General features: G+C 41.0%; 1 protein-coding gene across 1 annotated transcript; it reads left to right on the top strand.

Annotated features, from left to right (window-relative positions):
• Nucleotides 1–49,873: 49,873 nt before the first annotated feature.
• OPRK1 (opioid receptor kappa 1) lies at nt 49,874–70,328 on the top strand. Its single transcript, XM_080646284.1, has 4 exons — nt 49,874–50,045; nt 50,411–50,715; nt 63,938–64,290; nt 66,379–70,328. Exons 2-4 carry the CDS (start codon nt 50,459–50,461, stop codon nt 66,909–66,911), a joined length of 1,143 nt encoding a protein of 380 aa, XP_080502410.1. The 5' UTR covers nt 49,874–50,045; nt 50,411–50,458; the 3' UTR covers nt 66,912–70,328.
• The last annotated feature ends 1,761 nt before the right edge of the window (nt 70,329–72,089 follow it).

Here is a 72,089-nt window from a genome sequence, read left to right as displayed (position 1 = left end):
GCCCACAGTGATGAAAAGACAAGGTGCGTCATTGAACGGGGGGCCATGTTGCTGAGCCTTCTGCCATCTCTGGACCTCAGAGGAAGATGGACACAATCCAACAGCTGTGAGCTCTGATGGCTCCTGATGGACTGGCAGGGTGAATTGGAAACCACTTTTCTATTCATAAAAGCCTTTCAAGCAAGGGGTTAAGCGGCTGCTAACCAAGAAAAAGAATCATGCAGATTGTAAACCCTAGCTTTTTAAAATAAAGAAGCCACGGCTAAAAAATGAAATATAGATCTAATAAAAATCTGCTCAAATGATATGAAAACCAGTCTTCTGCAGGAAGTAAGTGCCTATTTATATTTGTGAGCCCGTTATCAAACGTTCTTTAGGAAATCAAAACACTCATTCAGCAGGCTGAATTTCACCACCAGGGCCAGTTTACTCTCAGGTACTTGTGTGCACGGCTGACTCACAATCATATAAAGCTTATTTATTTCCAGGGTCTCCTAAGGCCCTGAGTGACCATCTGAGGCCTAATGACCTCCGATGTTCACACAGGATTTCAAGTAGAATCTGGAACCCTAAATACCACCTGATTTAGAGCAGAGGTAGACCATACTTAGCAAAAAGCGAGTGAACTTGGAAACTCTCAGCAGTTCTGGTGAGGTAACGTTGTAGTCTGACTTGGGTCCTGACTTGGATCCAAGGGGTTTCAACAGGGAGCAATATTGCATACGTATGTTCAATGAACGATCTTAATATGGAAACTGGCCTTTGATCTTTAAGTATGATTCATTTTATTTATGTTCTATGTAAATTCGTAGAATTTAGAGTAGAAAAAAAATTATTGAACTTTATAAACTCTAATGCCCTCATTCTATAGATGAGACCATTGTTTGAAACAAGTAAATAACTTGTCCAAAATCATATGGCTGGTTTGGCTAGGGCTCAGATTTAAAGAAGAATCAAGCTAAAAGTTCCAGATATTCCCCAATGTTCAGAGCTGCTAAAGTATCATAATTTAACCATCACTATAAATTTCCTGTACATAATATTTAAAAGATGATATTCAGGTCCTGAGTTATAGAGACTGCACCTTTGTCCTACAGGAAACTATGATACTTGTCAGACCACAGTAAAGTGAGCAGATGATGGAACACCACTAAAATCAAATAAGTATTGGATGTAATACAGGAAAATATAATTAGTTTGGATTATGAAAACATAGAAGTAAGTCTATATCTAAATAAATAAGCAAAGAATCAATAAGCAGGAAAAATAGGTCCTGCGTTTTACTGGTAAAACTATTGCCAAAAACACGGTATACGCATGGAGTACTTCCATCTTTTCTTTCTGGCTTGTCATTTAAATTTTGGGACCTCCCTTCCACATCCTTCAGGGCCTTGGTATCCTTAAGTTCTCCAAGGCTGCCTCCATTCCTAATACACTGAGTTTCTTTTACTTATTTTGTGCTCTGTCCATGCACTGGTCTTTCATTCCGTCAATAAAACAAAGCAAAAACAAAACACTTTAATTGTGCTGACTTGTGTGCCATAACATCCTTTCTGTGTATTTGACTACTCTTTTTTGAAAAATTTCATTATCGTTCCCAGTGCCTAAATGGTGGAGTTTTGGCATAATCATGAGGTGAATGGAATTCTTGTTTTTGCCTGTCATGAGTTATGTGTCTTGGTCCAGTCACGTCATGCCTCTCTCTTTGCTGATTTGCAAAGTCATCCTTACAGCCAGATTTCTCAATTATTTTAAACAAATAATTATTGGATATGTGTAACTCATAATTGGAGGAATGAATTTTTAAGTTGGAATTTCAGACTCCATTATGGAGTCTGGGGTTTTTGGATTTGGGACCAAGAATGGAGATAATCTGGAAATTTGAGGTGCAAGGGAAAGGTGTGATTTTGTGGCTGTAAAAATCTATGAGATACAATTTTAATTTGGGTATATTGGTGATGGATGTTTACTTTACAGCCATACACCTGATGATTTAAAATTAAGTTTAGGACCTCAATTATTTTCTTTTAAATTTAGAATTAATATAATAAAGAGCCAGGGTCTTAACGACCCTTATGACAGAAGGCTTGACCAGACTGGAAGTCAGTGCTGGGTTGCTATGGCGACCCAGCACTGACTGCCTAGAGGGCTGCTGATCAGGCCCGGAGAGAGGCCTGCAGAGAGAGAGGCAGGGTCTGATCCGTAGCCTCTGTGGCAGCCATTGATCAGAACTTGCCTCTCTTTCTCTCCTGGCCTGGCCAACAGCCAGCCTCCATTTCTCTCCAGGCCTCCACTAGGGCTGCTGATCAGCCCTGCCTTTCTGATCAGGCCCCATTGATAGGCCAAGAGACACTGACTGGCATAGAAACTGACCAATCAGAACCAAATCTGGGTCAACTGTGAGGAGCCAATGGCTGCCTAGGAGGCGGAGCTCTTGACGCTGACTGGCATAGAAAGTGACCAATCAGAACCAAATTGGCAGGCAGAGGAGGGCAGTTGGGGGAGAGATCAGGCTGGCAGGGAGGGCAGTTAGGGGTGATCAGGCAGGCAGAGGCAGGGGTGATCAGGCCAGCAGGGGAGAGCAGGTAGGGGCGAGATTAGGCCGGCAGGGGAGGGCAGTTAGGGGTGATCATGCTGATAGGGGAGAGCAGTTAGGGGCAAGATCAGGCCATCAAGGGAGGGCAGTTGGGGGTGAGATCAGGCCAGCAGGGGAGAGCAGTTGGGGACGATCAGGCAGGCAGGAAGAGAGGTTAGGGGCAATCAGGCAGGCAGGCAGAGGCAGTTAGGGGTGATCAGGCAGGCAGGCAGAGAGGTTAGGGGCAATTAGGCAGGCATGTAGAGGGGTTAGGGGCAATCAGGCAGGCAGGCAGATGAGTGGTTAGGAGCTAGTGGTCCCAGATTGTGAGAGGGATCCCCGATTGGAGTGGGTGCAAGCTGGGCTGAGGGAACCTCCCCTCCATGCACAAATTTCTTGCACCAGGCCTCTAGTCTGATAATGTAAATGGAAAATAATATAATTGAATTCTGTCTTCCAAAGGTTATATTTAAACCCTGGCAAACCATATATATCTAACCAATGGATAATCAGTAATAAATCAGCTATTTGTCTTTTATGGTGACTGTTTTAGACTTTATAACCATTTGGTTTTGAATTAGCCTAATAGTACATCATTCTAAGAAGGAGTCACATAATTTAAAAATTTCCTGTAGCGTAGGGTTTGATGTCTGAGTTTCAATTATTATGCTTTTATGCTTGTTTGTCTAGTTTTGATGTGGGAGTGGTGAGTGGGAGTTTTTTCAGACCTGCTTTTAGCGTATTAGTTTTCTATTATTATTGAATTGTTATTAAAATAATTTATCATAATATTGAAGTGAGTGAAAAGAGACTTTAGAAGTCATTTTTTAAAATAAGTATATTTCTTAGTCTGTTCCAAGTGAGTATTTTTTCTTGCTCCCTGAGCCGTCTTCCGTTTCTGCTTCTCCCAGCCTGTCACCTCCAGGTGACCTGTTGAGATGTGGCTCTGAGCTTGCAAAGCTGAGGCTCAGGGGATTGTCCCAGAGATCTCCCACTCTATATGGAGGCATTCAGATTGTGGCTTTTAGAGGGGCGACAGGAAGGGAATGAGGTGCATTCTCCTGTATACCAGCTAAACTTCAACGAATCCCAGTGTTTGTTTTGAAGACTTTTGTGAATTATTAGCTTTGAGTCAGATGACCCTGGGCTAGGCTCCTGCCCCTGGAAGTGGCCTTTTTACTCCATGTCTGGTTCACACCTTTTATCACTCTCACAGTTAATAGTGATACTGTTTACTTTTATTTTCTTGCAGGTGTCATAATCTTTGCTATTGAAACAGAAGAAAGAAGGCAGGCAAGATATTCAAAGACCTAGGAGAACAGGGTCCTTCCTCCCACCCACAAAAGAAATTTGAGTAAGTGATAGATGTCTTTAACAATCATCCTTTAGCTTGCTATGTCTCCTGATGTAAATAAATGATTTAAATTCAAGAAGAGAGAATGCAAAATGAAGAAATAAATTTGAATCAATAAACATTTTATTTATTGATGGGTTAACTATTCAAATAAAAACTGATTTTGCCTGGCCAGTGTGGCTCAGTGGTTGGGCATCGACTATGAACCAGGAGGTCACAGTTTGATTCTCAGTCAGGGCACATGCATGGATTGTGGGCTTGATCCCCGGGGCGGGGCGGGGTGGGGCATGCAGGAGGCAGCCGGTCAATGATTCCCTCTCACCATTGATGTTTCTATCTCTTTCTCCCCCTCTTCCTTCCTCTCTGAAATCAATAAAAATGTATATTTTTTAAAAAGCTGATTTTGATGCTAGCTATGGTTTCATTGCATGATTCATATATAGAAGTCACAATGTCTTGTCAGGCATGGATGATTTCTAATAAAATAGGAAGAGTTTGTTATTTAACTTCACTTTGCTCCTTAAATTGTATTTTAAAAAAATACCAATTCCCAAGGGAAAAATCATTTGCCAGTTTCACTCTGATGCTTTAAGTTTGTAAGTAGTTGTAAGCCATAGCTGTCAGATATTTTTCTCCTGTGAATATCAATAATATGTTTAATTAGATTTACATAGTTTCCCCTTGTTATTTTGTACAATTGGATGACTACAAACTTAGTAGAAAAAAAAAAGGAAACATTCTTTTTTTTTAAATATATTTTATTGATATTTCACAGAGAGGAAGGGAGAGGGATAGAGAGCTAGAAACATCGATGAGAGAGAAACATCGATCAGCTGCCTCCTGCACACCTCCCACTGGGGATGTGCCCGCAACCAAGGTACATGCCCTTGACCGGAATCGAACCCGGGACCTTTCAGTCCGCAGGCCGACGCTCTATCCACTGAGCCAAACCAGTTTTGGTGGAAACATTCTTTAGTGTTCACATGAATCCCCAAAGAAGACGGGCATTACTCCACTCAAGACAAGCAAGCATCCACTCAGCATCACATATGTGCTTTAGAAGAGTGATGAGTAAGGCAATCCTCCTACTCATGTGCTTTCAGATTGATGAGACAAATGCACATACTTTAAAATAAGGAAAGTGCAGAGTGCTAAGGAGATGTGGCAGAAAGCTTTCTGCAGGTTCCCAGTTTGATGACATTTTCTTTTTTTATTACGGTAAAATATACATAGCACAACATTTACCATTTTAACCATTTTTAGGTGTACAGTGCAATGGCACCAAGTCATTTACAAAGGGTGCCAATAACTTCAATTAAACTCCACCCAGGTGAACAGCATTGTCTGAAAAGATGATGCAGGCTGAGTTCACATAACACCAACAGACCTAGATGAAGGAATGAAGAATGGTTACTGTTGGGTACTGCCTTCATGGCTGGGCAGTTAAGTCTATGATGTGTTAATAAAATAATTTATATAATTTTATTTCATTTTCTTAATGGAGTTCTCATTTTGTGACCCATAGATGTAGTTGCAGCCATTGAAATGACTAAAATGCAGTTGAATTGAATTAACCAACAGCCACTGATCACCTCTCTGCATGGCAAGTGCAGCCTCGGATTCCCCACGTGGGCCTTGATTTCTAAAACTTCTCAACATCATTCAATCGAGCTCACCCCCAAAGAGCAGCTGTTGTGGACAGGAAAATGAGGCTGCCAATTGGGAAAGCCAAGCATGCTGAGGGTCTCAGTGCCATTCCTCTCCCAAAATGTTTTATGTATTAGTATTATTCATATGATAGAGGAATTTTAATTAAAAAAACACACTTTCCCCATATAACTTCACTTACATGTGGAATCTAAAAACAAAATAAATGGGGGGGGGGAACACATTTTCCAACAACTCCACTATCTTAACATAATCATTGTTAATATTTTAATGTGCTTTCTTTCACAATACCTTCGTATAGACCTGCTTTTAATGTGGCTATAATCTTATATACACAATTCTGAATCTTGCTTTAATTAGATCACAAACATTTTCCATATTATTACAAAATTTTTAAATGTTTTCAGTATAAAAAATAATATATTTTGATAAAATAGAATTGGATGATGAAGAAGTAGGGGAAAAGTAGGGGAATTACTTCTTTTGCTTTCATCATTCAAGCACAAACAGATTATTCTACTTTGTTCACTCAGTGTGACATGATAATAATTCTATGCTGTTATCCAAACTTTTAAAACTAACTTTTGTTGGCAATTATAAAACAAATACAAATGCTATGCATATAATTAAGAACACAGAAAAACACAAAGACAAAAAAAATACCTTTTTATCCTACCAGTATAAGACAAATGGTGATAAGCAGATGCATTTGCAGTGTTTTCTACTAAAATTATGTGCATAAGTATATACATAATTTTTTAATGGGATCATATTATACATATCATTTTGTAGACTTTAAAAATTTTTTTCATTTTAATTTTTTACTTTGTGCTTATGTTAATTTTATGTCAACTTGGGTGGGCTATGGTACCCAGTTTTTGGGTCAAACACTAACTGTTGCTGTGAAGGTATATGGTAGAAGTGATTAACATTAACAATTAGCTGACTAAGTGGATTACCCTTGTTAATAGGGAAATATTGAACTATCACCCTAGAATCAAGAGCATGGCAAATATGTTTGCTCTCACCATTTTGTTCAACTGAGAGTCCTAGCAAATAAAACATGGTATAACGAAAGGCATAAACATGTGGAAAAGTAAAACTGTTGTTATTTGAAGAGAACATGATTCAGTATGTGGAAAACAGCATGAAATCTATGACAATGACAAGAACTAATAAGTGAATTTAGAAACTCCACAGGGTAAAAGATTACAAAGACAATATAAAAAAAATTGTATTGGTGCTAACAAAGAAAAATTGCATATTGAAAGTAAAACTCATTTGTAAAAGAATAAAAATCAAATATTTATAAATAAATTTAATTAAAATTCTGCTAGATCTCTATTCTTATAATTGTAAAATATTGTCAAGAGAAATTAAAGATTTAAACAAATAGAGAGATATACTACTGTATTTATTATTAGAAGAATCAATATTATTCATGTTTATCCTTCCAAATAGATTCAACCCAGTCCAAATAAATCACAGCTGGTATTTATGAAGAAATTGCCAAGCTCATGCTTAAATTTTTTTGTGGAAATGTTAAGGGTCTAAACAAGGCAAAATGGTTCTAAAAAAGAGAAAAATTAGAGGACTTTACTACATGATTTAAAAATTTATTTTGAAGCTACAGTAGTCAGGACTGCGTGATATTGGCATGGGAATAGACATGAATCAGTGGTATAGAGTTGAAAGCCTAAGAGTAGATACAGCGTATGTAGTCACTTGATTTTCAATCAACATGCCAAGTCAATCCAAATGGTGATAGAAAAACTTGATATCCTTATAGAAAAGCTGTGAACCTTGACTACCATCCACATAGAAATATTAATTTGAGATGTACCATAGATATAAATATAAAATCTGCATAAACCTAAAATCTGAATATAAAGCCAGATAAGGTCTGGAATAGAACAGAAGTGAATACCTTTAGATAGGTGGATTTTGCAATAAGGATACCTAAAGTATTAACCAGAAACAAAAATCAATAAAGTAGACCAACAAAATTATACATTTTCTCTAATAAAAATACACAATTAAGAAATAAACATTTGAAAAGATATATGAGAAGGAACACAATCTGTTTGTTAAAGTGCTTTGTATTATTGAGATGGCTTTCCTCCAGATTTCAAGTCATTCTGTAGCCATTACCCTGATTTTAATAATTCTGGGTGCGTAGCTTGCTGTCTGCTATATCCACTCCATTAGCTGAGCACTGAAAATCAAATGTCACTTAGAAATTTAGCAGATACCTTTCTTTACCATCCAAGCCTGTATTATAAGGGTGCTGGGGGAAAAGCTGTTCACACAATTGGATGGAATGGGATCAGGTAGGTCATTGTGCTTCAATTTTGGCTTTCAACCAGCTTTGTACTGCTCTCTGCATGGTTCTGTGCTCACGTGGATGCTTTACAAAGTGCTTTGAGGTGCTTTTGACTTAGATTTGTGGGTTTTTTTCTTTGTATAACAGTTTGGAAATGAACAAACATAATGGTGTCTGTGGCCTTTCAAAACTGAGACATTTTGGACTGTGCCATTAAAGAGAAAGTGAGACCCTGTAGTCAATCATCTCATTACCTAATCAGATTAAAAATATGTATTTAAAACTCCCTATGATGTGTAGAACTTCTTCAAGTATTGGGGATACAGAGTGTGTATTGGGAATGTGAAAATCAATCATGAAAACCTTGCCCTCTTCAAACAGGTGAAAGACCACTTCCTATAGGGAAGGATTGGTCATCACTTTTTTTTTTTAAATATATTTTATTGGTTTTTTACGGAGAGGAAGGGAGAGGGATAGAGAGTTAGAAACATTGATCAGCTGCCTCCTGCACACCCCCTCCTGGGGATGTAACTGCAACCAAGGTACATGCCCTTGACCGAAATCGAAACTGGGACCCTTCAGTCGACAGGTCGGTGCTCTATCCATTGAGCGAAACTGGTTAGGGCTGCTCATCACTTTTTAAAAATTGAGATATAAGGGATATTCATTTTTTATATACAACACTAGAGGCCCGGTGCATGGATTTGTGCACAGGTGGGGTCCGTGTCCTGGCCTGCAGGGATCGGGCTGAAACTGGCTCTCCGACGTCTCCCAAGGGGTCCTGGATTGCAAGAGAGTGCAGGCCAGGCTGAAGGACCCCACCAGTGCATGATTGGGGCCAGGAAGGGACCGTAGGAGGCAGCCAGTCAATGATTCATCTCACCCAATCCTGATCAGCCAGACCCCAGCAGCAAGCTAACCTACCAGTTGGAGCGTCTACCCCCTGGTAGTCAGTGCGCGTCATAGTGACTGGTTGAATGGTCAGACACTTTGCATATTAGGCTTTTATTATATAGGACTAGAGACCTGGTGCATGGGATTCGTGCACTGGTGGGGGGTGTGGCCTATGGGGATCGACCCGCTGTGGGAGCACCACTCATCCTGGTCTGCCGAGTGGCTGTGCACCCGCCCTCTGAGCGGCTGCTCCCTGGTCTGGCATATTCTGTGGAGCCGGAACACTCGCCTCTCCGGGGGACCAGGTCGGGCCGGGCCCAGGGCCAATAGCACTGAGAGGCAGTAGAGTAGGCCTCAGTCCCATGGCGGTCATGAACTCGCCTCTCAGCTTCCAGGGTCAGCTCTGCAAGCCCAGCAGCGGTGCTGAGCAGCCTAGGGGCATCCATAGGAGTTGGCACTGAGTGAGGAGGAGGAGCCTGGGGCAAGGAGGTGATGATCACAGCCCGGGTTCCTGCTCATCAGCCCAGGGTTCACAGTGGGAACAGCTGCTCATCCTGGTCAGCTGAGGAGTGCTCCCACTGTGGTAGCACACTGACCACCAGGGGCTGCTCCTGTGTTAAGTGTCTGCCCCCTGGTGGTCTGTGCCATCATAGCGACTGGTTGACCGGTTGTTCCGCAGGTCAGTTGCTGGGCTTTTATTACATAGGATAATGACTTGATATATGTATATATTGTAAAATTATTACCACAATAAATTTAGTCAACATTCATCAACTTACATAGTTATACATTTTTTCTTATGATGAGAACTTCTAAGATCTCTCTTAGCAACTTTTAATATACAAGACAGTATTGTTAAGTACCATGTTGTACCTTATATCTGCATGATATATTTATCTTATAACTAAAAGTTTGTACCTTTTGACCACCTTCACTCCCATCCCCTGCCTCTGGCAACCACCAATCTATTCTCTATAGTTATATATTTGTTTGTTTGTTTTTAGGTTCAATGTATGAGTAAGATCATATGGTATCTGTCTCTCTCTGTATGAATTATTTCACTTAGCAAAATGCTCTCAAGGTTCACTGATGTCTCAAATAGCAGGATTTCTTCTTTTATGGTTGAATTTTATTTCATCATATATGTACATGACATTTCCTGTATCCATTCATTTGTTGATGAATATTTAGGTTATTTCCATATTTTGTCTATTGTAAATAATGCTGCAATGAACATAGAAGTGCATATATGTAAGTATTTCTCTCTTTTCCGTGTCCAGCGAGGCTAGAGAGCAGTCTGGTTCCTGAGTAGGGTCGGCTGGGGATTGAGAAAATGAAAGAAAGAGACAGACACAGAGATAGAAGGAAAAAGCTGGGGCTGGGTGGGAAGGCTGTCCTCTGATGAAGACAGGGACCCCAAGCCAATGTAGCGTGTTTATTTTATACAGCAAAAAACAGGAAGTTTTACTAAAAGTCAAGACAAAGGAGATTATGTGCATTCTTGGGTGGGCCCGAGTTGTATTCATTCCTGGTGCTTGGCTGGATTTAAATAACAAAACCCACCCCCTGGCACCTGGACTGAAGGTCAAGCTGACAACACTCCTGCCTTTTGGCAAAGCGTGTTTCCAGGATGTGGCTTTGCCAATGCCACTGGATTCAGCTGACAATAATTAAAGAAATGCCCCTGTGCCTTCCCAGGTGCTCTCTACACATATATAATTTCAAGACAGTGATTTTGTTTCCCTCAGATAAATTTTCAGAACTGGAATTTCTGGGTCATATGGTAGTTCTAATTTTAATTTTCTTAGGATACTTTATAATCTTTCTCTTAGTGGCTTCACCAATTTACAGTCCTACCAACAATACACAAGGATTCTTTTATTTTTTTTCTTTGCCAACATGTGCTAGTTCTTGTCTTTTTGATAACAGACATTCCAATGAGTGTGATGTAGTATCTCATTGTCTGCAATCTTTAAAACATGAGGTGCTGCACCTGTGGTGGAGTTCATGGCTGAGGGGCAAAGGCGTCTGGGTCTTACCGAGGCCCCTTTTTACCATCAGGGTAGGGAGAGTCACTCTTTAAGAGGCACTTTAGGAATAAGGACCGCTCTTGATCATTCTTTAAAGACTTGAGCTCTCAAAAATCTTACATTTCAGTTTTAAAAGCACAAACTTTAATTTCAATGTGTCTCATATCTACTTTGCTGTTAAAACTTTATACTTTTTAGGAGACAGAATGCCAGTGGTCAGTATATACACACGGATATTAATTCAGCTTCAAGATCTCTGTTCCATCAACAACAATATTAGTCCTGTAAAAGCAAAAAGGATGTGTTTTATTAGAGCTTTAGGAAGAAAAAGGAGTGATGGCCAGGTCAGCAGCATTGGTTTCTATTTTAATTATGACTATCAACAGCACTAGCCAAGCACTGAAAATCAAATGTCACTTAGATATTTGGCAGATACCTTTCTTTAGCATCCAGGTCCATGCACTAATTGCTGCATCTGTCAGACCAAACATAATAATTATTTAAAATATATTAATCTTCAAGATCCAGTTCCAAAATTTTCTAGAAACTCTGTAGGACGTCACCAGTGGCCCCCCTCTCTCCCCAACCCCAGCCAGTAAAGTAATGAATCCTCGGTGCTAAAATGCTGTCTGTCTTCAGGTACCATTATAGATCATGCTTGCTTTTTCTTTTCAAGTGTAAAATTGCATCCTGTGTTGGTCATGAAATTGAAATGACCTCTTTTTGAAGGCCACACATGATAATTGAAAGGGATGATTGCAGGTGTTAACAGGGCTCTTTTCTAAAGGGGAGGTGATTAAACTTTCAAAAACGTGTACAACTCAATTAAGTGGAAGATGTAAAGTAAGCTAGACCAAGGTTTCATAGGGTGGCCCAGTGCTGCCTGTCTAAATAGCATTACTGATGGGATAAATGCCATTCTTAGCTGAAGTCAAGGACTTGGACCCTAGGGTCCATTAGTTTTAAGTTTTTCGGTGGTCACAAGTTGCAACCTGACTCAGGTCAACTGTTGGGAAAATACATGTCTCTTAATTATCAAAGGGATTAGTGGAATGAATATACAGTATTAGCATACATTCTTTGTCCCTGGAAGCATAACTCAGAGCACTACCCTCCTGGTGGGAGCAGTGCTGTGTGTGTACATAGAGGCCAATGCTCACATATACATAGTCCTACATACAAACACACACAAATGACTACATAAAAGAGGAACAATTAGCAGACTATTAAAGGTCCCAATTACTTTCCCATTTCTAATGTTATTCATTTTTTAATAAATGTGAAAGCATAGTGATACACATCACTGACATGGAGTTGGGCTGACAATGAACTTTCTGATGTACTAGTAAAATACCTGGAACATTAAAGCATATTTGTAGCTATTCAAGCACATTCATATATATATACATACATACACACACACACACACACACACACACTAATAAAAGAGTAAGATGCAAATTGACTGTACATTCATGACACCCACCAGCCAATCAGGAGTGAGTATGCAAAATAACACAACAAAGATGGCGGGTTAATTTGCATACACAGGCACTGAGTGGCCGGGGGCGGGGCTGGACACTTGCGTTGTCGCCATGGCAATGATCCAGGCATTCTGCATCACCCCAGCTGCTCCGGGCCTCTGGGCAGCGTGGGAAGGCAGAAAGGCAGCTCCAGGCCGAATCGAAGGTGGTGCCAGCAGCCAGGGGAAGGAAGGCCCATTCTTGCACGAATCTTTGTGCATCAGGCCTCTAGTATATATATATATATATATATATATATATATATATATATATAGCCATTAATGACTGTAAAAAAGCAAGCTGCCTCTTTAAAAACTGTTTGAAATGGGAATTTCACCAACAATTATTTTTCCCCAATCTATGGGCATTAATTCACTTTATGATTATTAAAGGATTATCCCTTCCATACAAGGGATAATGGAAGAATGAAGAATTAGGCTAAATCTATGCCTATGAAAGGTGTCTTGAAGGATAACCTTGCTGTCCATCTGTCACTGTCAGTGTGACCTTGATTAGTCTGAAGCATAGCCATGCTGGGAATGTCTAGGTCTGCATCTATGGCAAGGATGGTCTCAGTTATAATTCAATCCTTTGGCAAAATTTCCATTAGTTGCAATAGGTACACTTCAGAGATATAAGGGTATAAAAGTCTCATAATTTTTGCCATCAAAGAATACATTCTATAAACAAATATCAATTGTTTTGCTAGTGAAAAATGATAAGCATCTTAAGAGAGGTATGGATAAGTGGCTGTGGACATTCAGAAAAGGGCATGATTATTAATAATTGACCACCAAAGGGCAGACGCTCAACCCAGGAGCTGCCCCCTAGTGGTCAGTGCACTCCCACAGCCAACCTCCCGTGGCCCCTTCCCCCAGCCGGCCAGCCCTGATCTGCCCGGGGTGGTCGGCCAACCTCCCATGGTCCCTCCCCCTGCACTGGACAAGATGGCCCAGATCAGCCCGGATCGCCAGCCAGGCCAAGGGACCCCATCTGTGCACAAATTTGTGCACTGGTCTCTAATCATGGTATAAATGAGAATTGTGAGGGTAGGGCTAACATTCAAGTGATGTGGCTAACAGCTAGTTAGAGACAGAGCTAAAACTATAAGCAGCTTCAAGACAAGTTCTATTCCTAATCCACTTATAGTACTTACATGCTGAAACCAAGAGATGGCAGTGAAAAAAACCCCCAGAAACTTAGCCTTCAATTCTTCTTTTCCAACCAAGTGTTTAAAACAACTCGGCTCCAGACAAAACATTTTAGAAAACAGAACGTGAGGTATTGAATAGAATTCTGGTTTGAGCATCAAAATATGTAAAGGTTTGCCACATCGGTTCATTTCATGACACAAGGTCAGGCATTGAATTTGTTTGTATCTCATTTGTTAACCTGGAAAATGAGCATAATTATGTTTTCTCCCTTCCTCAATGACAGAGATAGCATAAGGCTAAATGAGTCACAGTATTATTATCTCTGTATAACTCTGATAGAGAAGAGGAAGAACACAATTTGCATCTAGTCTAGAAGCTGATTAAGCCATCTCTTACCTTTGCTGTTTGCAGTTAATAGCAGAGAGGCCTGATTTGATCTGTGCTATCGTGTAATCTTGTCATTGTGAGGTTCTTCAGAAGGAACAGTGTCAGGGCCTCTGTTGTAAATGTGCCCTCTAATTCTTTTGAGGAGGGAGGAGAGAAAAGGAAAATTATGGCATAAACATGCTCTAAATTTAAGTCGATTTTATTTCCGGCTTTATATTTGGACAATCTTATAACATGTAAAATGCTTTTTTAAAATTTTACATGTGAAACTAAGAGAGTCAACATCTACCAACCTGGTAATAAAAATATAATTTTTATCGAAGTTCAATCATGTCTTAGCAAATGCTACCACCCCCCATTGGGAAGCTTCCTACAGTGACTATCCCTTGGTCCTTTTTATGTCTTAGATACAAGTTCATTCACTGAGAGATGTGATCTGGTCCAATAGAACTTGAAAAAAGTACATGTGATTGTATCTTCTCCGTGGGTTGTCTCTTGAAATATCAGTCAATTAGGCAATTCAACCTGCCTAGTCTAGCAACATTGCAATTGAATAGGAAACTGGAACAGAAACGATACAGATTTATAGATATTCTGTGAATAACAATTACAGTGACATCCATTTGGCACACAGTTGTTCATTGTTACAAAATCCACAACTGATATATGTTTGCAGGATTGGTTTAATCCCTTGCACCTCAGATAGAGGTTTTGGCACCAAAATCCTTTCCTGCTTTACCAAGAAGTAAACAAAATCTTAATAGAGAAAATAGTTTAATTCTGATGACGCAATCATTTTTTTCCAGGCACTGTTGTTGATGAAAAACAACCCATAAAAAAGGCACATAAGAACATATAAAACTATATAATCATACATAGCAAATAATTAGTTTTAATACCATTTAAACATGTCTGGTTTTGTAATCTTTTTTCCTTTTGTAAACCTTTTTATCTGGTTACAGTACTGTAATTTTTTTGAATTTATGTAATTATATCACAACTTGATAGGTCTTCTAGCAATATTTAATACTATCTCAATTTAAAATAATGCATAACTCTTTTTGAAAGGAGTTTAAGCACAATTAGTATTATCTTTTATTTCTGTAAACACTTATCTCAAATCCCCAAATACAATAACTACGGTTACTTTCCACCATCAATGAGTCCTTTCAGATTTGAGTCTCATTTCCTGAACACCTATAATGGTTCAGTCACTGTAATAAATGCTTTGTATGTACTTAACTCTCATATAAATTCTGTGATGTTGGTAATGTTATCTCATTTTGATGGGTGAAGAAACAAAGGTACAAGAATTCTGCAGTTTTTCTATTATCATATGCATAGCAAGCTGCATAGTTTAAACAAATGAAAGTGAAGTTAAATAGAGTAAAAAATTTAACTTAACAATAAATATTGCACAACCCAAATTAAAAATGGAAAAAATATTTTCCTGGCCGATTGCTCAGTGGTTGAGCATCAACCTATGAACCAGGATTGATTCCTGGTCAGAGCACATGCCTAGCTTCTGGACTAGGTCAGTGGTCGGCAAACTCATTAGTCAACAGAGCCAAATATCAACAGTACAATGATTGAAATTTCTTTTGAGAGCCAAATTTTTAAACTTAAACTTCTTCTAACGCCACTTCTTCAAAATAGACTCGCCCAGGCCGTGGTATTTTGTGGAAGAGCCACACTCAAGGGGCCAAAGATCCACATGTGGCTCGTGAGCCGCAGTTTGCCGACCACTGGACTAGGTCATACAAGAGGCAGCCAATCAATGATTCTCTCTCATCATTGATGTTTCTCTCTCTCTCTCCCTCTCCCTTCCTCTCTGAAATCAATAAAAATATTTTTTTAATGGGAAAAAATTTGAATAGACATTGTTCCAAAGAAGATATACAAATAGCTAAAAAACACATTAACATCATCATTAATCATGAGGGAAATGCACATAAAAAACACTATGAAATACCACTTCACAGCCAGTGGGATGGCAAGAAGCAATCAGCCACTAAGATGGCTATAATTAGCAAGTGTTGGTGAGGATGTAGAGAAATTGGAACCATTACAGATTGTTGGTGGGAATGTAAAATGGTACAGCCGCTGTGGGAAAAAGTTTGACAGTTCTTCAAAAGTTAAATACTCTATAGAGTTATCATATGACCCAGCAACTTCACTCTTGGGTGTCTACTGAAGAGATACAGCTAATGTTGAAAGCAGCTAATGCTTCAGTTGGAGGTGGGGTTTCATCTTTGTTGCCCTTGACCCATCATAGTTTAGGAAAGTTTGAGTCACTGAAAAGCTACTTTGTAAATTTGTGAACATGTGTACTGCAATGTGCCCTACAGTGACAGTGAACTTATGAGTCTTCTAAATTATGGTTACAATATTTTTCAAAATGGTAGGGAATTTTTAATCAACATATTCAACTCATGGAGCAAGAACTGAAGTTTTGAAATTCTAAGCTATTTTCAATTATTGAAAAAAAACTTGCAAACAAGAAGATTGAAATTTTTTGTACAAAAGCAAGAGAAGAATGATCAAGTGGGATTTACTCTGGGGATGCAAGGTTGATACAATATTAGCAAATCAATTAATATGATACACCACATGAACAAAATGAAGGATAAAAACCTCATGATCATATCAAAAGATCAGAAAAAGCATTTGATAAAATCCAACAGTCGTTTGTGCTAAAAACTCTCAGCTAAATGGGAATAGAGGGAGCATATCTCAACCTAATGAAGGCCATATATGACAAATCCACAGCCAGCACCATACTCAATGGGCAAAAACCATAAGCATTTTTCTTGGGATTGGAAATAAGACAGGGATCTCCATTTTTATCACTCTTATTGAACACTAGAGGCCTGGTGCATGAAATTCGTGCATGAGGGTGTGTGTCCCTCAGCCCAGCCTGCACCCTCTCCAATCTGGGACCCCTTGAGGGATGTCCGACTGCCCGTTTAGGCCTGATCCTACTGGGATCAGGCCTAAACGGGCAGTCGGACATCCCTCTCACAATCCAGGACTGCTGGCTCCCAACTGCTAGTCTGCCTGCCTTCCTGATTGCCCCTAACTGCTTCTGCCTGCCAGCCTGATCACCCCCTAACCACTCCCCTGCCAGCCTGATTGATGCCTAACTGCTCCCCTGCCAGCCTGTTTGCTCCTAACTATCCTCCCCTGTAGGCCTGGTCACCCCTAACTGCCCTCTCCTTCAGGCCTGGTCACCCCTAACGTCCCTCCTCTGCCGGCCTGGTCACCCCTAACTGCCCTCCCCTGCAGGCTTGATCGCCCCCAACTTCTCTCCCTTGCAGGCCTGGTCCCTCCCCACTGCCCTCCTCTGCTGGCCATCTTGTGGTGGCCATCTTGTGTCCACATGGGGGCAGTCATCTTTGATCACATGGGGGCAGCCATCTTGTGTGTTGGAGTGATGGTCAATTTGCATATTATTCTTTTATTAGATAGGATTAGATAGGATAGAGGCCTGGTGCATGGGTGTGGGCCAGCTGGTTTACCCTGAAGGGTGTCCCAGATCAGGGTGGGGGTTTCCTTGGGGCATGGGGCGGCCTGGGTGAGGGGCCTGTGGTGGTTTGCAGGCTTGCCACGCCCCCTGGCAACCCAAGCAGAGGCCCTGGTATCTGGGATTTATTTATCTTCTATAATTGAAACTTTGTAGCCTTAAGTGGAAGCCAAGGCAGGCTGGTGTGTGCGGAAAGCTTGGCTTCCTCCATTGCCAGGGAAACCCAAGCCTCCTGCTCTCTCTGTGGCTGCAGCCATCTTGGTTGAGTTAATTTGCATACTCGCTCCTGATTGGCTGGTGGGTGTGGCTTGTTGGTGTAGCGGAGGTACAGTCAATTTGCATATTACTCTTTTATTAGATAGGATAGTACTGGAAATTATAGCCACAACAATCAGACAAGAAGAAGAAATAAAAGGCATCCAATTTGGACAATAAGAAGTAAAACTGTCACCATTATTTGCAGATGACATGATACTGTATACAGATAACACTAAAGATTCCACCAAAAAACTACTAGAACTGATAAATGAATTCAGTAAAGTAGCAGGTAGTAAAGAAATATCCAGAAATAATATATATGTATATCTGTAAAATGAACTATCAGAAAGGAAAACTAAGAAAACAATTCTATTCTTAATTGATTCAAAAGGAATAAATTACCAAAGAATAAATTTAATCAATGATGTAAAAGACCTATACTCAGAAAATTATAAAACACTGAAGAAAGAAACTGAGAAAAATGCAAAAAAGTGGAAGCATATTTGGAACCATAAAGGACTCCAAATAGCAACATCAATCTTGGAATAGAAGAACAAAGTTGGAGTACTCATGCTACCTGATATCAAACTATACTAGAAGACCATAGTGATCAAAACAGCATGGTACTGGCATAAAAACAGAATAGAAAGCCCAGAAATAAACCCTCGCCTTTATGGTCAATTAATATTTGACAAAGGAGGCAAGAACATGCAATGGGGTAAAGACAGTTGCTTCAATAAATGGTGTTGGGAAATTTGGACAGATACATGCAAAAAATGAGATTAGACCACCCTCTTGCACCACACACAAGAATAAATTCGAAATGAATTAGAATCTTAAATGTAAGGACCAAAACCATAAAAAAACATATAGGCAGTAAAATCTTGGACATTTATTGAAGCAATATTTTTTCTGATATGTCTCCTCAGGCAAGGGAAACAAAAGAAAAAATAAGCAAATGGGACTACATCAAACTAAAAAGTTTTTGCACAGCAAAGAAAACCATCAACAAAATGAAAAGACAACCCACTGAATGGGAGAATATATTCACCAATGATACGTCTGAGAAGGAGTTAATATTCAAAATTTATAAAACTCAACCCCCCAAAAATAAGCAATCAAATTAAAAAGTGGGCAAAAGACCTGAATAAACACTTCTCCAAAGAGGACATGCAGATGGCCAATAGACATTTGAAAAGTTCATCATCACTAATCATCACGGATATGCAAATTAAAACTACAATGAGGTATCACCTTACACCTGTCAGAATGGCTACTATCAATAAATCAATAAACAACAAGAGCTGGAAAGGATGTGGAAAAGAGGGAACCCTAGTGCACTGTTGGTGGGAATGCAGACTGGTGCACTCACTGTGAAAAACAGTCTGGAATTTCCTCAAAAAATTAAAAATAGAACTGCTGTTTGACCCATTGATCTCACTTCTGGGAATATATCCTAAGAGTCCTGAAACACCATTCAGAAAGAATATATGCACCTCTATATTCATAGCAGCATTGTTTATAATAACCAAGATCTGGAAACAGTTCAAGAACCCATTAGTAGATGTTCAGATAAAAAAGAAGTGGTGCATTTACACAATGGAATACTACTCAGTTGTAAAAAAGAAGGAAATCTTACCTTTTGTGCCAGCATGGTTGGACCTGGAGAGTATTTTGCTAAGTGAAATAAGCCAGAGAAAGCAAAATACAATATGATTTCACTTATGAGTGGTATCTAGTGAGCAATATAAACAAACACACAAAATAGAAACAGCCTTATAGATACAGAAAACAGATTGACAGCTGTTGGAGAGGAGCAGGATTGGTGGGATGGTTCATAAATTTGAAGGGATTAATCAAACAAACAAAAAACCCTCAGAGACAAAGACAACAGTATGATGATTACCAGAGGGAAAGGGGTTAGGAGGAAGGAAGAGGTGGTAAAGGGGAGATAAATGGTGTTAAATGTTGACAGAAAGAGACTTGACTTTGGGAGGTGAACATACAGTAGAATATACAAATGATGTATTATAGAATTGTACACTTGAAATCTTTGCATTTTTATTAACCAATGTCAGTCAAATACACTCAATAAAAATTTTTTAAAAAAGAAAAATATTTTATCATCCAACCATACAAACTAAACACCTTAACTTCTTTCTCTTGTTTATCCCCAGGGTTTAATAACTGAGCTATTTTCTTCTTTAAAACAACTAAATCAAGCATGTCAAACTCAAAGGCTAACATGGGCCAAATAAACGAGGCATGCAGCCCGCGGGCCATGAGTTTGACATGCTTGATCTAAATTATTTACTTTCTCTCCAACTAGCTTCCTATCCCATGTTAGCTCTTGACTTTGGACAAGTTGTCTTACTGCTCAAAACTCTAGTTCCATATCTAGAATGGGAATAAAAATAGGTTATAACATTATTGTGGGTTATACTACAATATAGTATATCATGGCTTATAACATTATTGTGAGGATGAACTGAGATAATATTTGAAGAGTGCAGAGTACCCTGCCAGGCACAGGCACAGAGCATGCTGTCTATTACTGCTCACCTTAGTTTAGTACTTATCATCTCTCAGTAGAAATTATACCATATTGAAAGTCTTCTAACTGACCTTCTGTGATATTGTCTTTTAATTGATTATCTTCTTTATGACCAAAATTACAGTATTATCCCCCAAACATAAATATGCCCATGTTTCCCCCTATTTCTTATAGTAGCCCCAAGTCTTTAGGATGTTTACTTAAGAGGTACCTGTGCCATTCATGAACTTGTCACTAAGAATACAGAGATAATTATGCCCAATTGTTGCCTTTAAACAGCATTTGGCATAGTAAGGAATACAGACCCATAAGCAATGTACAATGAAAGTGGTACAGAGGCTCCTTGAGTTATGATGTGGTATGTCTGATAAACCCATTGTAAATTGAAATATCCCAAGCTGAAAATGCATTTACTCCACCCAATCTACCAAACCTCATAGCTTAAGCCAGCCTACCTTGGTGTGCTCAGAACACTTCCAATAGCCTAAAATTGGGCAATTATCTTGAGTTTCATCTCAACAGTAATTACTTTCCTCTTCTTATTTTTTACCAGAAGCAGGAGACACAGATGGCTGTTTTGCAGACATGATGGGATGCAAAAACACAAAACACAATATCCAAAAAATGCTGGCAACACATTACCCTGTAATGTCTCAGTTGCTTACACTCGTGATGCCATGCCTGACTGGGAGCTTGGGCTGGATGCTCCTTGCCAACATCATGAGAGAGCATATCACACCGCATATCGCAGCCAGGGAAAAGATCAAATCCATGTGTATACCTTTTGCTCCATTTTAAAGTAAAAATTGTAAGTTTAATCATCATAAGTCAGGGGTTCCCTGCGCATGTAAGGTACAGAAGTTGTGTGCAAGGTTGAGTGATTAACTGCATTAAGAGTGATGGTGACAGCGGAGAAGAGGAAGGTGAAAACACACACGGGGAAGGTGACACCTTAGCAGGGTTTTGATGGGAAAATATAGCTTGGACTCAATCTGGTAGGCAAAGAGGCTTCTAAAGGGTTCTTTGGCTTTGTGGAGGGAGGATTTGAGGGGCCAGACGAGTTCGGTTGACAGGGAAAATGTAGAGGAGAAAATGAGAAATAGGCAGTCCTCCAGCCCCAAAGGGAGCAGACGGGGAGGCCTTCGTTTCTGATGAAGATGTCAACTAAGATCCAATCCCACATGTCATAGCTGGTGACTCAGCTTTACCTTCTGACCTTTCCCTAATAAGTCCCCCTTTTGTTGCCCCCTCCCTTTTGTTTAAATGGGCTCCATATAACCTAAAAACAAAATCCAAATCAAACAAATAAGTTATTCAGAAAGAACACACAGAAAGAATTCCTTGGTACACACTGAACATCTAGCCAGAGCTAACATTTATTGAGCCGTGTAGCTCAGAGTGCTACAGACCTGCTATTAATAAAGGCCGTTACGACCCTTGCTTTTAAGATGAACAAACCGAGGCATAGAGGTTACACGGTAAGTTAGTGATGATGGTTAGGATTCAAACCCCAGTCTGTCTGGCTGCAGGCTGCAGAGCCTGTGTTCACAACCATTTTCCTCCCTGCCTCTTATAACCGCAGCCCCCCCCCCCCCGCCCCCCCATCACCTTCCCCACACAAATAAAGTCCTGCGTCCTGGGCTTCACTCATTCCCAGAACCTGCCACAGTGCGTGGTCTCCCTGTAATTCTTTCTCCTGAAGGTTCACTGCCAAAACTCTCCTCACCCTTTCGATGCAGCCTAAATATCAACAATGCCCTCGGGCCTCTCTGCCACTGCCTCTCCCCCAAGCCCCTCCCTACACAGCAGAATAAATTACTCCCCTTAGGAGCCTTATATGTGCCTGCATTTTGATGCACTGTCTCCATTAGTTAACATGCTTATTTCTCCACTACGTTTTGATCCTTAGCCAGGAGGAAGCACAGCGTCTGTTGCATTGTAGGTGAATGCTTGGAATTAACAGTCTTGGGAATAAATAATGGGGGAATCAATAATGCTGGTGAATATTGGAGACATCAGCATCAAATAATGCTTTTCCAGAGCAGAATGGAGTGTTTTCCACGTACTCAGTGGAGCCTCAAATCTCAGGAAGAAAGGAACTTCAGAAATCCAAGCAGTGATGATTTGAAGATATTTCTTTTAGTCCACGTTCTCTATTTTCCAAAACACTTTTATTTTACTGCGATGGATGGACTAAGACGATCTACTTATGACTTCCCATAAGTCCGAGATGCCTCTCTGCTCCTTGACCTGCTTTAAGAGACACGTAGAAAACAGGATTTGCCCGCCACTCCCTTCAGTTACTGGTCGGACTGTGTTTGCACCCCAAAGCCCTCCACTGCCTCCTTTGTGCACTGCAGCTCTCCTCCCCACATTTCTCCTGCCTGGGTAACCTGCGCACCCAGCCCTCGTCACCCCGCATTGTCTCTGTGGTCCCATAAACTGTGCAATACCCTATTGCTAAAGGGCGCGTTCTGGGGCACTGGTCTTTCCCCAGACTGTGTCCTCATTTAAAATTTGGCTTCTATTAGGCAAAGGAGTTGGCTGTGAGGCACAGAGGCATATATTAAATGTTCTGGCTAGCATGCTCTGAATAAATCAGTATTCTTGTATATCTGGGCTGTGTACATGTAGTGAGAGCTCTGAACATGCTTTTGTTTTGTATCCTTAAATTGTTTTTCTTCTTTCCAGCTAACGAGCGATAGAATATTCTCCCAGACCTCGTTACCAAGACAGCAATGGGGATGCCTTCTGTTCTGTTGCCTTATAAAGTAAGCGATATCATTAGAATAAGACAAATTTGATTTTCAATTTGTTTGAAGATGTCATTTTCCCGTGCTGCCATCATTCTTGCCAAATGCCTTTCAGGATCTGATCCTTGTTTATTCTCTTGGGTTGCAATCAAGAATTGAGATCTACTCACCAGGGAATATGGACAGTGAGGCAAGACTAGCCAGACACCCACAAGAATTAAGTGAGATTTCAGGAGCCTGTAGTGCTTGTACACAGCAGCAATCGATAAGTGTATTAAAAATAAAACAAGCTTGAGAAACTGAAGAGCACAATTGAGGGGATTTAGAGGAATCTACAAAGAGATAAGAGTTTTAGCTGATTAATGAGAGGATATACTGACTTCCAGATAGCATCCAAGAGTACATCCCTTTAGCTACATTCCTCTAAGGGGCAAAGCGATGTTCAGTTCAGTGCCCTGGGAGCGTTAACTAGCAGAACACTGGGTGTGCAGCATGAGGAAGTGGCTGGGAACAAAGGGGAGAAGAAAGGAGGGATAGAGACATGTGGTTTGAACATTAAATCCTGATAGATGTTTTAGATGGAAACATGCACAAAAAACCTTGTGCCTTTAAAATATTTCATATTAAATATGAACTGTAGATGTTTATATGTAAACTGTGGGAATTAGCTGGCACATAAATGGTAGGGGAATATTCTGTGTGTGCCAAGTTAGAAATGGCAATACTATTGGAAAAATGCTTTCTCCATCTTAGAAAGTAGCAGGGGAAAGGGTGTATCAGTTTTGTTGAATTGGGAAATACAGTAGAAATCACAAACATGATGGAGGAAGATACCATCTCTTTCATAAGAGCCATGCTGAGAAAAAATATTTATTAAGGTTTTTTAAATAATCAGATTTCACTGTCTTGAAGAAAGATGAAGATTTTAGTTGCCTTTAATGCTACCAGCTGTGATCTGGTTGTTTTCAAGTATCAAAGCTTTGCATTTATTGCATTATAGGAGTTCTTAAGGCATTTAAAACACACACACACACACACCCACACACACACTTCACAGAGACTTAGAGAAAGTACTTATTTTCATACATGCTAAAATGGGCAAAGGTTTATTTAAAAAGTTTTGTCCATTCCTGAAGGAACACAAAAATGTATGAGAGAACTTGTAAGTAGGTGGAAAGCAGATCTACCAAGAGGAGGTCAATGGAATCTAGAGATAATTTTCATAGAGTAATAAATAGAGCAATTTAAACTATCTCTTGCCTACATTTTTTTTTGGGGGGGGATGGCATAAAGAAAGATTTTTTTGTTCGAGGAATATAGGTAATTTGCCTTTTCTCTACTTCATTTGTTTCAATAGATTAAGCCCAGGAACTCAAATGAGTCACTGGATATAAACATGGGTTTACTAGTAAAAGCAGTTTTTACAGCTATACAGCAGTCATTCTTCTGTCTCCAAGAACAACTTAGCTGCCATCCAATATGGGATTGTACCCAAATACTAAGCAAATCAGACTCTAATAAAAATGGTTCTTGAATAATCAATTGGTCCCAAAAGATCCTGACCCAGCTTCAGGGTGCCCATTGGTGTTCTCTGAGGTGACCAGCAGAGGGGTAATGAGGATTACCCCGATACTGAGCAGCATGAACCTTTCCCTGAACACCCCTCATGCTCAGTTTGTCTTGGACATGCTGTCTAGAGCTCCCCTTTTTTTGCCCCACCTGTAAATTTCTTTCAAGGACCAGCTCAAACAGGTCACTTAGCCTCTGATGCCCTGGTAAATTCTACTACCCTCTTTTGTGTATCCATAGCCTGCTGTTCACACTATATTTAAAGCTCTTTCAAATTCACACCTTTGATTCTCTCACTGCTCTGAGCACTGATTTAAAAATAGAGACGATAAGTTATTCATATTTTATATCCTCAGCTTTTAGCCCCATGCCTGGCAAGTAGGAACTGCTCAGGACTTAACTAATCAATGAGGGCTTTTTATACTTTTGACATCCAGTTTGACAACCAGGATGCCAGGCCAACTTTGACTGGGATAGTTTGAGTCAATTAGCACAGATGACCATGAAGATTTGTCTTGAGAATATTGAGAATTTTACTGCTCTATTTGTTATCTAAATCACCTATATCTATTAATTTTCCTCAAAAAGTGTTATATTTTATCATGGTTTGAAAAACATGACAGAACCTGCAGATTATATCATTTTGATACACTATATTGTATCTTTTTTCAAAAATATTATATCATACTCTTCTTGTTCTTTGCTCATACACTTTAGTATAAAGGTAAACTGGATGCACAATATCTGTAGTTAGAGTCTAGAAATGAAGGAAAATACCCAAGTTCTTGTAGTATTTGCATTTCAAATATTTCTTATGGCTCTCTAACACACAGTATGACCTTCATATTGTGAATTACCTACATGGGCAGGGAAAAGAAGTGGCACCCCCATAATTCTGATGTTGGTACGCTTGAAGTTGTCCCAGAGTCTTCTTACACTATCTTCAACTTTTTGGATTTTTTTTTTTTGCTTTTTGCTTTTTCGGTTGAGTGTTTTTTGCTTCTTTGTATTTCAATTCTTTGACTTGATTCTTGTGTTCCTCTAGTCTGTTTTTGGGTCTCTGTATAATATTTTTTATTTCAGTCAGTGTATGTTTAATTTCTAGTTGGTCCTTTTTCATATCTTCAGGGTCTCGTTATATTTATCGGCCTTTTCTAGGATATTCTTGAAAAGCCTTATAACCGTGGTTTTGAATTCTATATCCAGTCGTTTGTTTTCCTCCATTTCTTTTGTTTGTGATCTGTTTCTTTGACGCCGCATTTTCACTGCTTCCCTGAGTTGGTAGGGTAAATTTGTGTGCTAGGTTTCCTATATGGCCCAGTGGGTCGGCCTCCCCAGTTAACCTGAGGTGGACACTCTTGGTGCACCCCTTTGTGGACTGTGTGTACAGCCTTGTTGTAATGAAGTCTTGATTGTTGTTGGTATCACTGGGAGGAATTGACCTCCAGGCCAGTTGGCTGTAAGGATCAGCTGTGTCTATGCTGGGAGAAGTTCGGTGCTGGAGACAGCCTTATAGGATTAGACTTGCCAAATTGCAATAGCCTCTGTGCTCAGCTTGGATGGGGTGGAGTCTCAGGGCAGAGCAGACAGTCTTGGCTTCCCGTCAGCCTTGCCCTTGTGCACACGCGCAGACCTCTGCCTTCCCAGCTTCCGAGTCTCCGCCCCAGAGTCCAGACTCCCCCCACAAGAGCGTGGGTCCCCAGGGGCTCGCCTGGAACTGGGGTTCAGTGCAGTCAGAACTGGGGCTCAGTGCAGTCAGGAGCCTCTGACTCCCTTCCACTAGGGAAAGCCTGTGGCAACCTCCGCTGCCTTTGTGCGCACTGGCAGGCACGCTCCTTCAGACCTCTGCCTTCCCCGGCTCCCGAGTCTCCGCCCAAGAGTCCAGACTCCCCCCGTAAGAGCGTGGGTCCCCAGGGGCTCACCCGGAACTGGGGTTCAGTGCAGTCAGAACTGGGGTTCAGTATGGTCAGGGGCTTCCTTCCCCCTTCCACCAGAGAAAGTCAGCCAGGCTCTCAGCCGCCCTTCCTCTCTGTGCGCACAAAGACCCTTTGCCATACCTCCAATTCTCTGTGAGCTTTTCTCTTTCTTTCTAGTTGTAGAATTTTCACTCAGCCAGCTTTCCTATGGTTCTGGATGGTGTCCGTTCTGTCTTTCAGTTGTAGTTTTGAAATTGTTGTGTGAGGCAGCAGTTTAGGTGCTTACCTATGCTGCCATCTTGGTTTCTCCTCAGGCACATTTTAACGCAGAACTGGATAAACTATAATTACTGTGGTTATTTGGGGTAAAATATCAGCTTGTCAAGTTTACTTTCATTTCAAAGTAATTCATATTCTAATCCTATACTTTTTCTCCTAAGTTTGTTCTCTGTAGAGATGCATTAATATGAAATGCCTCCAAAAATATTCTAAAGAAGATTCTACATAATTTTGAAATTCCACTTAAAAAATTATCTCTTTAAAATGCTTGAATTTATGGTAGTATAAATTAAAAAATTCCTATGTTATAATAGATTTTACTTATCCAAGAACTTTGATAAAGTCAACTTTATTATTTTTAGGTGTGTGTGGGTTTTTTTTAAGTAACGGATGGTTGATAATTTTCACTTCCTCCTAAAGATTATGCCATATTTCCAGAGACATTTTTTTTCCATAGGGGAAGAAATGCTGAGCCCTGAGAAGTTCGTTGTGGCGTTGTATATGCCTACAGGCTGCCGGGCCAAGTGACCAAGCCACAGGGTGTGTGTGAGCATTTTCCTGGGGCCACATGTGTAGAGGTTTTATCCACAAGCAGAGTTTAACAACCGCAATGACGGTCATGTTCCTTAAAAATTCTGTTATCTGACGGTCCTATAAAAACTGCCCTCTCAATGAAACATTCTTCATTTTCTGGACATTTTGAACATCCTTGGCTAACTTTCTATGTTAGCTTGGCTTTATCACTTTCTACCAATAGTGGACTCACCCGAGGTTGGACTCTTACTGGAAGAATTCCATGGCACTATCTTTGCCTTCAAGGAGGACCAGAGCCTGAGTCATGGTGAACACTCAAAAGATGTGTTGAAGGAAAAGATATATTCAATTTAAAGACATACAACAAGGACATTTAAAATTTTCCAATTATTCTGGCCCCATAAGTATAAAATTGAGGATAAGAAATAGGTGCCATGAGAAATGTCTTTCCTGTGAGCCTAACAATTGATGAGAGATAAGGGATCTTTCATTGTGTGAAAGAGAACTTCCCAATGCCTCTCCTGGATACGGGGAATTTTTCTGATAACCATGTCTAAATAACCAGGAAGAGTGGCATGTGGTTTCATCAGGATCTACTAATAGAGTCTACTATGGTTAGGATGAATTTTAAAATTATTTTACCCTTGTCATTTCTTATTTTGTTTATGTGTGTTTGTCCCTTTATTTCTTAATTAGTGTTTGTCTATTTATTAAAAAGAAAACTTGATTTTTATTTTGATTTACTAATTAAGTGTATTAATTTTTCTTTTTGATTTCATTAACTTCTGTTTTTATTATATCCTTTGTGATTTCTTTTCTGTTTACTTTGTTGTTGTTTCCTTAAATTGGTAATTTGGTTCATTGGGGATTTTAAAAAATTTTTAATGTGTTTATTGTAAATTTTCTTCTGATCACTGCTTTTTATGTATCATAAATTCTGCTTTATTTTTTTCATTATTACTTTTTTAAGTACTCTTTTATTTCAGTCTTTATTCCTCTTTTCACCTAAGAATTATTTAATGTGCAATTCTTAAAGTTCTAGGAAGAAGGTCTTTTTAGGTTTTTGATTTTGTTAATAATGTCTAGTTGTATTGCATTGTGACCAAAGAGCATGTTTGTAATACATGTATTTCTCCAAATTTACCAATAATTGCCTTGTAACCAAATATATGATCAAAATTTTGTGAATATTCCAAATGCATGTGAAATGATACCTTTCCTACTGTCAGATGTAAAGAGTGATATCTATGTATATAAAAGCCAAGTGACCAGAAAAACCAGTCACTATGACCTGCACTTCGGTGGCCAACCAGCCCAATGGGGACTGGGCTGGCCAGCCAACCTCCTGAGGCCCCTTCCCCCAGCCATCCTGGCCCCCAATCAGCCCACCCATCCTGATAGGGGGTGGGGTAGGCCAGCCAACCTCCCACGTCCCCTCCTCCTGGATCCCACCTGTGCATGAATTCATGCACCGGGCCTTTAGTATATTTATAAGGACTGCTGTGTTGATTATACTGTGTATATTTTTTAGTCTTACTTATTTTTACCTATTTGACCAGGAATGTTAAAGTCTCCAATCGTTAGTATATTTTATCTTTTCTTTTTATCTTTACTCTGGGTCTCTTGCAGTTTTTACTTTTTAAAGGAAATTGGTGTGTTATTTGGTAATAGATATTTATAACTCTTTTATCTTCATTGCAAATTGTGGCTTTTGCATGGAAATTTGTCATTTGTCTCATTCAATATGCTTTCATTTGCATTCTATTTTTGTCTGATATTGGTATCACAATTCTGCTTTCTAAATGTTTCCCTTTGCCTACTATACTTGCTTGCTATTATTATATTTTTAGGCTTTCAAAATCCTTTCATTTTCCATAATTTTCTTCATATGGTATTTACTGAGATCTTGATATGTGAGCCAAATAAAAAATCTTTTTTTTTCAGACAGGTGAGCTAAGTTTTATTAATATTAACAGATATGACTGATATGTTTGTTCTTAGTTTTGTCATTTATTTTATATTATAATTTTAATGAGTATTATTGAACTTGCTATATTTCTTTATCTGTATTGTGTTTTCTCTGCTCTTTATTTTAAAAAATTATTTTGGTATGTACTAGTAGAAGCATTTTTATTTTTGTTCTATTCAGTCTCTCTTTGTTCTTATTCCTTTTGAATATACTTAGGCCCTATTTTCTTATTTAACCTTTAGTTATCTGGCTTGTCAATTTATAATTATATATGTTAACTCCCAATTATTGCCTATGAAACTATCAATAAGTTTATTTTACTTTCTTTTTTCTTCTCCTGAATTTAGTTACAGTATTGCTACTTTGTGAGAACATATAACACATAAAACATAGCCCACACTAAACAACATATAACATATTCTTTTATCCTTATCCCTATTTTTTTTAATCTTTCATCTATAATCAAATGCATGAACTGCTCAGAACCAGTCTTTTGTTGAGGTTTCTCCAGTACACCCTTGGTTTGATGAAACTCATCCTAAATTACGTTGTTCAAAATGGCTCTTGGGTACAGAATCCCCTAATCCAGTGGTCGGCAAACTGTGGCTCTCGAGCCACATGCGGCTCTTTGGCCCCTTGAGTGTGGCTCTTCCACAAAATACCACGGCCTGGGCGAGTCTATTTTGAAGAAGTGGTGTCAGAAGAAGTTTAAGTTTAAAAAATTTGGCTCTCAAAAGAAATTCCAATCATTGTACTATTGATATTTGGCTCTGTTGACTAATGAGTTTGCCCACCACTGCCCTAATCTTATGCATGTTTAAAATTCTTTTCCTGTAGACTTGGGAGTTAAAAGATAGTCTGGATATTTATTTTGAAAAGTCTTATGCCAGTTTAACTCTCCCTGCCCTTCTAAGTTATTTTCTCTTTTTGCCTGGAGGCCCTGAGGTTTTTCTTCTCTTTGAGTTTTGAACATATTACTAAGGTAGATCTCAGAGCTGATTGTTGCAAGTCAGTTTTTCTTCCTACAGAGTCAGCCCTTTCAATTTGTAGCTTAATGCTTTTTTACTTCTAGAAAGTATTTTTAGATTAAATTTTATGTTATAATTTAAAGTATAAGTTCTGCTCCATTGATTCATCTTTTGTGGGGATTCTAATTATACATAAATTATGTCTTCAATTTAACCACTTTCTTTTGGACACATGTTACTTCTTATTTTTTTCTTCTTTTCATTTTATTTTGTATGTGATCCTTCTTATCTTTAGTGCCCTTCATTAAGTTTTCACTCATAATTATTTCTTTTTCACCATCTCATTTGGCCCTCATTATTGATATGATCTTACCTTTCCTTCTATTTATGTTCTGAGTTCAAATAACTTACTTTTCTTTTTGTATTTTGTCCATTTCTACTTTTGCTTTCTCAATTTTAGATTAGAGGTGTTTTTCATATGTCCGAATTCTTATGTGGGGATAATTTGACTGTTCAAGTTTTTCTCTGATACTTCATTGTTTATTTGGGGGGATGGACAGATAGTTTCCATTAATTGAATTGTTTAAATCATTTTATGTTTTATTTTTAATCATTTTGAGTATATATGATGCTTGCTTTCATCTTGATATTTCTGATAAAAGGACCGTTTGTTTAAGATGCTTTGCAAGATTTTTTTTTAAAGTGTCTGAACTCTTTAGTACAATCATGCTAGATCAAATTAATGGTCTCAGTTCTCTTTCCCTCTCTGTATTCATGTTCTTTTTCATGTGACCTTTGAGTTCTTCCTATCGTAGATGTAAGTTGCATTTTGCACACAATTTAAGGGAAGGGATTTTCATGAAACCCCTGAAGCTCATGAGTGCACCACAGGTTCAAAGACTTGGATGCACTGCCCAGCAATTGCAGAGCTTCTTCCCACAGGCAGAACCAGCGTTAGTGAAAAAACAAGGAAATTAAACTTAGGCTGTCTGAGCAAGCAAAAAACCCATGGTAGCAGATCAATTTGAACCAAACACATTATTGTTTTTTGAATCCTTTGGGCTAAACTCTTCTTTTAGTCTGAGCTAAGTATAATTTCTTCAAGCCTCTACTGCACTTCAAAGGTTCAGATAAAGTTAGAGAGCTGCTTTAAGATTCATATTAATTCTCTTGGCAAAGAGCCAGCTCATATAATTGAGTGATTCTTTATTCTCTTCAGGACACTTTCTCTGGTTCAGATTTTTCTTGCTGACAGTTTTCTGACTTTATGAACACATAGGATACTATGAACATAAATGCGGGTGAGAATCTATGCATGAAAATCATCCAAAGCGCCCTAGCCGGTTTTGCTCAGTGGATAGAGCGTTGGCCTGTGGACTGAAGGGTCCCGGGTTTGATTCCAGTCAGGGGCATGTACCTTGGTTGCGGGCACATCCCCAGTGGGAGGTGTGCAGGAGGCAGCTGATTGATGTTTCTCTCTCATCAATGTTTCTAACTCTCTATTCTTCTTCCTTCCTCTCTGTAAAATATCAATACAATATATTTAAAAAAAAAAAAAGAAAATCACCCAAAGCATCTTTTGTGGACAGATGAACAGGGCCCAGGGGATATGGCATTATCCAGACATAATTTATTAGATTTTGTTTTCATAGTTAAGTCTGACATAACAAAATGTTACAGGTTTTTTATTTTAACAAAGCATTTCACTATACGATCTTTTGAGAATATGATAATATTGCCTTGACTGGCTTTTATGTCTTAGAGGAGAAAAGAAAATCTGGAGATATTCATTTCCCTGGGCTACAGCGTGTTTCCTAGATTGAATGCTGTAATTGCTCTCAACCTTAGACTCACCTGGGAACATTTAGCAATATGTTCATACTCAGCCGCACACAGACTCAGCTCTTACTACATATGAGACATTGTGCTAAGCACTAAAGATAGAGGAACAAGACCTAGGTACTCCTTTCAGAACATCATATTCTATCCAAAGGCCAAAAAATTAGCAGCCTATGGTTTAATTTGGCCTGAAGATGAATATTATATTTAGCTCATACACGGTTGGACTCCAAAATTTTAACTTAGTGGCAAATATTTTTTCACATAAGTTAATATGTTTTTTCAGCCTTAAAAACATCAGGCTATACAGCAGCACTGAGCTCAGGTTATACATGACTACCATCAGCTGGACAATGCTCCTCCTTTAGAAGGTGCAGAGCCCCGCCTACTTCTACCTCGTCTAGACATTCCTGCTGTTTGTGACACCTTGTAAGCACAGGAGTCTGAGACATGTGGCCAAGGTGGAATAGAAAAAAGTAGATCCAGTTGGTAATTACATGGCATAAGAAAGGCTATGATAGATGCAATTACATGAAGCTGTGGGACATGGTGTGTATGTGTGTGTGCGGAAGAGTATTTCTGGAATTTTTTATTAACGTCTTACGTTAGGTTGCATTTCTTTAATGAGATTGATTTGCTGGTTATCCAAAAATACACAAAGGATGCAACCTCATAGCAAATTGTGAACTCAATCTAGCATGATTTAGGCACCTGTCCCTTCATGAGGCAATCTACAATTCTATTCACTGTCCACTAAGTACTTATCATGCACTGTGCACTCAAGTACACACTAGGTTTTATTTATGACATCTCGGAGATTGGCTTCAGTGCCATTGTCCTCTCTGTTCAGGTATCTCTACACTTTCTAAGTGTTGGTGATGATTTATTTGTTGTTACCATCTCAGAGGTATATGAATGCTTATCAGAAATACACAACTAAAAAGAATAGAATCTTAACAGTAAAATGTTCTTCACTATGAAAAGTCAATATCTGGAAGCAGCTGCCTATCCAATTAAGTCATATAGACTTGGCCATTCATTTCCTTTTGAGATAAGCTTTGACTGAGTGCTTGGAGCAAGATAGATAAATTGAGTAAAAGAGAAAGAAATGGGGTAGAATAATTAGACCACAAAGAGCTTGTTAACCTAAAAATAAAGGGGAGCCAAAGTGGGAGGCAATAAGCATTTATTTGAGATTTTTTTTAAAAAGCTATTTGGGAAAAGCACTGATTCTGAAACCCAAATCATTTTCAGATTAGGAGACAAAGGCAAGGGGTGTTTATGAGAAAGGGAAGGGAGACAGTTATGTACATGGAAGGAAGGCAATTCTATTGGTGCAAAAAAAGCTAACATAGCAACACTAATTCTAAACAATGTTTTAGAGTCATATCATAATATCTGCTTTCTTGCTATCTTTGCAAACAGTTCTTTGGGACATAATGTTACTTTAGGCCCAGTCCAAAGGTTATCTTGTCCTGTTTTAACATTCCAGAGGTTTGAGGAGTCGGACCTGCAAGGCAGTTCCCCTGGGATGGCAAGTCTAGCTCCCTTTTAAAGTGGCTCAATTTACATATGTACCTTTAGATAAGCTCTGGGATGTCCCCCAGGAAGGGGAGAGGGAGAGGAACATACGGGAAGAAGGACTTCCCAATTTTTATTGGAATTTCACCTGGGTCTTATCTTGTTCTATTGTATTCACATACAACAAAAATGATCATCTCTGCACATTGGAGAAATACAGTGGCAAACTAGCTGTTTGCTTGCCAGCAAGCTCCATGTGTGTTTGTGTCCTGAAAAAAACCCAAGTTGTTAACACTGAGGCTTCAATCCAGAAACATCATTTAAATGACATTGTTATCAGAGAATTGTGTGGATTGCCCTTCTCCTTTGCTAGTGGAAGTGGGGTTCTTGGGGTACCACTGGAATAAGAATTTCCAGAGGCTCCTATAGGAGGATGGGATGTGGTAGAAAGCTTTATTTGTGTGGAATTATATCCCTGGGTCCCATTTCCCTTAAACCAGTCCTGGAAAATGTGTAGCTGGGGATCCAGCTGAGCTAAAAGCAAAGCCAGTGTCCAGAGTTTCCTTTCCAAGGTGGAGCTGGGTCTGGAACAGCATCAGACTAGTTCCAGTCCATCAGTCCATTGTGTGTGGGATCCACATGGCTGTGGGCCATGTGGGCAAGTGCAGAGCATGACAGCCCCACAAGCCAGGAGGCAGGTGTGAGCAGTAAGAAAGGAAACTCCTTTGTTCAGGAGCTGTGTTTCTCAGATTTCACGCCCTTGCAGTGGCCATGCCCATTCTAGCCCATGACCTGCTCCCAGGTGTGACTGATAGACAAGTGCCTTCTCTACGTCACCCAGACTTTACTGTGTATGCCTATAATATTCAGCCTTCCCTAAGCTCCTTTCCAGTTAATTAATAACAGGGTTAAATACAACAATATCAACATGATATCTATAACTAAGGAGTGTGATATTGATGTTTTTTTATTTTATTAAAAAACTAGAGGCCCGGTGCATGAAAATTTATGCACTGGAAGGGGGAGTCCCTCAGCTTGGCCTGCCCCCTCTCACAGTCCAGGAGCTTGGCCTGCCCCCTCTCACAGTCCAGGAGCCCTCAGGGATCGGAGGCAACCTGGCAATAAGGGGAAGGCAACGCCCCCATCACACCTCTGCTGCCACCTCTGCTGCTGCCACTGCAAGCCTCTGCTGGCCCTGGTTACCTGAGCCTCAGGCGGCCCTGGGTGACTGGGCAGCTGCCATCTGAGGCTTGCCTGTGCCTCAGGCTGGCCCTGGGTGGCTGGGGGTCAGAGGGGACTGGGGGACTCCGGAGGCAGGCATGTAGAGTGGCCAGACCCTCCTGGGGGCGGGCCTGGCCATGACGCACACCTGCCGCCCCGGTGGGACTGAGGGAATGGGCACTGCCATCTTGTGGCTGTGGGCGCCACCATCTTTGAGGGCATGACAGTCAATTAGCATATTCCCTCCTTATTGGCTGTGGGCACTGCCATCTTTGTGAGGGCATGACAGTTGATTAGCATATTCACTCTTCATTAGATAGGATTATTTTGGCCCTAGCTGGTTTGGCTCAGTGGATAGAGTGTTGGCCTATGGACTCAAGGTTCCCAGGTTTGATGCCGGTCAAGGGCATGTGCCCTGGTTGGCAGCTCAATCCCCAGTAGGGGGTGTGCAGGAGGCAGCCATCAATGATTCTCTCTTATCATTGATGTTTCTAACTCTCTCTCCCTCTCCCTTCCTCTCTGAAATAAATAATATATTTAAAAAAATTATTTTGTCCTAGCTGGTTTGGCTCAGTGGATAGAGCATTGGCCTGTGGACTGAAGGGTCCTGGGTTTGATTCTGGTCAAGGGTACATGCTCGGGTTGTGGGTTTGATCTCCAGTGGGGGGCATACAGGAGGCAGCCAATCAATGATTCTCTCTCATCATTGATGTTTCCATCTCTCTCTCCCTTTATGAAATCAATAAAAAAATTAAAAAAATTTTAATCCTCAGCTGAGGATATATTTTTTATTGATTTTTTAGAGAGAGAGAAAGGGAGAGAGAGAGAGAAACAAACAAACATTGGTGTGAAAGAGAAACATCGATCACACTTGACAGGGGGTCAAACCTACAACCTGGGTATGTGTCCTGACCAGAATTCCAACCCACAACTTTTTGGTATATGGGATGACGCTCCAACCAACTGAGCCACCTGGCCATGAATGTGATATTGATGTTTTACATGAATTATAAAAGGCCCAAGGGAAATAAAAGCCAAAAAGTATTTTCTTATGTTTCTTTGACACCAACTAGATTAATGTAAGCAAAATAAAATGCATATTGTACGGTATAAATTATGCAGTTTAAATTTATTGCCATTAAAGACAATGCATTGCCTCAGAAACCTGAGTGCTCTAGATTGATTTTTCATACCGGTAGAAATCATTACATTATTGTTTAATTCTTCCTTGCATCATGTCTGATTGAAAAAGCAGCAGTCACAAACAACTACATATTTAGACTTGTTTCTCTTCTCTTTACAATTTTCTATTTCTTTGTAATTACTGTGTTTACCTCCCCATTAAGAAAAAATAGTCAAAGAAAGGACAGTACTTAATTTCCTGCTTAGGCAGGTGGTGCTGTGCCAAAGATAAATGGTCCTGCATGAATAAGCTTTAGACTTGAATTTAAATCCCTGCCAATTTATTAGTTATCTTAAAAAGTGGTATATGACCTGCTAAATTTAAAATTTTAATTACAAAAGATAGTCACTTGGCAATGGAATAAGAGAATTGAAAGCGACTAAAATGCAAAAAAGCGCCAAGAATTTTTAGGTGTATGGGGGGCGCGGGATTGTACAGCATAAAAAGGTGAAAGGTAATTATAAATCACCACTGATAAGAAAAAATTGAAGAAAACAATATAAGAACATTGGCTGCAATGTTTCAAGATAATGACAAATATAGGTTTTTTCATAAGACATAAAAAAACATATTGAGATGCATGTTCTTTCTACTGCTCCTCATCTACCAAAAAATAGTTGGGATGCCTTAGTTATTAGTCCTAAATTTTATTTTAAAAATTAATTAACCTCTCTTAAGAAAATATTGCTGAAACTAAGTAATCATCAAAAGCCCTCAAATACAGGGTGGGGAGGAGAGAGAGAGAGAGAGAGAGAAAGGAAAAGGGAAAGAGAAAATGAACTCAGGGCAACTGTCTTTGCTTAGGTGACTTCTCCCAAACAAAGCTTAGAATAAGGGCTTATATCTCCGGAAACATGGAAATGGCCCCTGCGAGGTAGCTTTGTGTTGAGTATGTTTATCAGTAAGTGTGCTCTCTGTGTCAACATGTACAAAGGTGTGAGAGAAGTGGATTTGGACCAATGGGGAAGTTGAAATGTGATGCAGTTGCAATGGAGGCCTCATCAAATCCCAGAGCAAGTTTTCAATCTGAGTTGGTCTTGTAGAGTTGTTCCAAATTGGGGCAAGGGGTGTAGGCCTGTATGTCCCAATATGGATGAGTCACTGGGTATTACCTAGTCTTAGGAAAGTAGTACAGCCCTGAGTAATGCAGCATCTTCAGTCAAAAGCAAATTTTTAGAGAGCCATCAACAAGCAATATTTCTAATCCCTGAGACATGAGTGCTGTCATCCTCAGAGAAGCGCTGGATGAAGCACCACAGCATCCATTAAGCTTGCATGAAGGCTGAATATTTTGGAAGGTGGTCAAAAGAAAAAAAGATGGGAGTGGAAGACAGGGAAATATAAAATAGAGAGGAGCAGGAGGAAGTCAACTTGAGGCATTAGTGCATAATTGAGTTGGTCACTGCTGTGGGCAACTGGGGCTCCTTTGAGAATTCTCTAAAGAACTTGGCAGAAAGCACAGAAACACCCATCTGAAACATGGCAAATGGAAGCATTTATCAAATGGCTTCAATCCCCAGCAGAAAGGTTTATTCCAGGGCTGTTAACTCCCTCACACTCCTAGATATGTGTTTCTGTTAGAATAGCTGAACAGCCCTAGGTTTGGCTCAGTGGATGGAGCGTTGGCCCGCAGACTGAAGTGTCCCAGGTTCGATTCTGGTCAAGGGCACATACCTTGGTTGCATGCCCTGGTTGGGGTGCATGCAGGATGCAAGCAGACTCCTGTAGGACTCCCACATAACAGTGGCTAAAACATTATGGCAGAAAGTAAGAGCTACATGGTGTAACAGAGATGAAATGCTCTTAGATTACACCTGATGGCAACTGGTTGCCAGAGCTGGGGTCAGAGCAAAGCAGTGGGCTGAAATGATATCAGGTAGAGAGGATATCATATTAGTTCTACCTTTTCTATTCTTAATAACTACCTGCTAGAAGACCGCTAGTCTTTCTTGCTTATTTGGAAAACTCATAACTGAGAATCAATATTTATTAGCTTTATGTTCAGTTACATTTTGCCACATGTATTAACACCAAGAATAATCTGTCACATTTGAGCAAGAATGATGAACATCTTGGGAACTATTGAACTACAATCTAAGAATTCTAAGTGTTTTTCCCTTTTGATCCAAAGACATTTCATATGAAGTGTTAAGGTTTTTATATTGCTCTTTATGATGAAGAGTTTGGGAGTACAGGGGGTGGGAAAAAGTAGGTTTACAATTGTGAGTACGCTGTGGAAGCAATCCAAGTGCCCATCAATAGGTGAGTGTATACAAAAGTGGTGGTACAGCCTGGCCAGCATGGCTAAGTGGTTGAGTGTCGACCTGTGAACCAGGAAGTCGTGGTTTGATTCCCAGTCAGGGCACATGCCCAGGTTGCTGGTTTGATTCCCAGTGTAGGGTGTGCATGAGGCAGCCAATCAATGATTCTCTCTCATCATTGATGTTTCTCTCTCTCTCTCCCTCTCCCTTCCTCTCTGAAATCAATAAAAAAATATATATATATTTTTAAGTTGTCAATATTTTTGTAAACAGTTCTGATTTTTGGTTTATGTGACTATATTACCAAGGAAAGTAATGATCTTTTTAAACTAATAAGGATAAATCTTTTTCTATTTTGAACTATAAATGGTACTTTCTCAATATTTACCAACTAAACTTGATAAATTTAATGATTTATAATTGTGAGTGTTACTTTTACATGTGCTATATAATCCTGTTCATATCAATTATTTTCTTCAAATAAACATATTTGCAGTATTCACTTATTCAATATCTTTCTTTGCATTGGCTGTGGAATTGATCAGTCTTTCCTTCTACTTGCTTTAGTTGTCTAAATATACCCCTTTCATAAGGGAGTTTAATATACTAACATTGACATGTTTTTTTCACAATGATTTCCACTGTGACCATTTGTTGCTGTTTCATAAAGTCCATCAACTAGCTCTTGCACAAGAGACAATGAAGCTGCAGTTCATGTTTCAAAGTTAAAGCAAACACTTGACATTCTTCTCACACTTCAGTTTTACCCTTATGATTCATCTCTGCTTTCATTCAACCTGGGAAGGTGAAAATATCACCGGGTGAGTTCAAAAGAATGATTCTATTCATAGTTACTTCACTTATTAAATGATCATGGTTATGTGGCTTAACCCCTTGGAGACTGTTTTAAATTATAACAAAGATATAATCACAGTTATTCTGCATAAAGCACAAAGAAGTTATCATGACCAAATGAGATATTATCATATGAAGTACTTTAACAAAAGCAGACTTGTACAACTTTATGATATTACTAGAGGCCCAGTGCATGAAAATTCATGCACTGGAGGAGGGGGGGGGGCCCTCAGCCTGGCCTGCCCCCTCTCACAGAGTAAGAGCCCTCAGGGGCAGGAGGTAACCCAGCAATCAGGGGAAGGCAATGTCCCCATCACACCTCTGCTGCTGCCACTGCCCGGCTTCGCCTGGCCCTAGTTACCTGAGCCTCAGGCGGCTCTGGGCGGCTGGGCAGCCGCCATCCAAGGCTTGCCTGCATCTCGGGCCAGCCCTAGGTGGCTGGGCAGCCGACATCTGAGGCTTGCCTGTGCCTCGGGCCGACCCTGGGCGGTTGGGCAGCTGCCATCCGAGGCTTGCCTGCGCCTCGGGCCGACTCTGGGCGACTGGGGGACTGAGGGCACTGGGGGACTCTGGAGGCAGGTGCACAGAGTGGCAGGACCCGCTTGGGGCTGGGCCCGGCCGTGCCGCACGCCTACTGCCCCAGTGGGGCTGAGGGACTGGGCGCTGCCATCTTGTGGCTGAGGGCACCGCCATCTTTGAGGGCGTGGCAGTCAGTTAGCATATTCCCTCCATATTGGCTGTGGGCACTGACATCTTTGTGAGGGTGTGACAGTCAATTAGCATATTCCCTCTTTATTAGATAGGATTGCCTTCAACACAAAGATATGTTTTAATATACTGCACAGATTCTGAAATCCAAATAAAACAGTAACTTTTAAGTAAAATGGGGTTCACATTTTGCTGTATCATTGAAAATAATGATCTTTTACATGTGAGTTCTGTTTAATTTGCTTCTATCTTTTTACCAAAAGTAATACTTTATAGCAGCTACTCCCTCTGGTGTTCAAATGTCCTTGTTTTCACATGTTGTTAAACTAAGAGGTTGGAGGGGGGCAGAACTCAGGAATAAAATGAAACAGAATTCACCTCTGTGTTACCTGAAATACTCTTGTAATTACCTCTTTCTGTCTTAATGTAGATTATTCAAACTTTCTTTTTGAGAACTAGTCTTTGATCGATGCAGTCTAAAGCTTTTAATTTTAATGGCATATGTTGCAAAAATGCTAGAAATTGAAGATCTTTTTTATCTTATTAGACAAAGGAGTCAGTCAGAGATGGTGTTATTAGATGTCAGGAGCTATTGTGGCTTCTGCACTCAGGGGATTTTGTTTCTGGACTCTAAGTGGTAACTGAACAATTGTGAAATTTATTGCAAAACAAGTAACATTTTTGGCAAGCACTGACTTCAAATCTTATTCTGAGTCTGAACTCTGAACTTATGAACTCCTAAGTTTTGTTAAACTCACTGAGCTTATTAATCTTAAATGTACAGGATGCTACTTAGGATTCAAAAGAATCCACAAGCTTGTTTTCAGTAGATTTATTATCTCTTGAGTTCTATCACTTTGCTCATAAATATGTAAGATATGGAAGCAACCCAAGTGCCCATCAATAGAGGAATTATGGTACTATATATACAATGTAATATTACTCAGCCATAAAAAAGTATGAAATCTTACCATTTGGGACAACAGACTATTATGCTAAGTGAAATACCTCAGAGAAAGACAAATACCACATGATTTCACTTATATGTGAAATCTAAAGAACAAAATAAACAAACAAAATTGAAACAGACTCATATAGGGAGGGGAGACTAGGTTCAAAAAGTGAAGGGATTAAGAAGTACAATTTGGTAGTTACAAAACAGTCATGGGGATGTAAAGTACAGCATAGGAAATTTAATCAATAATCTATATATATAAAAGCCTAATATGCAAAGTGTCCCCTCGGGAGTTCAACTGGGAGACCAGGAGTTCGATTGCTCGCTATGACGTGCGCTGACCACCAGGGGGTGGTGTAAAACAAAGGAAGGCCCTGGCTGGCAGCCAGGGAAGGGAGCCCCAGCCAGCAGTCAGCAGCTGGGGAAGGGAGGCCCCAGCTGGCAGCCAGAAGGCCCTGATCTGCCCTGATTGCTGGCCAGCCCTAGGGATCCTACCTGTGCACAAATTTCATGCACAGGGCCTCTAGTATTATAATACCTATGTATGGTGCCAGATAGGTACTGGAAATATTGGGAGGAGTACTTTGTAAAGTATGTGATTGGCTAACCACTATGCTGTACACCTGAAACTAATGCAAAATAATATATAATTTAAAATGTAATTGAAAAATAAAATAAAAAAGGAGTATATAAAAAATGGATAAGGAAATACCTTTGGCAAATCAAAAGGATAAGAAACAAAGGTGGTAAATCAAATATAACCCCTGTCTCAAATTAATGCTACCTTTCAAACACATGCTAACCTTCTATCAATACCTTCTCTGATTTCAAGCTCATTCATCCATTTTTTTTGCTTCTTTACAATGAAATGTAACATGCCATTTTCTTAATCCACTCAGTGAATATATGTTTTGTGGATGCCAGATATAGTATTGGGGTATATCAGTAGTGATATCATTATAAATATTTATTAAATCAAAATGTTTTTCAGTCTTTGCATACAGAACAGGGGGATTGGTGAGGTCAAACGAACAAAGTGATTTGGGGGGTGGTGTTTCTGTGGGATTCCCTGGATACATTCTAGGGATTCTGCACAGTTTCTCCTGGGCCTTTCGAGGGCAAGGCAGGAAGTGCTTTTCAGGGACTGAGGAGTGCCTCAGTTTTTAGAAAACCAGTCATCCCCCAAAAGAGCAATGGTCAATCCCTCAGTGGTCAGTGCATTTGTGAACCTGACCTCAATGTCCATGTTTGCTGGGTTGTGAGTCAGTAGTTTGGGTTATCCCCAAAGATTAAAAGCTCCTGACCTTCTTGCTCTTTCTTGAAATTCATGGTTTTATACATAAAGTGAAATCATGAGACAATCATATGAACTATGAGCAATACTTAAATAATGTGTTTATGGTTTTAAAATGGCTTTTCTGATTCAGTTCTCAGAAGATGAAGATCTGAAGTGCCTTCAGCTGTGCTCCAAACCAGTGTTTGCAAGTAGAGTGGGGGCAATAAAGATGGAAATGGAGAGGCATCCTCCTCTGCTCCAGACCTATTTGGGGTGGACTGTACTGGTGGAGGAAGGAGGGGTTCAGGAAATCTTTATGAAAAATATCCCCAGGGGGATCTCCTCTTACTATGTCTTTTCTAAGCCACATGAGTTGCATACAAACACTGGGAAAGAGAGCATAATTCCCAGAATGCAGTTTTTAGTAATGACTGATGTACCCACTAGAGCTGAGCTAAGGGTAGGGGACCCTATTGTTATGAAAGAAAACAAAGAGAAAATAATAAAAGAATCACTTACAGTTCTAATATGTTTCTGCAAAGTGTTATGCAAATAAAATTATGGGAGATATGATATCACTAGGAACAACATGAAAAATTTTGACTTTCTACAAATAATGCACGTAGTATCTAATCAGCTGAGACTCAATGTGGCTTCAACATGTGTGAATCCTTGGCCTGGCAGGATTGAATCAGGTTGCCATGTCTCTCCACAATAGCCAATGAGGACATCCTTTGGTCAGTATGTGGTCTAATCATGACCTACCATGTGTGGGTGTGACTATGTTTTCACCACAGTGGAAACACACTTAATGCTGATGATTAAAAGAGCAAGGCAACATCTGCCTGGGGCATCTCTGTGTTGATGTTGTTTTGTGTCACTAATGTTTTTTGTCATATTCCAAGCCAATTCAAAGGCAAACTTTCCCGCCCCAAAATGAAAGTTGGGCAAGGGAGCATCTTTTCATGTTCAATTAGGGCATTTGGGAAGGCAGATGATCAAATGCAAGAGTGTAACCTTTCAAAATGAGCCTAAAGAAAGTCAGAACCAACTTCCTTCTCTATGATGTGGGTCAAGCATGAACAGGGTGACGAATACATTGCTACTCTCCCAGCTTCCGTCTTGCAGCAGGGTGAGTGCAACCAGCAAAGATCCCACACAAATCATGGAATGTGGGTCCTAAAAGGAAACAGACCAACACCTTTAATTGTGGGGCGCGGCTACAGTGTTTGGACAGGTTCAAGCCTCGGACTAATGAGAGGGCACAGTCCTCTCATTGCCATGTGCAACTCCCAGCACAACAGCTATAGTTGTAAGCTTGAACCTATGGTCTGAACACGTGGCCCCACGTGCCTGAGTGATGTGGGCTTGATAGAGTTCAGGTGCATGTAATTGAGTAGGATTGAAACCCACAAGAATGTTGTAAACATCTTGACCACACCCTTACTTTGCCTCGTGGCATCTGCTATAAAATAAAGACACTGGCTTGGGGGCGCTGTCTCTGATGGAGCGACAGCGTCCCACCGAGACCCAGCTTTCATTCTCTTGTCTGTCTTTTCTCAATCCTTCACCGCCCCCTCTCAAGTTCACCCTTGGCTGTGCTGGCGTGGCACATTTAATAAAGGGATATTTATAAGGTGTGGGAAAAGCTGAAGGAAACAAGGAAAGGATGAATTCAGTACCCCCGTGAGAGAAGCGGGAGGGAGTTCTTCCACTCCTTGGCCTAAATGGGCAAGAGGTAGGAAGAATTCTTAGTTTCCAGACAGGGTGGGCTACTAGGCAGGAGCTCTGCCCTTCAGCAGAGGATGCAGAGCCCTGGTGGGAGGGCATTGGGACAAAAATAGGACTTCACTCTGTCTGCCCTCTGATCGTTTGCCAGAGTGTTCCCATACCGGGACCCAACCAGAACCTTTTAGGTACAGAGCAGAGTGGAGAAGATAGAGAGTGGATACACAGGGGCAAATAAAGAATATCCACATGGTTGTGGAGAAAACAAAAGCTGCTGTCTTCATGACCCAGGGCTAAGTCCTTGACTCCCAAGCATCTCACAGGCAGAAAGCCTGGGACCTTGTCTCCTGCACAGAGGGAACCCCCACCCCTGGAGTTCACAGGTCTCTCACTCAGCAATCACCCCAAATGGGTGGGCTTTTCTGTTCCTACAGTGTGATGTCAAGTGAGAAAGGGCCTCAGGGCAAGGCAGAAAAGGCAAGTGTCTTTCATACTACCCCCCTGACATAACCCTCTCTGCCAATGTAAGAATTTCTTCAACAGGGAACTCTAATACCAAGTGGGTCTTCAGACTTTCATTGTTTTATTGTCAATTCATTTCCATTCTACTGCTCCAATATAAATAATTTTAATTATGTATTATGCTTGGACCCCAGTGGTTTTCTTATGTCAAATATCTTATTTACATCTCTGTCATGTGGCACTTGATTACCTCTACTTCCTAAAATTCTCCTCTCTTGACTTCTCTGAGTCTGTTTCTCTTTCTCCTCCTTCATTTACACCTTTTATCAGATATAGGAGACGGTATTATGCAAGGACAAAAATAATGAAAATGGTATTTCTTGAAAAGATTACGTAAAGTTTTAAAGAGGTGAAAAACTTCAAAGGAGTTTCCAAGTTGGTACAATTATAATAATTCAAACTCTAGACCTCCCTTTCTTACAAATATACAGGTTGAGAAAACGTAGGTTAAATTACCAGCCATTATTACCTAAAAGATGTCATAAGTAAGGATACAACATAATAATAGTAATACAAATAAATAATACAATACTTATTATTAATACAATAATAAACTCTTGTTTCCTGTACTCACAGCTGTAAGCCTACCTTTTCCCACCCCTGTATAATGTGTGCAGAAGAGTTTGCTGGGAAAATATTTCTGTAATGAAAACAAAATGTAGAACTCTGCCTGAGACTTTTAAAGTATGAGGTGATATTCTAATTTTGATCATTGCTGGGATACCTCCACTAATTAGACAGTCTTTTGAAGGCAAAAAAGTATTAATTATTACAAAAGTAGTTTTGTTTCATTTGAATACTCCCTTTTTTTTTTCTTTTTTACCAAATTAATGGTAAAATGAAGCCAAAATGGGCAGAGCATTAATAGGGCTTCAGGCCACTCTGGTTGCCAGGGGAACCTGGCCTGTGTCTCTGAGCACAGTGAGGAAAGCTGCTTATGTGGAGGTAGGTCGTCAGGAGTATGAGATTTTATCATAATATTGGAGGAAAGCTTATAAAATAGAAAGGAAAATTAAACTGCTAAAATGCTGTACATTATTATACATGGACATAAAGCACATGTTATTAAACTTACTAGGATTTTATCTCTCATTCTGCTCAATGCAAACACTGCTTATAACTACAAGTAAAGCACATTTCAAGCTGAAAAATGTGTTTTCAGTGATTTTTTTTTTTATTGGTTAATGCTACAAAGCATCTTGAGTGGTGGGTACTTTGGCATTTCTGTCATATGGACTTGAAAACACATTGGCAAATTGTGATCAACTCACTTTCTTGTGGATCTAACAACAGAGATCAGCCTGTAGTGAGTTTACTAGTATAGCTGAAAGAAGCAATTATGTTTGCTTAAGACTCCAGGTGCAGTCCACACAGCCCCGAGGAAAGCCAGAATGCAGCCAGCTCCACATCACTTCACTCACCAGGTATCACTAACGTCACCCAGTGGCAGATGAGAGGGCAGGACATCAGGGTGCAACAGAAGACATGACAAAAGCAATCTCTTTCCCAAGGGGATGTATAATCTGGTGTGAGAGGCAGACTCTAAATTTAAAAAAAAATATGGATACTTAATTATTAATGAATTAACTCTGGTGTTATGTAGGAAAGGTGTTGAATAAAACAGAGTAGCCAAAATGGCTCTCCTTCAAGACACTTTACTATTATCTGTTAACAAATTGCCATAATTAATATTCAATCCTCTTCATGTCTTTGGCATGAAGGCACCCCGTGAGTTATTGCAGGTGTGCAACCTGCACGTGTTTGTAGGGACTCTGTAGACCAAATGTACAAAAGCATTAGGGAAGTTCTTGACAAGTGGCATTGAAGCTGACATATAAAGAGTATGTGGTAGTTCTCCAGGTAAAGGGACAGAAATGGGACAATTCTAGGCAGGGAACAACATATGTGAAGGACATGAATGCACAGGAGTAGGGCACATTTGTGTAACTTTGGGGAAACAAAAGGTACCTGAACCTCGTAGCCAATGGAAGTATGACAGAAGACAAAATGGCAGTTAAGTCCCAGATCACTCTGGGTCCTAACAAATATTTTTAAGATTTTGGATTTCAGCCTAAGAGTAATAGAGAACCATTGAAGGAACTTAGGCAAGAAAGTGGTAGGCTCAGATTTGGGATATCTGAGACTTCACTTATCTTTAATTTGTAGAATGTATTGGAGGAGCAAGAGCAGGTGTGAGAAATTTCATACTGAATCAATATCATGCACTATTAGAACAGTGGCTACTTGGTCCTGTCCAAAACATTCATGGAGACATTTGGTCTGCACCAAAATGTCCTTGAAATTTGATCCTATCAAAAACCTACATGGGCACATTTGGTCCATGTCAAATGGTCCTGTTCAAAGCATCCATGCTTACAAAGAATCCCTGAGTTCAAATAACCCATAAGGTTTACTTATACTTGGGGTTTACAGAATTAATACACAAAAAAACTATCAGGTTTATTGGTCCAAGGTGTTGTGGTTATATTGCCAAACAATAACCCTTCTCACCTTGGTAGCTATTTGGTAATGACACATGGGGTTAGGTAGATGACTATTGTCTTTATGGACATTTTGGACAGGATCCAATATCAAGGACCAAATATCAAGGACTTTTTGGTGTAGTCCAGTTGTCTCAGCGGACCTTTTGGACAGGACCAAATGTCTTGCAAGGGCACCATTATAACAAAAAGGCATCTTAGTGTGCCACATTAGTAAGCAAGCATTTATCAGGAAGAAAAGGCATGGAAGCCTGACACATAGTTGTCTATTTGCAATGTCACCAGCACCAACAGTGCTAAGGTGAAAACCAGGTGGAGAAGGGAGGAGATGGAAGTGGGGAGTCACAAAGTCAAGTGCTCCACAGACTGAGAGGCTGTGCTGGGGTTGTGGGTGGATTGCTCGGTGGAAGAGTGGTTCTTCACGGATTTGAGGAGGGTGCGTTTTGAAAAAAGAACCGTGGTAAAGCTATTGTAATGGTCTAGGTGAGAGATGATTCAACACCAAATCAAGGCAATTGCTGAGAAAATAGAGAGGAGATGAGAGTTTTGAGAACCATTTAGGAAATTAAGTTGGTACAACTTGTGGTTTGAATGTATATGGAAGTTAAGAAGGAAGAGCCTAGAATTACTATGGGCTTATGCTTGGGTGACCAAGTGAATGATGGTGTCATTAACTGAAACAAAATATAGGAGAAATCACAACAAGCTTGAGGGGAACATAATGAGCCCGGGTTTCTTGAGGCTGTGTTAGAGGCACCTATGAGGCATTTAATTATGTACACGGTGTAGGACCATCTAATGCTGGAGAGGGTCAGTGTTAGAGAGATAAAGGGCAGTTAGAGGCATGCAAGGGAATAAGGATAACAAGGTGAAAATGGGGGGAGGAATCAAGCTGATGAAAAAATGCTGCAGAAACCTTACCACTTAAGAAGGATCTTGCTAAATACTCCCTCCGGTATTTATTGTCGTTTAGAAAAGAGTGGTTCTGCATTTCTTCTGTTACATGAAATCATTCTGTTCAATCAGCATATGTCAAGAGCCAGAAAAATCTGTGTTTGAACCCAACTCTAATATTAACAGCTGTGCGAGCCACTGAAGTGCAAAATGAAACAAAACAAAAACCCAACCCCAAAACTAACCCACATGGTAAATGATTGCAAAGGGGGGACAGATATTATAAGCACACTTTCAAAAGTGTGTAGCACAGACCAGTTGTATCTTCATCTATATATATAAAAGCCTAAGTGACTGAACAACTGGTCGCTATGATGTGCGCTGACCACCAGGGGCAGATGCTCAATGCAGGAGCTGCCCCCTGGTGATCAGTGAGCTCCCACAACCAACCTCCCATGGCCCCTCCCCTCAGCCAACTTCCCATGGCCCCAATTGACCCCAATCGCCAGCCAGGCTGAGGGACCCCACCCAGGCTGAGGGACCCCAGCCGTGCACGAAGTTATGCACCGGGCCTCTAGTAAATAAATAAAGAGCCAAATAGGTCACAGATTTGCAGAAAGATAAATGTATCATTTTGCCCTTCCCAGCTATTTTCCGAATATATTATTTTTACTTTCTTTCTGACTTAGATACCTCTTACTTTTTGTGAACTTCAAACAAAACATTTTGCTGGGCTGGTTTGGAGGTAGCCTAGGATCTCACCAGCAGGAAGTGAGCCCCCAGACGTCTGGAGAAGATTCCTCTGCCATCTTCCTAACCGGGAGGGGGCTCTCAGACACATGGAGATCTCAGCAGGTGCAATGTTTTGTGAAAGCTGATGTTTGCAATCAGACTTAAAAGAAATATAAGATTTGATAATAAGGTGTCCAGGGTTGAAGGAGATTGATGGGCAAAGGGAAGCTCTTTTGTTCTTCATATCGTACCGCTCAAGGGCACTGCGCATTTCGAGGCTGTGGTAAGACTCTGGAGGCTCAAATCCTTCTTTGGAAGATAGGAGCCCTCTTCTGTCAGCGGATGGATGGAATTACTGTATCAGCCATTATGATGTCCACGTGTGGGCATGGATGTGCGCTTTGGGACGCGGTGGGGGGCTGTATTTGTCTCAAGAAGTCAGTCTTCCACAGGAATCCACCTGAGAAAATCAGGCGCCTTCCTCTCCTGGCATCCAGCCTCCAATACCCAATTAGGATCCCCACTTCAGTGGCTGAATCCTGGCTCCCCTCCTCCAACCCACCTTTGCTGTCCTACCTTTAGCCATTGTCCCATGAGTGCCTTTGCCTGAGGGCCTCTTACACCCAGCAGAATCTGACAGTGGTCCTGGGACTGGCAGAGTTACCCAATGAAACGCTGGTGACTGGATTTCTCTAGGGAGGTTCAGGTTCTCAGAGGCATCATAGAGAAGGCGCTATAATCAGGCTGTGAGGCTGCGCGGATGAATGTAAAAGAAAGGCATTCTCACCTACATGGATCAACACTGAGCCCTAAGGAGGGTGTTTTGTTCTGCAGGTAATTCCACACAGTACAGGGAATACCTGCAAGACAGTCTGTGGGCTGTCCCAGTTAGAGGATCCTTAAAGGAACATAAATATCCCGTTTATATTAAATCATTACTATTTTATGGCCTGTCTTATTTTAATTGGATGATTTTGCTACTGTATTTGGATGGGTCATTCAAATAAGCAAAACTACGTTGTTTCTCCGCCCCTGAAAGAAGATATGTGCTGGGAACTGTGCCTACAACAAATTCTGAGCATATCAAGAATAATCTAAGTGAATCCTTGCCCTAACTAGGCACCTGCTTCCTTTCTACTCAATGTAAACGACTCAGCGTTCACTGGATTGGGATGGTGGGAAGACTGCAGAGCCATCCAAATGAGGCTGTTGGGAGGGTCTGAGAACTTCATAGAAGGGTGAGCCCGTAGGGCGAGTGTGGGGCGCGGGGCTGAAGCCCCAACAACTCGGCAGGTTGTGAGTGGGCAGGACGGGGCGCGGCCCCCGGGAGGGGCGAGCGCGCCACCCGAGCTCCCCGCCCGCGCGGCCCTCGCGCCCGCCACGTACCCGCGCGTCCCGCCTGGCTGAGCGCCGCCAGTCCCGGGAGCCCCGCGATGAGCCGCGGGGACCGCGCTGGGCTGTAAAGGGCCCTGGGGCAGAGCGGGGAGCGGGGTCCGAGAACCTGCGCAGTGCTGCGGGTGCGTGGCGACCCTGAGAGCCGAGCCCGAGCCGGGAACGCGCTGTTCATCACCCGCCTGGGCGAACTCTGGACCTCTCCGCGCGTCTCCGAGAGCCAGAGGTGAGCTTCGGGCTTGGGGGGCGCAGTCCTTGGGAGCTGGGACACGGCACTCGAGGTCTCTTGTCCCTGGGGCTCAGAGCGGCAGTCTGAGGACCTGTCCACCAGGGGACAATGCCTAGGAAAGGGGGGCTTCTCAGGAGCTAGGGAAAAAGAGCGAAAGCTCTCCACCCCACCCGGCACCCAGCAGCGCGCCTGTACCCTAGGGTGACAGCTAGACGTCCTTCTCCTGGTCCCGCTCTGGGGACCTGCGGCCCTGGAGGGTAACAGCGGGCCCTGGACCCCCAGCACCGCCGGCCTCTGTGCGCTAAGCCTGACGCGGGCAAAGTTTGCCTCCCCTGGTCCAGCCCATTCTCTCGCTCCCGCAGCCCCGAAGGTGCAGCCTGTCCTCACGCTCCACCTGCAGCGGCCCAACCATGGAGTCCCCAGTTCAGATCTTCCGCGGAGATCCGGGCTCCACCTGCGCGCCGAGCACCTGCCTGCTCCCCAACGGCAGCGGCGGGGTCCCGGGCTGGGCCGAGCCCGACAGCAACAGCAGCGCGGGCTCCGAGGACACGCCGCTGGAACCCGCGTACATCTCCCCCGCCATCCCGGTCATCATCACGGCGGTCTACTCCTTGGTGTTCGTCGTGGGCTTGGTGGGAAACTCCCTGGTCATGTTCGTGATCATCCGGTGAGCGCAGGGTCCGGGCGCGTCAGTGGACAGAGAGACAGGAGGGAGGTCCAGGGCCCGCCACCAAGACCTGCGATGGCGACCCAGCCAGGTGGGAGGGGGGGGGGAGGTGAGGGGTGGTTACTCCATACCGTCTGTGCAGGGCTCGGGAGAGTCTCAGAGGGTGGCCTCTTAGACATGAACGATTTCCAGGGAGAGTTTTTGGTGAGCGCTGCGAGGTTCACACAGGGCGAATCCCAGGGGCCAGAGATTCTTGAGGATATGCTTCCTCGGTTCCCCAACCCCTCCTGTAAACTCCGGACAGGTACCAGTAAGTACCCGGTGTGGAGCAAGGCCGATGTCTCCTGGAGAGAAAACCAGCCCCTTTGCTTGGCCCTTTGCTTGGATGCCTGGCCAGTTGGGAGCACTTTGTTTTGCTCTTTGAAAATATGTTTTAAGATAAAATTCAGACCCACCGAGTACACTGTGTAGAAATCAGAATTTCCTGGATTCACCAGATTAGTATTACGTTTTATGAAGCAAAAGCCAATATACTATTTAAGGTTGTTTGATATTCATGCATGAGCCTTTTTTAGTATGAAATGCTATTTGTTTAGACTGTCAGTAACTTTTATAAATAAGCCATCTAATATTTATCTCTAAAGTATGTATGGGTGGTGGAAGTTTTAAAAAATCACTTTGTTTTTTATTTCCCACTGTGAGAAATTGAAAGTTTTATTTTATTGTTCTTTTGTGGGATTCTGTGGATTTCAACTTCCAATAATAAATATCCAGCTATCCACGTAATGCTAATGTTCTGGTAAGTGAAGTTATTCTTATTTTGGCCTCTTTCAACAAAGAAAAAGAAAAAAAATACAACTTTGTTCTGGTTGCCCCTTAAGTTATATGTGTTGCACTTTCTGGGAGACTTAATGCCCTGATGATGCACCTTTGAGAGGGAGCAAAAAGCTTACATTGCTTTGAGAATATCCTGTGAAATAAAATGTGCAAGTCACTCTGTTTAGGGGCATTAAAGAATGAGGGACTAATTTAACTTTCTCCTTTTTATCCTGACTTTAGTTTTAAAACAGGCTTTTTACTTATTATGAACTTTAAGAACAGTATCTACAATAACAGGAGTCTGATCCTCTTGGGAAATCATTGTCATGCTAATTCCTTTTATCTTTTTTTTTTTTTTTTTGGCTTGGGAATGTCAGGTCTTTTATCCTCACCCATGCTCCGAAACTAAAACCATTATTTAGACCTCCAAATACATTACAAAGCTCATTTTACCTCCAATTAGTGTCTGTAGCTTGGTACCCTTGGTTTCCATAATTGCTCATTGCATTTTACAGGAATTCTATCAGTGATGAGTAAAGGCTACAGAAGGGGGAATATTTTAAAAGCAAATTGTTTTTCCAAGTCATTAGTAATTTCAGGGCTGCTCTCCATTGGAGAGATTATAGTAACTAAAAGAAAAGAAAGGACAGCTGTATCTTATATTATAATTAAAACCTTTAAAAGATCTTTGATACAGAGGCTGTTTTGTAATAAAAGAGGGCTACACAAAAAGAGGACGCTAAGAAAAAGTCCAACTCTGCTCCCACTATACTATATTTACATGCTTCAGTAACATAGATATAGCTTATTGTCATTTGAATGAGCACCTGAAGTTTTTGCTTGAGAAGAGTTTCTCAGCTGCAATAATGAGGCGTCCTCAAACTACGGCCTGCGGACCACATGCGGCCCGCTGAGGACATTTATCCAGCCCTGCCTGTCCTGCTTAGCAGCCGACTCATCCCGGGCCTGCAGGGCACATAGGAATCTGTTCATAGTTGTTTTTTTTAAACTATAGTCCGGCCCTCCAACGGTCTAAGGGACAGTGAACTGGCCCCCTGTTTAAAAAGTTTGAGGACCCCTGAGTTAGATAGTTCACATAAAAACATCTTCCATCCTTCCACCTCATTCTCAATTACTTGGCGATTATGGTGGGTAATAAATGAAAAGTGAAGAATTATACTATTATCCTGGAATGCCAGCCTATTGAAATGATAGCGCTCATAAATCTATAGCTAAGAGAATTGTAGAGTACTTAGAATTTGTTCAGAATGATACATAGTCAAAGAACTGAAAAATAAAACCTCAGAAGAAAAATTGGAGGACTTGGATTTCATTGGCTCAGGTGAAGAAAGTGAAAATTGGAGAGGGTGGCATCAAGAGGGCCCTGGGATGCTCATCAGAACTGAGCATGGATTCAAATGCAGCTTTTATAATCGATGTTGAGAGCTGAGCATGGAAAGATGGAGGCTCACTTTTGAGAACACAATTTTAATATACATGCAATGGGGTCCTGGAGGAATTCAGTCAACTAGGAGCTCATCCTGGAGATGGAATTTGGGTGCTTGAATGGTGGGGCAGGTGCCAGTGTAACGGGCAGCTGAGACCGAGGAGAAATTTAGGGCTGTGGAACAAGCATTGATTGTTGTGAGCCTGCCTTACAAATGAACGTTTCAATTGTTTCCTTCATTTAATGTGATTCCCTAACATGAGGGCACATTAACCTTTCACTATGAAAACCTTAAAATTTGTGCATTTCAGCAAACCCCTCCCTCCAGGCTTTGGGGTTTGTAGCCTTGGGATGGGAAGTTCTTCTTTAGCTTTTGACCCACATCCTTGGGTCCTACCAACCCTGTGTACCTAGGGGTGTGACACTCGTGTTCTCTTCACCTGCAACCCAGCCCACACCCCAGACCTTGCCAGGTAGACCCACCTCTAACATCTTAAGCATCCATTCTCCTGCTCTCATTACAACTTCCCACGCAGACAGCTGTCTCCTCCCTTAGCAAAAAATAATTAAAATTTAATGAACACTTATTCTAAGCCAGGCTGGTAAAGCTACCTACTTCGCGTGAATTATTTTATTTAATCTTCGCAGCTATAGGTATATTACCATGACCACTTAACAGATGTTGAAGGTAAGGCAAAGAAAGATTAAATAAACTGACCAGTGCCACAACTTGCTAACTTGGGGGACTAGAATGATCCCAGCAGCTTGACCCCAGATCCTGAGGTGTGATCCATTCTGCTATTCATTTTCCTCTATACCAGTGGTCGGCAAACCGCGGCTCACAAGCCACATGCGGCTCTTTGGCCCCTCAAGTGTGGCTCTTCCACAAAACACGTTTTTAGCAAAGGCCAGCTTACAAGTACCCTAATTAAGTTATTAACCATGTACCTACCTATATAGTTTAAGTTTAAAAAATTTGGCTCTCAAAAGAAATTTCAATCATTGTACTGTTGATACTTGGCTCTGTTGACTAATGAGTTTGCCGACCACTGCTCTATACCACTTCTACAGATATTGGGATACCTTCTTAGTGGCACTCCTTCATTTTCTCCCAGACTATTTCTTCTTTTCTCACCTAGCCTAGACCCCAGGAGCCATAACTTCGGCCTCTGAGAATACACTCAACTACCATGCTTTCCTGCCCTTTTGCCACTCTAGCCCATCAAACCTTAATGTGGGGCGCAGCAACAGAGTTTGGACAGGTTCAAGCCTTGGACTGATGAGAGGGCACAGTCCTCTCATGGCCACGTGCAAGTCCCAGCTTGGAGGGCAGAGCCCTCCCAGCACAATTATAGCCAACAGCTGTAGTTGTAAGCTTGAACCTATGGTCCGAACAGGTGGCCCCATGTGCCTAAGTCAGTGGTCGGCAAACTGCCGCTCGCGAGCCACATGTGGCTCTTTGGCTCCTTGAGTGTGGCTCTTCCACAAAATACCACGGCCTGGGCAAGTCTATTTTGAAGAAGTGGCGTTAGAAGTTTAAAAAATTTGGCTCTCAAAAGAAATTTCAATTGTTGTGCTGTTGATATTTGGCTCTGTTGACTAATGAGTTTGCCGACCACTAGCCCTAAGTGATATAGGCTGCAAGTAAACAAAACTTGATCAGGTGCATGTAGTTGAGTAGGATCGAAACCCACAAGAATGTTGTAAACATCTTGACCACGCCCTTATTTTGCCTCGTGGCATCTGCTATAAAATAAAGACACGGCTCGTAGTCCATTGTGCTGTCTCTCCATGAGGGAGCAGCGTCCCACCGAGACCCGGCTTTCATCCTCTTGTCTGTCTTTTCTAAGCCTTTCAGCCGCCCCCACTCAGGGTCACTGAACCTGGCTGAGCTGGTGCGGCACATAAGGCACACTGGGGCTGAGTATGCCATGGCCGTGCCAGCCCGCCACACCTTAATTCTGGCTCAAGTCAGTAACCTATCTTCCTTGTTCCTATACCCAGCTAGTTTAATGCTGCAGAATAAAATCAATTTTATCTGTCAGGGCAACATCATTTGCTTCAAGTGTATCTGACTAAAATTCTGCCTAGTGTTCCTGTGTCTCCTATTTCCCAGAAGGATCCCATTCCTTTTACTGTTTCCCATTTGAAAAACCTAATTTAAATGGTACTAGTCCCCAAGCCTTCTATCTGACCATATCACCCAGCTGCTAAGAACACTCCTTCTCTTACCTACATGTACTGGCTGCCACCCTCCCCTCATTCCCTTTCACCTCAAAGGGTTCCCTTCCTTCTATCCAAGGCAAATCCTGCTCCTGTGTTTTGAACTTTCACAGCCATAGGTATCTTTGCCATATCAGTTATCTCCTTTCTACTCTATCCATAATCTCTCCCCTTCTGCTTTTGTCCCGTAAGCACCTGGACATACTCAAGTATTTCTCATCTTAGAAATAATCAACATCCATAAAGCTTCCATTTTTCTGAGTTCCCTTAGCTAACGTCTTTTCATCCTCTTGTTTGTCACAGGTCAGCTTCTCGGAGGAATAATCCCTCCTCTTCATTTCCTTGTCTTCCTCCTATTGCTCAGCTCAGTGCCCTTGGGTTCTTTTCCTGGTGCTTCTTCACCAAAGTGATAGCGCTCACATTCCAGAGGCTCCTGTGAGGCTGGTTATCACTTGTTTTCCATGGACATTGGGCGTGCTTGACCAATCTGACATTCCTCCCTTTCTACACCAGCATCTTGTTCTTGACTTCCTTCCACATCCTTTAGGGTTCTCTTTAGTCTCCATCACAGACTCCTCTTCCTCTTAAGTTTCTTAAATGGTCACATTTTCCAGATCCTTCTTAGCTCTCTTTGGTTCTCACTTGGCATACTCTCTGTATTAGTCAGGTTTCCACTAGTGAAGCAGAACCAGTAGGGGATGTACATATTAAGAGATTTATTGCAAGGAATTGACATGTCATTGTGGGGCTGGCGAGGCAAGTCTGGAAGCCATAGGGCAGGCATCAAGGAAGGCAGGTGCATCCAGGTGGAATTTTGTCTTTCTCAGGGAAGCCTCAGCTCTGCTCTTAAGGCCTTTCAACTGTTTGGATGAGGCCCACCAGATTACCTAGGATAATGTCCCTTGTTTAAAGTCAACTGATTATGGACTTTAACCACATTTACAAAACACCTTTATAGCAACACCTAGGAGAGTGTTTGAATATTTGGGGAGTGTAGCCTGGCCAAGATAGCACATCAAATTGATCTTCCCACTCTCAATGGTATTATCCATTCCTCTGGCCATAATATTCAGGCAAATTCTGACCAATCCTAAATCCATGAATCTCTCTCCCAGGTGTTAATATCTAGCTGCAGACTCAGTTGGCCTCCTTCCTTCCTGATGGCTCTATATGATTATCTTGCAGGTACTTCAAGTTTCTAGAGAATCTGCCTGTATTAATTTGCAATGGCTGATATACCAAAGTACCACAGATTAGGTGGCTTTAAAAACAGACATATATTTTTTCATACTCCTGGAGGCTAGAAGTTCAAGATCAAGAGGTTGGCAAGCTTGGTTTCTTCTGAGGCCTCTCTCCTTGGCTTGCAGATGGCTGTTTTCTCCCTGTGTCTTCACATTGTCTTCTGTCTGTGTCCTAACAGTCCCTTCTTATGATGCCAGCCAAACTGAATTAGGGCACATCTTAAGACCCCATTTTACCTCTATAAAAGCCATGTCTTCCAATGCAGTCCTATTCTGAAGACTCGGCATTAGGACTTGAACACATGAATTTAGGTCAAGGGACACAATTCAGCCCTAAACACAATCTGTTCCCTTCCTGTTCTACTTAAAAAAAACTCACCTCAAGCTTCAATATGCATGGTAATTATGGATATATGTTCTTTTTTAATTTAAAGGAAAGCTTTACCTGACTCAGTCTGGGCCTCATGGTTGAACTTGTGCCAGTCTGACAACTGTGTGGCTATAACCAAATTGGAGAAGTATGGGAAGAGTGGAGTGACCCAGTCAGAGTGTCTGCCTCTTTTCCTTCCCAGCTGTTTTATTCCTCCTCCTTAAAGTGCTCATTGTAATTATTGTAGTTTATGTACACACCATAAACATGTAGTTTATTCCATATTCTCTCAAATGTCAACATAGCCCACCTTAGATAATATTGCCAAACCATACCTACAGAGGTGTTAGAGAAAAGGCAGAGGTATGTTGTATAATTAGCCATGTGCCACTCCCTATTATCTAACATTAGTCTTACCTTAGACTTTGGTTTAAAAAAATGTGTCCTACTTTGCCCTAAATTCTCTTTTGGATTCAGTATTAAATATTTCCTTAAAACAAGAATAGCAAAGATAACTTCAGAAATTTGCAAAGGGCCTATCTTGCATTTCTCAAAGTAATTTTATCATTTGACAACTTCTAAAAAGAGAGAGTTGATTTTATTGCAAGTGTTTATGTTGATTAGCTAAATGGAATTATTTTCTCCTTTGAGACATGTGATTGCAGATGAAGTCCAAATCTTTGTGGAACTGTTTCAGAGATAAGGGATTAAACACACACACACACTCTAAGAAAAAAGGCAAAAAATAATAACCTAGTGATCAGTATAGAGCTCCTAAACCCCTACAGACTCCAGGCAAAATTGTAGTCTCCACGGTTACTTCTTGATTATGTTGACTTTATAAGATGACAGTTTTTCCTGGTGCCTGTCTTCTCATTAGTTCCAGGAGGAACTTCTCACTCCTTGGGGATGACAGCTTCTCTCCATTAACCATTCAAGGGAGAACAGTATCTTTATGTGAACTATGCAGTCCTCACCTCCTTTTCTCTATATTAATTTGTGGATACACTCAGTTGTCACCCCTGGTGGCTCTGTGCTCAGCTAAAAACCCAACATTGTATGGCTGCAAGACAGGCTTAGATCTGTATTAACAAAAGATGGTTTCAGAATAACATTTACTCCTCAACAGAAAATCAACCAATGAATTTTTTTGTTTCTTTCTTTCTTTGGAGGAGGTGCTGGCTTATGACTTAGATAAGGAAACCTTATGCAAGAAGAATAAATTTTAGGAGTGGGGATAATATTGTAAAATGCTTGCTGATCAAGCCAGTCAGACTTTACATAAAAGATAAGAAAATAGAAAACATGTGAGGAATTGAGAGATTCCAAAGGAAATTGGCCTACAGGTGGGCAAGGAAGCCATCAGATTAAGAAAGGCTAGATTTATGAGCATTTAGAGATCAGCTATAACAACAGGAATAATTTTCTGAGCTCCCATTGAGCTCATTAACTCATTATTAACTCATTTAACTGCACAACAAAACTCTGTGCTTTGCAATGTTGCTTTCACCTAGTGAATGCCTCACTTCCTCTGGACAAAAGAGAGAGCAGGAGGGTAACTGTGTCTCCTCTCTGCCAGCACCCTTCAGCCTACTTTAGCTAAATCAGTTTTCAGTACAAAAATGCAAAAATAATGTAGCCCAGCCAGCGTGACTCAGTGATTGAGTGTCGACCTATGAACCAGGAGGTCACAGTCTGATTCCAGTCAGGGCATATTCTCGGTTGTGGGCCTGATCCCCAGTGTGGGGCCTGCAGGAGGTAGCCAAGGAATGATTCTCTCTCATCAATGATGTTTCTATCTCTCTCTCCCTCTCCTTTCCTCTCTGATATCAATAAACATATATTTTTAAAAGGAAAATAATTTAAGATGTCTACATACATATCCAGATAGCTGTACACTAGGAAACTTCAGTCATTTGAGATTTGTAGTTTTCCACTAGGTGTTCTTGGCCATGATAAACATGCTTTGCACACAGTTTCATGTACTCGAACATTGTTCTGGGAGTCAGGGCCCTGATTACAGACAGGATGAGCAGTTACTGGGGTGCTGACTCTTCCAGGGAAATCATTACTTTGACATTCCCCTTGTTCTCCTCTCCCTGCCAGTGCCCTGCAGGGGTGTGCGGTGATGCAAGTCCACCATTCTGGCTACCTGCCTGTGTCACTACCTGCCTGGTGACTGCGATCTCCAGTCATGGGACTCAGGGACACACTCCACTTCTCAGTTCTCTTTATAGTGTTCGCTTTTTGCATGAGGGAATAAATCTGGAGAACGGAAGGGGCCTGATGCCTATGGGAATATGACTCCTTTAGAATACTACAGACCGGGGCAATTTCAAAGTCAGATCATTGGAGAAACAATAACTGAATTTCCCTTCTTCTTCTAAAATTAATAAGCTACTTCCCTTTAGGAAAGAACCATGATTTCAAAAGTAAGTAGTCCCAAAGGACAGATAGCAAATTAATTTCATCGAGATAAACTGAAGGTATGGGCAGGATTTAATGAAGCAAACACATGTTGTTTTCAAATTAATTCTTCTGAGAATTCACATCAGTATACCTATCATTATTCTTTTATCATTTTAAACATAAAATGCAGAAGCCTATGTGTCTGGAACACACACACAGGAAAATGAGTAAATCATATTGGTAGCAATGCAGAGAAAAGAGTGCCAAACTTGTCTCTCACTAAGCCAGTCTTCCACTGTTGGCTACAAGGCCTGCCTTTCTCAGGGGCTGCAGAATTTTCCTCCTGCTAAGTTTGGTGTTTGGGGGTCTTCGGATTCCTAACGCAGCCCCAGTATTATAAGCTAAAGGCCGGCTTGTAGGTGTTTGTTGTTTTCATTATGTTGGAGCTGTAGTTTGATGGCTACTCAGAAGGCTCAGATTTTACCTAGTACTTCCCCACTGTTTCACAAATTTGTGGTTTCAGGCAATTCACTTACTTCCTCTTTATTCAGTTTCTGCAGCTGAAAAAATGGGTAGTGCCTTTGGAAAAACTCAAACACCATGATGTACTTGGCAGCATTTGTCCATCGAGGGGCAGCATGCTAATGTTTTACATCAGTGTTACCTTCTGGACTGTGCCCGCTTACCTCATGTCACATGTTGTCTACCCTCATGACACACAGGTGACCACACTAATCAGAATGTTTTTCAATCTTTAGCTGATAGAGGTGGCATTAGTCTCAGAATCACATTATTTCTCTGACAAAATTCCTGACTCCTTAAGAAGCTTTGGAATGACAGACCTGAATTCCTTTACTTATTAGATATGGAGTCTGAGAATCAATGAAAATCATCTCCAGAAAGAAATCCGGGCATTGGTATCTTATGGGATTATGATACGGGTTATTTGGACGGTAGTAGATAACTAATAATAACGGTAGCAATGATAACAGCAGCAGGAGCAGCAATATGACAGTGAGGGCTGGCACTCACCGAGCAATTATCAAGTACCAAGTCCCGGGCTAAGTAACTGGTGCTTAGCCATCAAGATTGTGGACTTATCATGCTGTCCGAAAGCTAAAAAGGAGCTTCTGATTAATGAATCAGGATTTAAATTAAAAACAAAACACTTGGACAATACACCTCAATAGAAAGACATTCTAATAATCCAGGAATGACCTTCCCCCTGCATGTTGTCTGAGAACAGCAGGTGCAAGGAAAGGACCAGAAGCCCTGAGACCACTGTGTCAGAACATTGCCCCCACGGGTGCCTCGTTTCTTGGGTTGCTAGTGTCACACTTTCCCGAAAACTTGGCCTGGTGACATTGGTTCCCGATACCTCAGCTGGTAACTTGGTTCCCTTTGCCATCACACAAGCATGTATGGTTGCCAGTCTAAGAGCCACGCCTTGGTTCTCTGTAAAGAGCACTACACTGGGCAGGTCTTAGTTAAAGTACCGTGGGGAGCATCTGTAACTCCTGGAGACACCCTCCGCCATGTTGCCTCACGGCTGGCTCTCGGTTCCTAGCTGACCCCTCTTTTGGGCCTGCTCCCCGCCTCTGCTGGTACACCATACTGTTGTTTTCAGGGCTGTCACATTGTCAGGTTTAGTGGGGACAGCCCACGGACTTTGCTCTTTTGGTGCCATATGCTCCTGTGGTGTGTGTGCTAAAAAGTGCCACCACTCGCTGCCAGCCCACCTCCAGCCTCTCCACATAAGCCCCAAATGCCCACCCAGATGATGCCATTTTACTTGAAACACTTGTGAGTTTTAGTAAAGCAGTGTGGATGACATGGAAAATAATTTTATATCCTCTCAGAGTAAGAAAGCTTACTTGTTTTTTTAAAATATTTTTATTGATTTTTTTTACAGAGAGGAAGGTAGAGGGGTAGAGAGTTAGAAACATCAATGAGAAACATTAATCAGCTGCCTCCTGCACACCCCCTGCTAAGGATGTGCCCACAACCAAGATACATGCCCTTGACCGGAATCAAACCTGGGACCCTTCAGTCCACAGGCCGACTATCCACTGAGCCAAACCAGTTAGGGCAAGCTTACTTGTTTTTTTTCCACCAGTGGACATACAGTGACCAGAGGACTAACTACTGTTTCATTTTGGTTAAATACAAACAATACCCAACAGCTCAACCAGACTGTCGTTGAGGGTGAGGGTTTTGTCTTATGGACCCAGGCCAGTGTAGGATGTAGGGTTGTCAGTAAATATTTGTTGAACTCTTTGCTTATTTATTACTTTTAATTATACCTGTTTAGTTGTCCCTTTGTGCTGCTGCAGGGCTATAAGCATCTGTCTTTCAGGAATGTGGGAGAGAGGCCTTGCTCTCCTGCCCCTTCAGATCCTCCCACCGAGCCTCTGCCGCTGCTAACACTAGACAAATTACTTACCCGAATCTAACCTTCTTCACCTCTACTGGGGGGAAAGACATAAATCTCCAGGGTAAACTTGAAGGGCAGTTGTTGTGAGAATCAAATAGGATACATGGAAGTCAACATATTGAGTTTGGTGCTGGGGAGAGGTAAGAATGCAGGAGCCGGGATCCAACTTCTCGGTGTGAATTCCTGCCATGCTGTTAGTAATTATATTACTTTGAGAAATTTACAGAATAGGGGATTTTACAGAGGCTTCCACCACATAAGAGAGGAAAGAGGAGTTGGGGAACATGAAATAAATTAGACATCGTCTCCAGGCCAGGTGCATGCTACTAATTATTTCAGGAACTTTATGAAACGGGCATTCTATTTCCCACTTTATAGTTGGGAAACTGCAGCTCTGGGTTCCTAGTGACCTCTCCAAAGTCTGTCAGTTGGGAGGAAACATGACTAGATCACAGGTCTGCCTAATCGTGTAAGGCGGAGATCAGTTTAACTTTATAGGGAAAGAAGAGAATATCAGGGAAACGATGTGAGAGTAGAAGTCAAAGATAATTGCCTACTCGAATCTTGGCTAGTATTAGGGATTTGGGGGGAGAAAGTTGAAAGAGTAAGAGGTCAACTTAAAACCATGTTTTTAAGAAGACAATGTCTGAACAGATACCATTTCAGTGCGCTCATTAGAAATATTTGGCTCTGCCTCAGAAAATGTACTTGCTTAGTTATCTTCGCCTTTATAAAACCTATGATCTGAGCATTGGCCTTGCACATTGAATCACTTTCTAAAGCTTATGGGACATTTAAAAATATTTGAGTAAAAACTGTAAGACAAAGCATATTTTAAAATAAACTCCCCACTCTCCAGATTAACGCACTGCTTAGTCAACAGAGCATCAAAATGAAAAACAAAAGATATTAACTGTAGTACCAGTCCTTCTGTTGCTTTTATTCAAGCACAAACAAATATGTTTCTTAAGAATGGAAGAGGGGAAGGGAAGATTGGGAGTAGGGAAAGGGTGTGGGTGGAATTAGGAGACTGAGAGTGAAATGTGATACTCTGTGTCAGGTATTTTGAATGAGGCCATCCACTGCCTTTATCTCATGTATTGCCAGTTTGGTTTTATTAACCTTATTTCACAGGAACCGAAACTCAGAAAAGTCTTATACTGAGTTCAGACTCAGGACTATTTGACTTCACATTAGACCACATTGTTTCCAAGGGGAGCCAAGGCTGTTCTATCATTTCATGGTAAAAGAAATTTCTCATGTGGCAAATTTACGTCTTGAATGACACCAACAGTGATCAATGAACACCATTGATATTGATTTTATAGCCAAAGCAGAAGTGGTTTTCCATAAGATAGCTCATTTTAAATGACCTTTAATAAAAGTCATGACCATACCCTTGAGAAAGCCTGGCTCCTTGAAGGCTCAGTGGGCATGGCTGAATTAATTATGATAAAGTCTACAAATCTGAAGTGTGTATAAAGTAATAACTTATGGATTTTCCAAACATATGTTGGCATTTGGCCTCTGAAAGCCTGCTGATATAGTTTGGAACATTTCATGCCCTATAGATTCCCGAGGAATCACTCTAAGTGAGAGAATTTTCTTAATTTGGTTTTAGTTGAAAATGCAATTGTTCTAAACTCCATGTTGTAATGAAAAAGAATAATTTGGGCTTAAAGGCAATCTTTCTGACCTACTTTTAAATTACTCTTCCCACATTTGGAAGATGAAACAAATTATGTGCTTGAAAACTCACTCAAGATGGGAGTAAAGCAAAACAGAATTCTTTCTCACCAGCTGTACCAGATTACTTTTAGTGCTATGACATGTATAAAGGAAGGACTCAGCCTGCTTTGTTTACAGAATGCATTGAAAATGAAAAACCAGTGCACAGTGACAAATAAAAACCAACAAACTTAGTTGTATTTTAGCCAGTGAATTTGAAAAGACCTGTGTTATATGCAAGTCTGTTGAGAAGCTCTATACTATGTATATTCTATTTATCTATGCTGTTTTCTTTACCTGTTAATTTTTTATTTAAATTATTTTTTTTGCACAAAGCAGTAGAATAAAAGCAAAAGTCAGAGATTTGAGGTCATTTTTATATTACTCCTAAAGTCTAGAATGGTTCTTTTACTAATATTAAATACTCAATAAATATCTGAAGAATAAAGGAATGAAGGCAAATTCAATCATCCACAGGCTTTCACAAACATTTTTACCTCATGGATTTGACATAAAGATGGAAGGAAATGATCTCATTTTTTGTCTTTTAGATACACTAAGATGAAGACGGCGACCAACATTTATATATTTAACCTAGCTTTGGCTGATGCTTTGGTTACCACCACCATGCCCTTCCAGAGCACAGTTTATCTAATGAACTCCTGGCCCTTTGGGGATGTGCTGTGCAAGATAGTCATTTCCATTGACTACTACAACATGTTTACCAGCATTTTTACCTTGACCATGATGAGTGTGGACCGATACATTGCTGTGTGCCACCCTGTCAAGGCGTTGGACTTTCGCACACCCTTGAAGGCAAAGATCATCAATATCTGTATTTGGCTCCTGTCTTCATCTGTTGGCATATCCGCGATTGTCCTTGGAGGAACCAAAGTCAGGGAAGGTAAGGGCAGGCATTTTCATTTAATTTTTTAAACATACTTCTAGTGGAACAAAATCTTAATTTGAGAGTGATTAGAACACACATCTAGTGGAAAAGGCAAAAGACAATGGAAATATAATGCCTAAATCCATGCAAGATGATAAATAAAACAATTTTTTGTTCCTTTTCATATTTAAACACAAGCTGAGATAATGACATTACCTGAACACAGAGCCCAACCTAGCTCCCATTTCAGAAGTGCTATCAGAATCTGGAGAAATGGGGCTGAAGGTAAGGAACGATAGGCAAGTGGACTTATGAAATACAATTCCACTGTATTCTGGCAATTTTTAGATATATCCTTTCTCCTCTTCTTTCTCCCTAAAAAGGGACCCATGCATAGTCACATACACCAAAAGGTGGCAGGTTCGATTCCTGATCAGGCACATACCTAGGTTGGGGGTTCAATGTCCAGTCAGAGTTTGTAGGGGGGCAACAGATGGATGTTTCTCTCTCTCTCTCTCTCCCTCCCTCCCTCCCTCCCTCCCTCCCTCTCTCCCTCTCTCCCTCTCTTCCTCTCTCCCTCTCTCCCTCTCCCCTCTCTCGTCCTCCCTCCCCCTTCCTCTCTTTCTAAAAAGACAAATCAATAAAAACATATCCTTGGTTGAGGATAAAAACAATGGAATATTATGCAGCTATAAAAAAGAAGGATCTCTTACCCTTTTAGACAGCATGGAGGGACATGGAGAGCATTATGCTAAGCAAAATAAGCCATTCAGAGACAGTGAAGTATCACATGATCTCACTTATATGTGGGATCTAATCAACCAATGAACAAAATAGATCCAGAAGCATGGAAGCATGGCACAAACTGATGGATCTCAGAGGGAAGGGGGCAGAGATTAAGCAAGGAATTTATATACATACTAGTGGTCCGGTGCACGAAATTTGTGCATGGGGGTGGGGGGGACCCTCAGCCCAGCCTGCACCCTGTGAGATCGGACATCCCTCTTGCAATATGGGACTGCTGGCTCCTAACCACTCACCTGCCTGCCTGCCTGATAGCCCCTAATTGCCTGATTGCCCCTAACCCCTCTGCCTGCCTGATCATCCCTAACTACCTCTGCCTGCCTGATCGCCCCTAATTGCCCTCCCCTGCCAGTCTAATCTCACCTCCAACTGCTCTCCCCTGCCGGCCTGATTTTGCCCCCAACTGCCTCTGCCTGCCTGATCATCCCCTCCAAGTAGAGAAAGAGGAAGAGGGACACAGGGAGGCAGGGAGGCTTGGAGGACTGCTGAGAAAAACAAAGAGAGACAGAGACTGGGCGAGATCAGGCTGGCAGGGGAGGGCAGTTGGGGGCAGGATCAGGCCGGCAGGGGAGAGCAGTTGGGGGTGAGATTAGGCTGGCAGGGGAGGGCAGTTAGGGACTACCTCCCCCGTCCCTGTCTCCACTGCCACAAGTCCCCACCCACCAGAGCCTGCTGCGTGCACAGCCTGGGCATTAGGTCAAGTCTCTTGGTCGTTGCGGATGTGACGGACCCAGGGTTTTTATATATTAGGAAGAACACAGATAGTGTGGTGAAGGCCTGAGGTGGAGTAGGAACTGGGTGGAGGAGGTCAATGGTGGAAATATGGAGGACGTCTGTAATGCTCTCTTCAATAAAGATTTTTAAAAAATAAAAAATAGCACTTTATTATGTTATGCTTGACATGTAAATAGCTGTGCATATTTACTAGTAATGTATACAACTCAGTAAGTTTTGGGATAACTGCATACCTGTGAAACCATGATCTCATCATGAGCATAAACATATCTGTCACCTTTCAAAGTTTCCTCCTGCCCTCTTTATTATTACTTTTATATTCATGTTAAGAACATTTAACATAAGATCTACCCCTCTTAGCAAATTTTAAGTCTACAGTACAGTATTTTTAGCTATTGGGCCTATAATGCAGAGTAAATGTCCAGAACCTATTTACTTGCATATCTGAAAGTTTGTACCCTTGATCATCATCTCTCCCCCACAAGCCTCTACTTCTACTCTCTGCCTCTATGAGTTTGACTTCAGTCTTATGGTGTTGTTTGTATTGTGGTGTTGTTCTTGCAGACTTGGATGTCATCGAGTGCTCCTTGCAGTTCCCGGATGACAATTACTCGTGGTGGGACCTCTTCATGAAAATCTGCGTCTTTGTCTTTGCCTTTGTGATCCCCGTCATCATCATCATCATCTGCTACACCCTGATGATCCTGCGCTTAAAGAGCGTCCGACTCCTCTCTGGCTCCCGAGAGAAAGATCGCAACCTCCGGCGAATCACCAGGCTGGTCCTGGTGGTGGTGGCCGTCTTCATCATCTGCTGGACCCCCATTCACATCTTCATTCTCGTGGAGGCGCTGGGGAGCACCTCTCACAGCACGGCTGCCCTCTCCAGCTATTACTTCTGCATCGCCTTGGGTTACACCAACAGCAGCCTGAACCCCATCCTCTATGCCTTCCTCGATGAAAATTTCAAGCGGTGTTTCAGGGACTTTTGCTTTCCAATTAAGATGAGGATGGAGCGGCAGAGCACTAGCAGGGTCCGAAATACGGTTCAGGATCCTGCTTACGTGAGGGATGTTGATGGGATAAATAAACCAGTATGACTAGTCGTGGAGATGTCTTCTTACAGTTCTCCGGGAAGAGAAGAGTTCAATGATCTAGGTTTAACTCAGATTACTACTGCAGTCTGAGGTGGAAAAGTAGAATTTCTTACAAACTTTTAGAAATCTCATGGTCTGAGGTCATACATGAGGCTCTGGTAGTGACCCAGGTCAATGGAAGCATCAAGGCTGTAGGGATTGAGTACCATCGAGCGAGCAAATACAGCCCCTCAGAAGAGTAGGGAAGTTAGGCTGGTTTCCAGTTCCTCTGATAAACAAGAAACAAGCCTTTTTCTTCTGGTTTCCTAGATTTACTTCAGGACTCCGCTGCTGTGGGCTTCCTATGCAATGTGGTTTCAAAAGCGCTGTATAGAAAACAAAGCAAAAGAAAATGTTGGTTTCACAGCCTAGTGGGCATCCAGTCCCGATGCTTAACATTGACAGTAACAACGATAACCATTTCCAGAGCCGTGCCCAGCTCACTTTATGCTACATGGACGCAAATTGTGTGGTGAGGATTCTACCTTAATTTTGACTTGGACCCATACCTGAAAAGTCTGTTGTTCATATATAGCAGAAAATTATCTTGATATTTAAACATATAAAAGATGGGTTGCAATATAGTTTAATTCCCCGAAGAACTATATTTTTAGCATGCTATTTAGAGAAATAATCTCATGATAAGGCGTGCCCTGATGCTAAGAAACATAAATTGGTTTAAATATCACCAAAAGTATATACAGTTCCATCTGTAAATAATAGTATATGTGTAAACAAAGAATGGGTTTGCCATAAAGCCAGGCAGTTGCTTGAGAGCATGTTAATAATTTCCCCGAGTTATTTAGAGTGATGCTGAGACATTTTGCTGCAACATCAGCTTCTCTCTGAGAATCAGTCAATGGCGCATCTCTTTGTGACTCCCCGAGCACCAATTAGTCCTTTATAGTGTCCATAACTCCAAAGAATATTTAACTCACTCCCAGGTTGTAGCCTTTGCCGAATCTAGTTTATATGCAACATCTCTTTATGAATATATACCTATTACCATATTTTCTGTATCCGTGAAGGGAAGGCATTTTGCTCATGTAAATCTCAAGTTATTCTTCTGTGGCTTTCGGTGGAAAGTAGAATTGGTCCTTACTGTGAGCTGAATGAGGACATTATGTCACTCGTGGTGCCTGGACACCCCTTGCACTGGGTTCTGAAGAGCATACCTGAGAAGATAATGCCATGAGCATCACATTTAGGGCAATTTTGCTGAAACTTTCAGATGACATATAAATTCCCCTCCCTTTTCCTGGAAATTATGGTTTCAGAAGAAATGGCTTTTTTCTGTCATTTGCCTGGGCAGAAAAGGGGATAATTTAAAAATAACACTCATCTTTTCTTTAGCCTATATGTTATGTTATTAGGACAGGACCCTTTGAAATTTAATTGGAAAATCAAAGGTATGGACCTATAGAACTATACACATCACTACTTCTGTAAGTTCTGTTCACTGTGTGTGCTCTTTCTCTTGTGTATATATTCTTTTTAGATTGAAGGTTTTATATGTGGCTTCAGAATTTTAATATGATGATGTTTGTCAATTAGTTAGTCAATTCCAGGTTTTCATGGCACCTAATCCATGGCAGCAAGGTGGGGTTTTTCATGATAAAAACATAGAGCTCTGCCCAGTCACAATGGCTCAGTGGTTGAGCATCGACCTGTGAACCGGGAGGTCATGGTTCAATTCCCGGTCAGGGCACATGCCCGGGTTGTGGGCTCAGTCCCCAGAGTGGGGTTTGCAGGAGGCAGTTGATCAATGAATGACTCTCTCTCTCTCTCATCATTGATGTTCTCTCTCTCTCTCTCTCTCTCTCTCTCTCTCTCTCTCTCTCTCTCTCCCTCTCCCCCCCCCCGCTTCCTCTCTGAAATCAGTAAAAAATGTTAAAAAAACAACAACATAGAGCTCCTTTGAACATTTCTTAAATTGTATCAATTTTTCTTATGTGTTCTTGTAGCCTTATAAATAAAAGTAGATAGAAATGGGTTAAATATTGGTTGACATTCACCCCACGGCTAAAAATCTTGGGTATCATACAGGAAGGAGATCTGTATAGCAAATAATTTCAGAAATAAACCCTACTGATGTGGGAAATATAGAAACCTCTTTACAACAGTAAAACCCAAAATGCTAACAGGGATATAAAATCATGGAACAAGCTTACAGTAATGCGTTCTCTTTAACTTAGACCACACATGCCTTCATAGCACCAGTTGCCATTATTAGAGCCTGAGCTTTAGCCTGGGTATCCTCCATCTCTTCTAAGTTTGCAGCCCAAGGAGAGGGAAGTAGCTCTAAGTGACCCTGAGGGGTGTTAGACGCTTCTCCGTTATTGTTAACACCCATCTCCCCAAAATGAAAGAGGAGGGAGGGTGGCTATGTCATTTAAGGGCACTGCATTAAACAATGATAAAGTGAATCATGTGTGTGAGGAAAAATATCCTACAAACGTGTTTCTCCATTAAAAGTGTGTATGTGCACAAGACTGAGTGCATGCATGAATGGGTGAAAGTGTGTGTACATGTCTCTCTGTGTGTGTACTGTCATGAAGCAGTGGTTGTATTGCGATTCCTTCATCATTCCATACAATACATTTGTCCAAGCCCAGCTATGTCCCATCTCTTCATGCTCCTGTTCTCCCACTGCAGCAAGGAGGGCACTGCTCCCTGTCTCTTTGAGACTAGAGCTGCATGTATCCTCGAGTTAACTCTCTACATGACCTCCACCTTCCAACCTGGGTAACAGCTTCTGTGAGACAGAATCTAGTAAGGGGTCAGAAAACATTCAGAAAAATGAAACAGATATGCAAGAGGCATGCGGGTGAAAAAACCCATAATCCTAACTGGGAGGAGGGTATTTGTGTCTCAGACTACTCTTAGGAACCTAGGAGCATCCCCGACGCGGAGAGTGTAAGTAAAAACTTTAGGCTTTATGCTAAAAAAGGAAGCATAGTTTAAAAAATAGTTTTGAGAAAAAAAGAACTATTCACATAAATTTTAAGGAAATGGCTCCATTCTATGATGCATTACTGAGAAAAGTTCTTAAATTTGTAAACCATTATCAGACAATTTATGCGTGTTTCTTCTAGTGTTGGGACGTAGTAAGATGAGTTACTGAAAAAATAAATACGTTGGCTGGCTTTACATTAGAGCTGTTTAAGGAGAAAACTGTGACAAGTTTGTATGTCCATTCAATAAGATTTATTTTCTAAGCAAGAGCCATTTGGAAGATTCAGCATAAATATGGAGATCTCATCCCTAAGGTGATTTTATTCTCTGCAAGAAAAGTATATTCATATATCCTTTACTATGATGTTTATTATTCACATCTTGTTACTTTTAAGATGATAATTATGCATTGTATATATGATTGTGTGCCTTGCAATAAAATAAAAATTGTGCTGCTACAATTCACAGCAGAGGATTTCTGTGCTAAATAATTTATTGTTTAATACCTGAAATGATGCTGCACTGAAGCAAGAATAATGTTAATTGTTACTTTAAACTATGTACCATATCTTTAACTTTCCATTCATGATAATTCTGTGGATGATCAATAGAAGGACCAAAAGATGCAGGAATCTAAGCAATGATCTAAAATTTTTAAACCTATAATTTGCTTAGGAAATTTTACCTGTTTTCACAGCAATGCTGCCAAGATCCCAGGAGCAATGTTATATGGTACCTTTCCGATGAAAAACCACATGTCCACTAGGAAAATATACAAAATTTAAAATCAAACTGTCCTGCCAATAACAACATAAACAGCCTTGAAACACAAGCAGCCTTCTGCTTCTGCTCTCAGTACAATATAGCCACATCACTGCCATGAATGACCTGTTTCTAAGCCTCGTGGAATTGTATACTCAAAGAGCAATGTAAAAACCAGCATCCTCCTGGTTTTTAAGATATATGCAACCGTATGTTTATTGCAGCATTATTTACAATAACCAAGATGTGGAAGAAACTCAAGTGCCTATCATTATAGATGGGATAAAGACGAGGTGGAACATGTATATAATGGAATATTACTCTGCCATAAAAATGAATGAACTCTTACCACTTGAGACAATGTGGATGGACCTAGAGGCGATGAAGCTACATTAAATATGTCAGACAGAGAAAGACAAATAGCATATGATTCCACTTAATCTAAAGAACAATATAAAACAGACACAGACTCAGATGCAGAGAATAAACTGACATTTGCCCTATGGGAGGGGAGATGGAAGGCTGCATAAAAAAGTTAAACAGATTAAGAAGTACAAATTGGTAATTATAAAATAGCCATGGGGATGTAAAGTACAGCAATATTGTAATAACTGTAGGGTATCAGGTGGATACTTGGATTATCAGGGCATCACTTTGCAAATTCTATAATTGTCTAAGCACTATGCTGTACACCTAAAACTAATATAAAATAATATTGAATAGTCACTGTAATTGAAAAATAAGATTAAAAAATTAAAGTAAATGTGTTAGGAAGAGAGTGGCCACAGCTAGTGTTGTCTCAATTTCCCTATTTCATTCCCTTTCTGCGCCCATTTAAAAAAAAATCTCTTGAAATAAAACTTCTGTTGTTAGCCCTAGCTGGTTGCTTAGTGGTTAGAGCATTGGCCTTTGAGCTGAAGTATCTTGGGTTCGATTCCGGTCAAGGGCACGTACATTGGTTGCAGTCTCAATCCCTGGTCCTGATTAGGGCATGTGCTGGAGATAATCAGTTGGTGTGTCTAGATTCACATCAATATTTCTCTCTCTCTCTCTCTCTCTCTCTCTCTCTCTGAATATATGAATGAACAAATGAATTATGTGAAGTAGGAAATGCATGGTGCTATGGCAGTAGAGATATTCTGAACCATTTCCTAATGGAATAACCTTATGTTATGTTCTTCTCACCTAGAAAGTAGAAGTAATAACTACCTTTCAGGATGATTATAAAGAGATGATGATATAATTTATATTCAAATGATTTATAAACAATCAACCTCTCTACAACAATGTTATTATTAACCTGCTAAATAATGATTCAGAAACTTTTCTGGAAACCAAAATTAAGATTCCCTAGTGTCTTTGTCTTATAGTGAATTAAGAAGTGTGACTAGAGCCAATTATTGCCTTTTGGAAACTGTGCTTCAA

The sequence above is a fragment of the Plecotus auritus genome (genome assembly GCF_963455305.1).
Source record: "Plecotus auritus genome assembly, chromosome: 11".
Lineage (NCBI taxonomy): Eukaryota > Metazoa > Chordata > Mammalia > Chiroptera > Vespertilionidae > Plecotus > Plecotus auritus.
This window is presented reverse-complemented; position numbering and strand designations above follow the sequence as displayed.

Coding starts and splice junctions, on each gene's coding strand:
- OPRK1 (XM_080646284.1), top strand. CDS start 50,459: ATGGAGTCCCCAGTTCAGATCTTCCGCGGAGATCCGGGCTCCACCTGC. Junction 50,716..63,937: donor GTCATGTTCGTGATCATCCG/GTGAGCGCAGGG, acceptor TTTGTCTTTTAG/ATACACTAAGATGAAGACGG. Junction 64,291..66,378: donor AGGAACCAAAGTCAGGGAAG/GTAAGGGCAGGC, acceptor TTGTTCTTGCAG/ACTTGGATGTCATCGAGTGC.